This window comes from Mustela nigripes, chromosome 1, assembly GCF_022355385.1.
Source record: "Mustela nigripes isolate SB6536 chromosome 1, MUSNIG.SB6536, whole genome shotgun sequence".
NCBI classification, from domain to species: Eukaryota; Metazoa; Chordata; class Mammalia; order Carnivora; family Mustelidae; genus Mustela; species Mustela nigripes.
This window is the reverse complement of record NC_081557.1, coordinates 95065021-95136457: the sequence shown is the minus strand read 5'-3', so window position 1 is coordinate 95136457 and position 71437 is coordinate 95065021. Positions and strand designations below refer to the sequence as shown.

Genomic DNA, 71437 nt, shown 5'->3' with positions numbered 1-71437 from the left:
TTTGGGGCTCTCCAGATGAAGGGGGGCAGGAGCTTCAGAAGTCAAGGCAAGTAGTCCCAGGAGGCGAAGCAGATCATCCGCCCAGATCAGTGACTGGTGGGGGACAGGACAGGGGCTTGGTCAGGGCTCTGTTGGGGCAGAACAGTGTCTGCAAGAAGGGGACCAGCAGGCAGAGGGGCAGGTGGGCAAGGAACCCCACCCCAGACCCACACTAAGGACGGGGGTAGACTCCCTCCTCCCACTGCCACCTTCCTGGACATGCCTGGATATGACTCACCAGAGCATCTGAGGGAAACGATTTGGCCGGAAGCACAGCTGTTCCTACAAAGCAGAGGTGGCAGCAGGAGGCTGGGCAGGGGCCCACCCAATGGCTTGGAGGGAGGCCAGGGGCAGTCATCAGGTGCACACAGAGGAGGCCTCTGGTGCAGCCCCCATCTGCGTCCTGCCTGCCTCCCAGCCCTGGGCCCCTCCTCATTAGCAGCTCTCCAGGACAGCGTGCTACGCCGCCCCATCACCCCAGGAGGTCATGGCCCTTGAGGGTGGTCTTGGGCAGGGCCCAAAGTTACAAATGCGGTATCTGTAGATGGGAAGTCCAGCTGTGCCTACTAAGGACCCCAGAACAAACATGTGTCTGGTGGATGGATAAGGGAGCGAAGGAAGAAGGCGCACGTCACCCCACGCCCCTCCTGGGCTTCCTCTATTCTCTCTCCAACCCCTTCTTGCTCTCCCCTCTCCCTCCTTCTTCCAAGCAAAACTTCAGTTTCTGCTGGACCAAAACCCTCTTCTCTCTCATACTCATCTCAGGCCCCGGAAGCCCAATGCCACGATCCCTCTCATATCCCAAACCCTCAGGGCCCTGGCTCCCTGCCAGAGTCAGTTCCACTCACGTGAACTGAGTTTGTGATTTCTGATTGGGAAACGCTCCTGTGTCCCATCTCACACAGCCAATGTCTTCACCCCCAGGCTCCCACAACAGGAAGATTTTTGCTGAACAGTTCACCAGATGGGACCTACTCAGCCTCCCGAGAAGTCCTACCTGGACTGCCACACTTCCTCCAGGAAGCCCTCCAGTCTGGGAGGGAGCTGAGCAAACCGCTGGGAGCTGTTGAGCTTGATGTCAGACAGGTTCACTCCCTTGAGGTGAGTGAGTCTTGGCAGAAAAGGGGAACAGAACGGGAGGAAACTGATTGACTCTGCAGCATGGAGATGGCAATAATCACGACCAAGATGTGCCTGAGCTGCCGTTCCCCCAGCGGTACACGGAGCGAGACTGACAATGACCTCTTCTCAGATGCATATTTGTTAAAGAGCAGAGATGCTCAAAGGAGAGAAATAAGCTGAGGTCCCATCATGCCCAGAGGGCAGGAGATGGCCAAAATGACCTCTTGTCAGTTCCTGAGCACATTGACAGGACAGGCAGATAAAGGTCTCCCCCTTTTCCCCTTCACCCTCACTGGGCCCCAAGCCTGCCCCCACCCCTTACCTGAGATGCCCCAGGCTCTGGCAGATCCGTACCCCCAGGGCAGGGTTCCAGCCCTCGTGGCAGACCAGGAGCCAGTCTGGCCGCGCTCTCACCTGTGCTTCCAGCAGGAAGTCCTCGCTGTTTATTCTGAAAGATACTGAAGGTATCGCATGAAGTCACATCCTACCTCCTGTGGGGCAGAGGGACAGGCTGGGCAGGGGGAGCTGGACCTGGCCATGGGGGTCCTGAAGAGACCTCAAGATAGCATCTGGGTCACCCAGTGTCGGGCTCCCTGTCCCCTGGGGCATCAGGCCAGCTCTGAGAACAAAAGAACCCCTATTTATAGTGCTGTGTTCCAGTTTGGTGTTGAATCAAGTGCTTTTAAATGTGCTGTCACCTGTGTCACGGCAACCCCCCAGGGGGTGGGTATGACCACCCTTCCACGCTGCAGAGGGACCACTAAGGCAGGGAGGGTAAGGGACCTGCCCCAGATCACAGAACCTGTGCATGATGGATCCAGGACTATGTCCCGTCTTCCGGTTTCAAATCTTGTGATCATCCTAGTGATGGTTACCGCTGAGCCTCTGCCTTCTTCAGGCTCTGTGCTAGGCTCTTTTTACCCATCAGCTCGTATTATTCTTACAACTTCATGTGGCAAATAGTGGTATCTCCATTTTGTAGAGAAGGAAATAGGAGTTCCAAGAAGCAGTGTGACCAAGGTCACATAACTAGCAAAAGGCAGGCCCCATGCTAATAACTGTAACTTGGGTAACTGATTCCAGCCCCCGCCTGGGCAGCTAATCTTCTGATCCTTGACTCAGGTTTGGCAAGGAGAAGACAACATGAAGCAAGGTTCCCTGGCGCTACACACTGGCTCCCCACACGCACCTGTTCCCCCTTCCCCATCCTCCTGGCTCACTCTGCCCCAGAGGGCAAGTTGCCATCCCTCCTCCCAGCCTGGGCTCCTGGCTGTGCCCACGTAGGGATCAAGACCGTCCCCAGGGAGTGCTGAAAGCTCCAAATCCAAGATGGATTTTCAAAGCTGGACCACATCACTCCCTTCCCACCAGAGGAGGAGCCCCCACTGTTGGCAGTGATGTCAGGGCACTTCGTTCTGGTCCCCTTCCCCCGGCCAAAAGTGGGGATCCCAGAGCCATGATGGGGCTCAGGGCAGGTGGGGTGGTCTGTAGTCTTGGGGGTGTGGCCCACCTGTTCTGGACAGCGTGGGGAACAGGGCTTCCGCACCGCTGGTCTCAGAACAGCTCGAAGGGATCTCCTCATCCTGCAGGGTCCCAGGAGTGGGCTGAGAGGTCGCCGGCCGCAGATATAGCACTTCAGAGGACAAGGACAGGAGAGGGTCACAGAGAAGAGGCTAGGAAAGGGGAGGGATTCCCACATGAGAGGGTCAAGGGGCAGAACAAGACCCCTGCACGAGGGAGACCAAAGCAGCTGCCTGGGGACTCGCCCTCAACCACCCAGCCTCAGGCAGGTCCCCACCTAACACACTAAGAGGCACAGCTCTCTCTCCCTGTCTTTCTGTCTGTCTGTCTCTCTCTCTGACAGGGAAAGATTTCTAGAGATGGATCGACTTCGGCCTCCCTGGCTCATCCATTCAAGTACCTTCCACTTCCCACTGCAAGACTAGAGCCTTCTGGACGCAGAGCCTAACTCCCTCCTGCTGCGGTCCCACCCCCGACCCCTTCTCCCCTGTGGGCAGTCCAGGGGAAAGGAGAAAGACGGGTCCTGGCTGCCTTTTACAGCTGCTTGTCTCTTCCCGCAAGGACCCCCCAGACCCTGGTCTTCGGCCTTCCCTGGAGCACAGAAGGGTCCCCGCACTGACCGAGAAGCCAGGAGCCGACGCTCACACCAGCCAGCAGCACCAAGGCTCCCAGCCCCGCACAGCAGCGCTGTCCTGCGCCCAGGCACCCTGCCAGAGAGGCTGCGGGAGAGGGGAGGGCAGCGTCTGTGCGCCTGGCCCCTGCCTGCCAGCCTTCCTCTGCCCGAGGCTCCACCATGGGGCTAGACAGCCATGGGGCTAGGGCAGGAGCTGCATCCCCCACTGAGCCTGCCCGCCTCCCCCTGCCCCATGCCCACAAGGCCCACAGAGCCACTCAACCCCCAAACAAGACACAGAGCAAAAGCAGGTCTGGGCTAAACTGTGATAAACTCGCCGTCGGCCACTGGGGGTTCTCTCAAGAAGGGTCTGGGGAATGTAGGAAGATTACCCATTTGCTATTCCCACCCTGTCATTCCCCTATAGCCCAGTCTGGCCTACTGGGGTGCTGCTGGACTTCGGGCCTCTGCAGTGGGTCTCTTGGCTTTGCTTGGAAGTTCCTGGGTCCTGGGCTCTCCTCTGCATACTGAGCCTCCATGTGGGTTTGGCCATCCGGCATCAGGCTCTGGGGAAATAACCATTGGTCACTTGGGATCCCCACACCAAGGGGAGAAGCTCCAGCCCCTACAAGACGCCACTCTCTAACCTTGGCTGTGCACTCACTGCCTTTTTTTCATCTTAGAGACTCTGTGTGTTCCCACTGATGCCCCCCAACCAGGCCCTCTCTGCTCTCCGACCCCCTTATTCTCACACAGCCCGTAAGTACCAGAGCCTGTATTCAAACCCAGAACCAGCACTCCTCACCATTCCCTCCCTGGCCTCCTGCAACCATCAAGGATGCCCTCTGAGTCTCTCAGCATCCCTCCTCAGTCTAGATGCCAGCTTTCTTCATTACCTCCTGTCTCAGAGGAAGAAGGCCCCCTGCCCATCACCGTCCATTCATTTACCCAGTAAATAAGACTTAGCCCAAGCGCTTCTGGGTGGCTCAGTGGGTTCAACCTCTGCCTTTGGCTCAGGTCATGATCTCAGGGTCCTGGGATCGAGCCCCACATCGGGCTTCCTGCTCAGTGGGGAGCCTGCTTTCCCCACTCTCTCTCTCTGCCTGCCTCTCTGCCTGCTTGTGATCTCTGTCTTCAAATAAATAAATAAACCTTTTAAAATAAATAAATAAATAAGACTTAGCCCAAGTGCTAGGCCACAATGGAGGACAAGGTAGGGAGCTCAAAAGAAATCAACATGGAAAAATTCCAGGAATAAAATTACTATCTGCATGTTCAGTTTTTTAAATTATTGTTATGTTATGTCAGTTACCATATAGTACATCATTAGTTTTTGTCGTAGTGTTCCATGATTCACTGTGTAACACCCACTGTTCCATGCAACCTGTGCCCTCCTTAATACCCATCACCAGGCTCACCCATCCCCCCACCACTCTCCCCTCTGAAACCCTCAGTTTGTTTCCCAGAGTCCACAGTCTCTCATGGTTTGTCTCCCCCTCCGATTTCCCCCAACTCACTTCTCTCCGTCTTCCAATGTCCTCCATGCTGTTCCTTATGTTCCACAAATAAGTGAAATCATATGAAAATTGTCTTTCTCTGTTTGAGTTATTTCACTTAGCATAATCTCCTCCAGTCCTGTCCATGTTGATGCAAATGGTGGGTATTCAGCCTTTCTGATGGCTGAGTGATATTCCATTGTACATATGGACCACATCTTCTTTATCCATTCATCTTTTGAAGGGCATCTGGGCTCCTTCCAGTTTGGCTATTGTGGACATTGCTGCTATGAACATCAGGGTGCATATGTCTAAAATGAAAACTTATGATCACACAAAAAACTATATGTATATAATGTTCATAGTAGCTTTATCTGTAACAGCTAAAAAGTAGGAACAAGTCAGGTGTCCTTCAATGGATGAATGACATCACCCATCGTAATACATCCATACCAAGGAATAAAGAAAAAGGAATGAACTATTGACACGTGGGACAATGTGGGTAAATTTCCAGAGAATTATGTCAAGTGAAAAAAAAACCAGTCTCAGAAGTTCACATACTGTATGATTCCATTTATATAACATTCTTATAGCAATAGCATTAAAGAAATGAAGACAGATTCCTGGTTGCCAGGAGTTAAGGAGGAATGGGATTGGAAGGGAAGTAGGTGTGGCTACCCAAAAGGTAACAGGAGGGATCCTTGGGGGATAGGAATGTTCTGCATCTTGACTTTATCAATGTCAATATTGTCGTGATATTGTACTGGAGTTTAGCACTCAGAGGAAAAGGGTACAGGTGAGATTATTTCTTATAAGTGCATGTGCATCTATAATTAACCCCCAATAAGTTTAATTTAATTAAAAAAAAACCTTTAAGAACCAAACAAATAAAAAAATAAAATTAATTAAAAAATAATAAGGGGCACCTGGGTGGCTCAGTGGGTTAAGCCTCTGCCTTTGGCTCAGGTCATGATCTCAGGGTCCTGGAATCGAGCCCTATATCGAGCTCTCTGCTCAGCAGGGAGCCTGCTTCCCCCACCTCTGCCTGCCTCTCTGCCTACTTGTGAGCTCTCTCTCTCTCTCTCTGTCAAATAAATAAATAAAACCTTTAAAAAATAATACTATAAAGTAAAATTATTACTAAAATAATAAAGTAAAATAAATCAACATGAAACACTCCCCAACTGCCCCAGAGAATTTGCAGTCGAGTCCTGACATGTTAAAAAAAGGCAGAACATGTTAAGTGACAGAAGAAAGCAGGAGAGCTTCTCACTGGGAGATCAAAACAGGCTTCCTAGAAAAGGCAGCCTGAGACGGTCCCTCCAAGATGAGCTGGGCTTGCACAGACATCCATGGGCACTGGGGAAGAGGCAAAGGCACGGGGTTCAGAAAGCACAGAGCAGAGTGAGCTGCAAGGCTGCGAGATGCTCACGTGCCATGAAGAAGAGTAATGGGAAAGAAGATCTTGGAAGAAACCCCAGACCGGCAATGCAAATCTCGGTCTGCAGCCTCTTACATGAGCTGAACTCAGCTCCTCTCCAAACTTCAGTCTCTAGCATCTGATTTCCACTCACTGTCCAAGCCGCAGCAATCCTCCTCCAATTCCAAATGAGCAAGTTGACCCCCTCTTTAAGGACCCAACGAATCTTTCTACTCTTTAAGAAGAATCCAAAGTCCGAAGGCGCCGCCTACAAAATCCTCTGAGCTCTCGCCCTTCCTCACCTCTCCATCCCCACCTCCCGGCATGACGCCCTCCGCAGTGGAACTCGGTCCTAGGAACACACACGCCAGTCTTCTGGGCCCTCACGTGCTCTCACACCACAGAGACTTTGCCTCTGCTGTCCTTCTCCCCGCGTCGCTGACTCGTAAGACCCAGCTTAGACGTCACTTCTCCAAGAAGCTTTCTTCTCTATGAGGCACCTGTTGTGTCCCTATATTGCGCTCATTTACTTCTCTTTCTCTCCGCCCTTCCTCACTGGTCTAGGCTCCCAGAGCCCAGCTCAGGGCCTGCCACAAAATGGGAATTCAATTAATGTACATTGAGGAGGAAGGGACACAGGTAGGGAGGCCACAAAAGATTATATGACCAAAAGGGTTTTATAAGTTATAAAGCACAGTGCAAATGCTAAGTATCATAATAATATTAATAAGAAATAGGGGGCGCCTGGGTGGCTCAGTGGGTTAAGCCTCTGCCTTCAGCTCAGGTCATGATCCCAGAATCCTGGGATCGAGTCCTATATCAGGCTCCCTGCATGGCAGGAAGTCTGCTTCTCCCTCTCTCACTCCCCCTGCTTGTGCTCTCACACTCTCTCTCTATCAAATAAATAAATAAAATCTTAAAAAAAAATTTAAAAAAAAGATTCTTTCTCTCTCCCTCCCTTTCAGCCCCTCCCTGCACCTCGTCACCCGCACGGGCACATGCACTCTCTCTCTCTCTCAAAAAAAAAAAATAAAAGAAAAGAAAAGTTAATAAGACTTGTCTCCTCTGAAGACCACAGCTTACCCTGTCAAGACCCAGAGTGGTACCCAATGATCATAAAAACCTGAAACACTGGGCACCTGGGTGGCTCAATGGGTTAAAGCCTCTGCCTTCGGCTCAGGTCATGATCCCAGGGTCCTGAAATCCAGCCCCGCATCGGGCTCACTGCTCCGCGGAGAGCCTGCCTCCACCTCTCTCTGCCTGCCTCCCTGCCTACTTGTGATCTCTTTCTCTACCAAATAAATAAATAAAATCTTAAAAAAAAAAAAAAAAAAAAAACCTGAAACACTGACTCCAAGACAATGTTGGTTTAGGTGGGATTTCCATCCATCAGATGGAATGTTCCTGTCACATTCCTCAGTCCTGCCTTTGTGTTCCATAGAACGTCCTCATGCTCCTGACCCTCTGGCTAGGAGGAAAAAAGGCCTTTGAAGACTCACCCAGATCAGTCACTTCTAAATCACCCTGGAAATCGTTCTACCAGACGCATCAACACCCTTGCCAGCTCAGCTCGCAAGTAGGGCAGCAGCCCAAAATTCCATATGAAGCAAGACACCACCCCTACCTACCTCCTATCCCCTCCCCTCCCCTCCCCTCTACCAGTTATGGCCCAGGACAGGTAGGGCTGGTCCTCCCACCAATAGGGCTTGCTGCTCCACAAGAAACATGGGGTCTTGGCTTGCCCCTCACCACAGACACTCCTTCTTGGGTCCAGAGATGAGGCTCAAGGACAAGAGCAATGAGACTGGAGAACCACAGGCTTGTTAGAGTCAGTCGGGCACCCATAAGAAAGCACAGAAGTGACAACGGCATTTATGGTTTGGGTTTCTCCTCTGGGAACATGGTTTCTCTTGAACGGATGTTCTTCTGAGCAAAGAGGCAATGCTTGGTCTGGAGAGAATTCCAGGGCATGGTCAGGCTTCCTCCTGTCTCAGTATCAAGGGAGCTTGGCTTTCAGTTCAGCTCCTGGACTAACTGGCCTCACCCAGGAGTTGCTCTACCTCCAGACCCATGAGCTCATCAGTAGCCTGGAACGACTGGCCATCATGGAGCAGGACCTCCTGGTCCTCTCTTTGAGTATAAGTTCAGTGTAATAATGACTTGCTAAGCTCTGTCTATATGCAAAACACCTGGATAGGCCTATGGGGGACAGGAGAGAAGACTAACAGTCAGTCCCTGGGGACAAACATTAGCCACACAGGGTCCCCTCTAGGATCTAGCCCTTGTGCAGAGCTGCCAGACAGGGCTCTTTCCACCTGCCTAGAAGCCCAAGTGTGGGGGCAGGGAGAGAGAAAAAGAGAAAGAGAGAGGCCAGGTCAGGGATGGCAGACGTACGTACGGCCTTACCATTCAGGTCAGTGGCACTGATGTAAACCCTCGGGGTCTCTAGGCAGGGTTGTGCTCCTGTTCTTGGATCAGCATCGATCAAACAGCCCAGCCCGCTTGGTCGGAGGATGAGGTCTCCCTAGTTCTCATACGCCCCTCCCTTTATCCTCCCCCTACACACACACACATACAGACATGCTCCAGAGAAACAATAAATCTGCTCAGAACCATGAATAGACCCCTTGTTGCAGGAAAGGGGGCCAAGGGCTGGGCTGGGCTGGGCAGCCTCAGCCCCTCCCATCTGCTAACTAGAAGCTTAGAAACAGAGAAAAAGGTTACAGGGAGGAGGGGAGGCCAGCGACTGTTGCTTAGCAACCAGGTCCCTTGTGCCCAACAGTGTGCCCCATGCATGCTAGCACAATCCCCCTTCCTGCTGACAGGGCTGTATCAGAAGGACGGTTATCCGCATCTGTGGAAATGCTTCTGAGCCCTCTAGATTATACCTCCTCTCTGTGTGGGCCGGCCTTCCCAGCAGGCTGGGCTGTCACCGTGCTGGAATGGGGGAAATAAGGAGAAATCTTTGCCGTTTCTCTCCTCAGGGATGCACTTGTCACCCCAATGCTGGGGAACTATGGGCTTCTTCCCCCGGCTTTCCTGGGGGCCAGTCGCTGCAGGAGCCCTCGGCGCTCGCTCCCTTGCTTCAAAGCACAAGGCGGCCCAGCTGAGCCCAGGGTGGGCTGAACACAGGGGAGCCGCATCTCTTCAGGGAGGCAGAGCAGGTGCCAGGGAAGAAAAAGGCTTGTGTGGTCTCCCCTCCTCCGAACGCTCCTCAAGGATCCCTCAGATGGAACGGTTAAGAATATGGGCCTTGGAAGCCGAGCCTTCACCTAACCCCAGTTCTGCCCCTTCCCTTACACGGCCTCACGTGTAAAATGAGGATAACAGGACCCACCTCCGAGGACTGATGCTGGAACCGAATGAGATAGTGAGTATAAACCTCCTAGCCCGGCATGCAGCAGCATGGAAAAGACCCAGTAACTGTTGGCTGCCAGCATTATTATCACTGTTGAAGCTCGTGACAAGGGCTCTGCCTCTGCCCTCTGCTTCCCTCAGACGCTCAGTCAGCTCTGAGCTTGCGGTAGGCACGCAGAGCTCCCCACACTTCCAACACGATGGAGACACGAAGGTCAGTTATGCATCACTGAAACAGGAGGAGAGAACTGGTGGCTCGGACTGAGACTCCCCGGGCTAGGCTCAGAGATCTCCTAAAACAAATACCCCCAGCCTACAAGCAGGCATACTTGCTGTGTGTTCCAGAACCGGTCTGGGCACAGACGATGAATAAGTCACCAACTAGGGAACGGCAGGCTGCGAGAAGACATGGGAACAGACACAAGTAAGTGAAAAGTGAATTAACAAGGCATAAACACAGGGGTATAGAAGACAAAGGAAGAGCTGACTCCTTTGCCCGGAGGACACAGAGAAAGCACCAGAGGGGGAGACATCTAAGCTGTGTTTAAGAAATGAGAACACAATCATATAGAAGGGCATTCCAAATATACTATAGGTGATGTCAGTGAAAATGCCAGAGTAAAGACCTCCAAAAATGCTCTTCTCCATTAGAGCAAGGAGAAAGCAGACAAAAATTTATCAGAATCAAATTTTTTAAAGTCTGGAAATTAACCAAAGGCTCACAGCAATATAGAAAGTGTTTATTCAAGGAAAATGACACGATCTCAGTAAGAACAGTGATCTTTGTGGCATTTTAATTTGTTGTAATTCCATCGAGCTCTCTCTTAGAAACCAACATCCCTCAATCACTAGGAAAACCAGCAGCCTAACAGCAACAGGTAGAACGGGTCTGGAGTTCCTTCAGAGCCTCCTCTCCAGAGAGCTGCCATTATTTGAAATGTCTAGAAAATCCCTTTTGTGAGACTGTCTTACTTTGACTAGACTCTGAGCCCAACAGCATATTATCAGGAGGGAACTCACAACTCTCAAATTTTCCCTGACGAGGGCAGTGTTTGGACCCCACATCTTGCACTTCCAACTTTTCAGACTTCTGCCTGAAGGACGGGCTCCCCTAGTGCCTTGTTCTGGGAGGGAATGGAGCTTGCATGCTTGATAACCGCTGTAAGATCTGAGCACTGTATTCATCTTAGAACTCTTTAAAGTTATAAACTTCGGGACTATAGTTTATAACACTGCAGTATATAATTAAAATTTGCTAAGGGTATATAACTTAAATGTTCTCACCAAAAAGGACGTAAATAAACATGTGTGTCTTAGAGTAAACCGGGACTAGCCTCTCTATGGCCATCCTTCTCTGCTTTGCTACCTGAGAAGGCTCCTCTGTCTCTCTTCACTCCTTCCCTTCTAGGTGAGCTATTCTGAGTCCGCTGGCTGTTTCCCTGGTCCGGAGAGAATACCCATCTCCAGCATAAGGCAGAGGGGCCTATAGTGCAAACTTTAAGGAGGGACTCACTGGTAAGCAGAGTGCCAGTCCCTGAATACCCTAAGAGTGATGCCTCCTTAAATTTTGTCCCTTGCGGGCACTATCTGGGAACCAATGGGAGCATGAGCCCTCTGCATGAAGGCCCTGGGAGCTCTATTTTTACCATGGTGATTCATATGTAGGCTCATTTTTAAATCTTTTTTTTTTTTTTTTTTTTTTTTTTTTTGGTAGGCTCATTTTAGTCCTGACCCTACTCTCTTACTTTCTGCCCCCTGACAACTCCCTGACTCCCAGGACCGTGTCTACGGATAGGCCTCGCCTCCTGAACGTTGAAATTTTGCTTTCTCTCCTCCTTCAGTCACTCTTCCCCAAAACAAGAAGGGCCTTTCTCAGCGGTCCTTTCGGGGAGATCTCTCTGTTGTTGTATTTCTCCTGTAGCCAAATGGAAATGTCTGAGTTCAAGTTATATAGAATTCTCAGACTTAACAAAGTTTGATGAAAGAATCCATCGTTCATGCCCCAGGAAGTTGGAGGCCACCCAAACTCAGGTCCCCTGACATCTGGTGTGGGGTTTTCTCCCATTCCTATCACACATACACACCCCGCAAGTCACCTATTCACAGAACATGCAGGCTCTGAGAAGAAATCCCATCTATGGACCGCTGCTCTGGCCAGTGCCTTCAGAGTTCCAGTCTCCTCGCGATGTTCCCTTCCCGTCTGCTGGTAGACGACAGCTCCGGCCCTCCTTTGTGGATTTAAGCCTGCCCATGATCCTCCCTTTCCGACCGCCGGCCCTACAGATTTCAGACGTGCTTGCATGGCCCCCATAGTCATTCACTCTTTCTCTCCCAGAGAAAGGGAGTTTGGTGCTCTGGGTGGAGGTCATGAGAGCAGGCGTGGAACGAGCTGCAGGATGGAGATTCTTAACAGCTCTGTACATGCCCTCAGTGCTGTCCATTCCCCTCTTCACCTTCCTCTCGACCAAGAATGCGTCTCTTGCTCTCAGACCCTATCTGTTGCATAGTGCATCTGTATATACAATATCCCTGGGTCCCCTCAAACAAGTCCCAGCCCCTCCTAGTTGGGTTTGGACCACCACACTGGGGTTAATTCAAGCCACCAGACCCTCTAATGCCATCTCACAGCCTAATGAGGCCCAACTCCATACCTCCTTCCATCTCCAGCCCTCTGGAGAATGGTTTTCTCAGTGAAGAAATGAATGATTCCTAAGTCTAATAAAAGATAAACTTTAAAAAGTAAAAACTGGGAAAATGCGAGATCCAGTTAATTTATTCCAGACCATTACTGCGTCTTAAGAGGCAGTGAAGAAACCCTGACCGTCTGTTATTGTTTTGCTTGCTTGGAATACAAAGAAATGGATAAAAGAGTATTTAGGAGGAAAAGAAGAGCTCTGTGGTCTCCTATGGTAATGAGTTGCTTATTCATCAGCATACTGCTTTCTGAGTACTCCCTTCTGTCTTATTCTGACTGAAATCGAAAATAGGGGATGCCTAAGCAAGTGTGGAGGGCAGCTTCCTCAGAAGGGTCCCAGAGATGACGCCCATTCCGTCTTCTCCTTTCCCTCCCCCTCCCTCGCCCCAGCAAGACCCCACTGGCAAGAAGTTTGACCCTTGCTCAGCAAATAGCAATCTTGAATATCTTGGGGTCATCTTCGCCTGCTTCCAACTCCTGACCTTCTGCCCAGCCATTCAAATCGGACACTTCTCAAATCCCCCCCTTCCTCCAGCATCCTAAACACCCACCGGCATCTTCCCCCATAACAGCCGCCCAAATGATCTCCTGCCTCTCGTCTCTTCCATCCTGATCGATATGTGCACCTTCCCTCCTTTCGAGCAAATCCAGATGCTCCACTAGCAATACGGAAGGGTAAAATAAATGAAAATGGTCCCTCCTTGGTACTCTGCTGCCAAAGTAACATTTCCTAGAGCAAAACTGAAAATATTTAAAAAACCTTCCATAGCTCACCGTAGCTCCCACAATAAAAGTATTGATTCATTTGCTCATTTATTCCTTCAACAAGTGTTTTATAGGTTCCTACCAAATGTAGGCATCTTCCTAGATTCTGGAATTACATCAGTGAGTAAGTCGGGCACCACCTCTGCCCTGGAGGAGCTCATGGGCTTGTTCTAGCAACCCAGCAGTTAGAACGCAGTCTCCGACGGGGGGAGAACAGGGTATAACAGGGTATACCTAACCTGCACCCAAGTTAGTATGGCACAGGTTTTTTTCACAGGTTTACCCAACATACTTTTCTAGCCTCATTGTTTTTCCTCCCCTTTAACCTCCCTCCCGTAAGCCAGTCACTGGTTGTTTCTAGAATATCCCCAGAACAAAACATTGCACCTTCATTCATCCTGCTCTCCATTCCTGAAATGCCCTTCCTCATTTAACTAATTAATTATTTTAGCCCATCAATCAGCCAGTATGCATTCATGGAGAACGTACTATGGGCCAGGCACTGTGCCAATACTGAAGGTAAGAATGCTGGGCAAAACCAGGCACAATTCCTGCCCTGAAGAGCTTACCAGTTAGTGGGAGGAGACACACACGAATCAGAGGACCACATGATGCGCACACTTACAGCTCTGAGAAAAGCGCTATGAGAGAGAGGTATAAGCTGCTAATGAAAGCATGTAACAGGGACATGACTGAGTCTGAAGACTCGGGAAAGACGTCTCCAAGGAAGGGATGATTCAGATGGGATCTGGGAGACATGAGAGTGCTCCAGGCAAAGACAACAGGCAAATTCCCTGTCCCAGGAGAGAGTCTGCGGACACCAAGGGACCAAAAGAAGTGGAAGCCAGACCGCAGAAAGGAGACGATGTGAGCGGAAGCTGGAGCAGGGGTGGACCAGATGAGGTGAGCCTTCAGAGCTGAGGTAAAGGTTGGTCCTTATCCCTAGAACCATAACAACCATTTTTAAAGATTTTATTTATTTATTTGAGAGAGAGAGCATGAGTGGGGGGCAGGGGGTACAGGGGTAGAAGGAGAAGCAGACTCCCCACTGAGCAGGAAGCCCAATGCAGGGTTGATGCCAAGACCCAGAGATCATGACATGAGCCAAAGGCAGACGCTTAACCTACTGGACCACCCAGGGACCCCCCAAAACCACCATTTTTTAAAAGCAGCCCATGGACATAATCAGCTTGCCACCATCCTTTAAGACCCAAGTTAAATGTCCCTCTAATTCCCCCAACAGCCTCCACACTAGTAGCTCATGAATCACATGCATGTGGGACATGATTGAGGGCTAACTGGGGTAAATCCTTGGACCAGAGACACTGTCTCTTCACCTTTGTCCTTTCAGCTGCACAGGGCCTGTCTGGCATGTGGTAAGAGCTCAGTAAAGGTTTGTTGAAGCAATTGATCAACATGTGCCAGTCTGTTTTATTACCTCCCCTCCACCATGCTGCCCACTCAGGAAAGTTCTCCCCACCACTCCCCAAGCCCCAACCCTACCTTAGTTCAGACTCCTATCATCTCCTGCTTTCTAAACAATCTCCCTGCCTTCCTTCTCAACCCCACACAACCCACACTCCATGTGGCTACGGAATTCCTCCCCAAACAAAGGTCAAACCAGGCCACTCTGCTCCTCATATAAACCTTCACTGACTCCCCATTCCCCTCGGGGTCAAATTCAAATCCTTTAGTCTAATTATTCATTGTAGATCATGATCTAATCTCAAACTAATCTTTTCAGTCTCCTGTTGCATTGCATCCTTTCTCCTCCTGTACCCTGTATTCCAACTACAGTCAAAGTCCTAGAATATTCCTCAAGTAGACCTGCACTTCCCGCCCCCACCCCCGACTTTTTGCTTAAACTGTGTTCTCAGCCTAGAACGTCCTTCACTCATTTTTTTTTTTAAGATTTTTTTATTTGTTTATTTGAGAGAGAGCAGAGTGAGAACATGAGTAGAGGGGAGGGACAGAAGGAGAAGGAGTAGCAGACTGCCCCCTGAGCAGGGAGCCCAACATGGGGCTCGATCCCAGGACCCTGGGATCATGACCTGAGCCAAAGGCAGAAGCTGAACCCACTGAGCCAGCCAGACACACCGTCATGCAGTTTTCGTAAGGAGAAAATTGCAGGTGCTTCAAGATAGAGCTCAAATGCCAACCCATTATCAAACTTTTCGCTAATCCCCCAAACCCAGAATTACTGGCTTCTTTCCGTACAGGCAGACCTTAGAGATATTGTTGGTTCAGGTATAGGCTACAGCAATAAAGCAAATATCATAATAAAGTGAGTCAAATGAATTTTTTGGTTTCCTAGTGCAAATAAAAGTTATGTTCACACTATACTGTAGTCCATTAAGTGTGCAATGATAGCATTATGTCTAAAAAGCAATGCACATACCTTAATTAAAAAATATTCCAAAAAACTGCTATCAACTGAGCTTTCAGAAAGCTGTAATCATGGATCACAGATCAAATATAATAATAAAGAAAAACTTTGAAATATTGCAAGAATTACCAAAATATGACACCGAAACACTAAGTGAGCAAATGCTGTTGGAAAAAATGGTGTCATAGACTTGCTTGAACCTTTAATTTGTAAAAATGAAACAACACAAAACAAATCAACAAAACACTATCTCCAAATCACAATAAAGCTAAGTGCAATAAAGAAAGTATGCCTGCATAGATAGAGTTATTCCTAGCATTTTACCCAGTAAACAGCACGTCATAGTCCTCAAATTAAAAAAAATAAAAAATAAAAAAGCTCCCTCTGTCCTCCCCTGCACTCCCCCCACATTAGCCACTATGGCAGCCATAAAAAGTGAGAAAGACAGAAAAAGCGATTTTCTACTCCCCACGCAGGAGCACGCATTCCCGAGAGGCTAGGGAAATAAGGCCTCCCTTGTTCAAATATTCAGACAAAAAACTACCCAAGTTGTATTCTAGGAAATGATTTCTAAGCCTACAAAGATGCATCCATTGTTTCTGGTTGATTTCTCAAGCTCAGACATAAAATATGAAGTTTGTGATTTACATACTATAAATAAAATACCCCCCCTCAAATTGCCCATTTGTTTTTTTAAAAAACTTTGTTTAAAGGCCATTTACTTTGGGAGCCATTCACATTTCTATCTGAAGACTTATGCTTGCGGATTACTCAGCCAGATCTGGACTGTGAGAAGAATTCCCCACATGGTGAGTCGGTGGTGTCACTACTGGACAGAAAGGGCATTTTTCATCTGCTTTTAATTGAGACAAAAAGGAGAAGCCAAAAATATCAGCCATGGGGTTGATTAAACGTACCTTCGCAAACATTTACTCTAGCTTAGCAATAGCCGTCTGACACTTTAGATCAATGTTTAATGACTGGTCAGACTGTAAAACCTTCATGACTCCGTGTGCAACCTGCTTGGACACCCACTTTGTCACCCACTTGTCTTTCCTTTCTTCTCCGAGACTGGCCTTCATCCATCAACCAAAGCCCGTTCCCGCCTGACCGCACGCCGAGCAGGGTGGGGTGCCACGCGGAGTTCTCGCTTCCTCGGCGGTCGGCCTAGCACCGACACAACACATGCCTGCATCATGACCTGGCCAGTCCGACAGCAAAGTGAGAGTCTTCTTCGTTTCCTCATTGGCTTGTGTAGGGGCAGCTCCTTTGAAGTGGATTCCCTCTTCACAACCATCCTGGAAGGTGGTCCAGACAGGGACTCCTGTGTCCGTTTGGTAGGGGACCGCACTTAGCAGAGGAGCTAAATGGTTTGCCCAAGTTCACACTGCTGGGCCAAGAAGAAAATCGTGTCTTCTGATTTGGCATCCAGACCTCTCTTCCCATCTCCAGGGCCGCCCTAGCCCCCCACAGACTGGGGGAGGCCAGTGAGAGACTGACAAGTTCAAGGGCTCCTCAGAGCAAGAGGCAAGCAGGGTGGGGGGCGGGGGTTAAGAGAGGTTTGGGGAACCATGTCAGCTTGGATTGGGGGAGAAGGATGGAAGCAGCTGACAATGCCAGCAGCAGCCCAGGAAGGTTCTGCAGTAAAGGAGATTTTTGGAAAGCCTTTAAATTATGGGAGAACTGACTTGCTAAGTGGCAAGATGAGGAAAGAGGAAAATGAAACTGCAGGGTCTTGACTTTTGTTCTGGTTCACATTTAATTTTAAAAAATACATCCAGGGTAAAGAACCCCAAATGCCCCTTCAGCTTCTCTCTCTTTTCCTGCCAGAATAGGGGCAAAGTTGCTAGGGCCCGGGGCTGCACCGGGGATGCCTGGAATCAAGAGTGAGCATTGCCCGTCTCGTCTCTGTCCTCTGCCGATCTGTGAACCAGGGTTACAAAGCAGCTGTCACAGGAACTTGACTAATTAAATTAGAGCCCACTGAATGCCTTATTGACCTCAAACTCAGTCCAGTGAGCAGGCCCACTTAAAAGGTGACTATGTTCATGGCTGTTAGTTAACAGATTAAATAAAACAGGCACAGACAGTGGTGGGCAAGAGGAAAAATCCTGCTACCGTAAACAAAGTGTGAGGAGCACAGCTGCCAGAGTGTGTGACCTGTAGATGTGTGCCATGCAAGCGGGTGAACTGTGGCTCCCCCTTACACAAATACATATGTTGAAGTCTTCACCAAGAATCTGACCTTATTTGGATAGGGTTTTTACAGAGGTAATCAAGTTAAAAGAAGGTCATTAAGATGGACCCTAATCCAATATGACTGGTATCCTTAAAAATGGGGGAAATTTGGACAGAGACACATAGATGATACAAAGAGACACAGACAGAAGATGGCCATCTGCAAGCCAGGGAGGGAGGACTGGGACAGGTTCTGCCCTCACAGCCCTAGGTAGGAACCAGTCTAGCCAACATCTTGATTTTTGGATTTCCAGCCTCCACAACAGAGACGATACATTTCTGCTGTTTAAGCCACCCTCTTTTTAGTTCTCTATTATAGCAGCTCTGGCCAACTAACACATCTGGAGACATCTGAGAGGCAGGAAGACCCCTGGGTGAGAAGGACTTTTCATGAAGACACTAAAAAGAGCACCAGCACGGGACTCAAACAAACCAGGGCTGGGTGCCTGACTTTGTGTTACCCACTGTGCGTCCTTAGGCAAGCTTCTCAACCTCTCTGTGCCTTGATTCATCATCCATAAAATAGGAATAATCATACCTTCCTCAAAGGAGCGGTTTTAGGATTAAATGTGAAAACACAGTCTTTGGTTTATACAGACCTAGGCTACACATGACCCATTAGCAATTAGGCACAATGGCCACCAGCAAATACTGATCGGAATGATCATCACTTTTGTAAAATAACAACAAAGTGCACATGACCCTGATAACCACGCTCCCACACGATTCTGCGAACATGACTATTGACAAACATTCGCCATCTCTGTTCCTTCTGTCCCAGCTGAATTTATTGCACACTTGCTCCTTCTCTCTGTCCCTCTGACTAAAGACTTCAGCTCTGCTCCTGTGTCCCTCTCTTGCATTTCTTTCTCCTGCCAGACATGGAGCAGAAGAGGAGTTTACTCGGCAGCCTCCAAAGCCTCTGTCCCTCATCACATCCCTCTCATACTCATTTCTGGAGACAGAAATACAGACTTTGAAAAAAAAAAAAAGTTGTTGTTGTTGTTGCCTGCTTTAAAAAGCAAAACAAACAATAAAAAAAACGTTGTTACTTAACTCCTCCCACCTCCACCCAAAGATAATCATCATTGTAATAAAACTAAATGGAAAACCACTTCCAGTAGCAGTAGTAATAATAATAATAAGCTCACATAATAAAGCCCTATTTGTCCAGAATAGCTGGCAAATTGACCGCTTGGGTTAACTGCCTATTCTATTTAAAAGTTGCCCCAAGTTGAAGACCAACTTTCCAAGAATGAGAACGTAAATCATGTATGTTAATTCCAAGTGCACTAGGATGGTTTGATCTTCGCCAGTCTGGAAGCCTTGCAGAACTTGGCAATGGTTCAGGGACACTGTCAGGGCTTCAGTTAGTGCTGAGGACTCCTGATAACAAGAACTGAAGGTAATATATGTCTCTAGGTGGTATAAATTCTACGAACAGTCTTTTAAACCTATATGTAAATACAAATATCTACACACAGCCTACGGGAAAAGTCCCCTGGGGACCCCAAATCAACCCTTTCCCATGTTAGAGGCCGCACAGGTTACTTACAAGGGCACCCCAACTCACAGGGCAAAGGTGCCCCTTTCTCTCTTTATGTGGGCCACTATGTCACACATCCTGTGGGGCTGACATCAAACCACTCCGTGATTATTCATTAAGCTTACTCTGCCCAGCTCTAGATCAAGAAAGTATTGGACACCATTCCTGTCCTCGGACGAGTTCCAGTCAGGTCAGGGAACTGCCTACAACACTAAACTCTAAATTGGGTGCATTGAGCTAGAGGCGGCCAAACTGGTGTCAACGGATCTATGATCACTGTGCTGTGTCAGGCCTGTGCTCTGTGTTTGACCATGGATTATCTCAGTCAATCTTCTTAGCGAGCCCATGAGCTCAGTCACATTATTATCCCCACTTTACAAATGAAGATTCTGAGTCAGACAGAATCAACAGCTTATGTGAGGTCACAGAGCTAAAGAAACGTGGACTTGGGTCAAGCCAGGCCAGTGCGAGCCCACCGCCACCCTCCAACCGCCCTTCCTTCCTCCTGAGTCCAGCCGGACCTGCTGCCCCCAAGAAGATCCACCAAAGGACCAGAACCAAGTCCCTTCAGTTTTTCTTCCTTTCCCTTTTATCCCCACGGACTCACCCACAGTTCCCACTAATCTTCCCTAAGATAAGATGAAACAAAAAACCAAAAACAAAACAGAAAAACTAAGTCTAGAGGCTTTCTCGGGAGCTCATTTCTTCTACTCTGAAGCAAACTCCAAGGCAAAATTTATTTCAGTGCAAATGTAAAAAGGTGTTTACTATCTTCACTTCATGGAAGAATAATACTGTTTTCTTAATGAGACTGTCAGTTTGCCTTTATGAAAAGAAAACTGTCATATAGGTCTGCTTCTCCTCGAGCTGAACCACCCTTTCCTACTTACTGCTTTGCTGCCAGAAATTACTGAGACAAACAAAGGCCAGAAAGTTAAGATTCTGTGGTGTTCTCAGGAGCCCAAGTGAAATGATTATAGGTTGACAAAGTGTATGTGAAGCAAGCAGGCATGGGAGATAAAGGGAAACAGAAAGGGGCACCTGGGTGGTTCAGTGGGTTAAGCCTCTGCCTTCGGCTCAGGTCATGATCTCAGGGTCCTGGGATCGAGTCCCGCATCGGGCTCTCTGCTCGGCAGGGAGCCTGTTTTCCCCTCTCTCTCTGCCTGTCTCTCTGCCTGCTTGTGATCGCTCTCTGTCAAATAAATAAAATTTAAAAAAAAAAAAAAAAAAACAAAAACGGTGGGGGTGGACAGAAAAAGAATCAGAAGTATGAAGCACCCGGGTAGTTCAGTCAATTAAGTGTCTGCCTTCGGCTCAGGCATGATCCCAGGGCCCTGGGATCAAGCCCCATGTCAGGCTCTCTGCTCAGTGGGGAGTCTGCTTCTCCCTATGTCTGCCACTCTGCCTGCTTCTGCTCTGTTACATAAATAAAGTCTTTAAAAAAAAAAAGTAATATTGCCACACGTGTGTACTACAGCACCACCCAGCCAAGTGGACAAGGAAGCTGGTATTTTTCTAAAATGAACAAGAAGTTGATACACTGCTGTAGGGGCTGTCAGCTCTCCAGACGCCCACTCAAAGTCCCACTCTGCTAAAAACCAGAATGTCCAATGTGTTAACTAGTAATCTTGCTAATAATTGCTTTCAGAAAGTCAAAGAAGCAAACAGGGGAACTTTTGTCCAAAACATCCATTAGAGAACAATTGTGAATTTCACAACAGGCGCGGAAGAAATGATATGGCCTAGACATAGGGCCCGGCTTTAGAAAAGCATAGTTCAAAGACCGCAGAAGCATATTTCATGGCCGTAGACTCTAAAAGACATCATTCTATGAATGAAAGTGGGGGGAGGCAAAGTTGAAAACTGAAAATCTGACAATATAATAAAATACGATTATATGAAAAAATGTGCTGCTATCATATAAAAACAGCAGTGTGGCTGCAAATGGAAGCCAGCAATGAGTTCTACAAGACAACAACAAAACCAGCAAAAAACAAACGGAACCTTCATATTGCAAAAATAGCAGAATGGCCTGGACAGAGAAAGATCACGTCAGGAAGATTAAATCCCAGTTTATGAAAAACATTATTTCAGGGAATTTGGGGGGGGGGGGGCAGGGAGGGAGTGTTGTCCGTGAAAGGAAAGGAGCAGAAAGAAAGGCTCTGCTGGGAGCCAACAGGGTGACGTTAAAAGCCAACAGAAAGCAAGCTGAACACCTCCAACACCGCTGTGCTTCCACACCCATAGCAAGCAGAATTCTCTTTGGCCTGGAAAGGATCGAATAGAAACATAGTCAGGAGGAAAAGGAAGCCCGAGATGCGTGACAAGACAGGAAGAGAAAAACTGGGCTTAAAATGAGCTCACAATTCTCCTGCAGATGAATTCTATCCCATGGGACTTAATAAAAGAAACTGCACATGTAATCACAGACCCGTGCTACTAGTGAATGTGAGCAGGTGCCCTGACTTTGAGAAAGGGGAGAAAAGATCTACTGGTCCTTCAGACCCATGCAGCTGAAGTTAATTTTACAAAAGATCCTAGGACACATTACTAAACAGATAGTTGGTGAACAAAAAGTCCGTTTTGGGGGGGGGGGGGGTTAGTTTTAATAATAATAATGTAGATACAGATGTGGCAGACTACCTAGATTTTGCACTAAGGAATAGAGCTTGGTATTGAAATGTAATGAAATTGATAACAGGGTTAATCTGACATACTTAATGTTATGCAAAAATTTTACCATACTGCACAATAATCAAGCATAAATGGAGCCCTTCGTGCAGATTAAAACAATTACTATTCTTTTAAAGCAGCGTTACTAAAGTCAGAGAAATGGAGAAAGGGGAATGGGAGACAGAAGCCAGGTAGTGGCTGTTACACCCCTTGTCCCACCCACTACCCCCAGACAGACCTAGGGAAAGGGGGCTGCCTGGCCTTAAACCAAGCCAGTGCCAGACTCCAGCCAATAGCCAGTCCTTGGACCCACCAGCTGGAGCTGAGTCACTATGTCCTCTGGATTCTCTGTGAAAGAAACCAGGAAGACCTCATTTTAAGAGGGCAGAGGACATCGTCTGATGAAGACAATCAGCAAGAGAGATGTCTTTACTGGGCACCTTTAGAACACCCACCAACTATGGGATGTCGGGGGCAAGCGGCTGGGGCAGAGAGGACTCGAAGGGAAGTGATGGCGTAAGTCGGCTGTCAAGTGTGGTGGGTTTGGTGTTTGTTGGCTCACACCCAGTGTTCAGGGAACGGGGGTCGAGTGGGACAGGATGAGCCTGCGTGGAGAAGTAAGGTTGGGGAAACAGGGAGGGAGGCAGGCAGCTAGAGGACACTCCTGCCGGCAGAGAGGGGGAATGCTGAGATCTGAAAAAGAAGGATGCAAACAGACAAAGCTTCAAAGGAAACAAAATTCAGACTTCACACAGGAATGAGCCCTGGGTTTGAAATGATACGCTGTCTGGCATCTGCTTCGGCATCCCCGTGTTCGCGGGAGCAGGGAGGACAGAGGATCACAGGTGTTACACTGCCTGGATGATCGTTAACTGTTGAAGACGGGTGATGGGTACCTAGGGTTTCACCATAGTATTTTCTATGCTTTTATATATGCTTCCCCCCACCTTTTCTTTCGAAGCTACTGAAGCTTTCCTACTTACTCAGAGGTAAAAAGAAACAAAACAAAAACCTTACGATGGAGTACGCAGTCGTACCTTCTCCTGTTACTTCTCTAACGTCCCTTCCTCCTACTCCTCTCCCTCACTCTGCTAGTTCTTGAGTCCACCAGGCACACGCCCACCACCCTAGGCCTTTGCAAGGGCTGGTCTGTCTACTCAGAATTATCTGCACCCAGGTAGCCACATAGCTCGCTGCCTTCTCAAGAAGATGTACTCTATCCTCTTTAGAATGACAACTCCCTCCCCTTTTCTCCTTTCTCTGGAATTCTTGTGGGGTTCACATTTATCCCTCTACATTTATTTTTCCCATAGCGAAGCTTAAAATCTTCAAACATACTATCTAATCTACTTAGTTTATCACCTTTGTCACTAGAATTTAAATCACCAGAGGGACAGGAATTTTTGTTCCAGGGTGGGGGGGTGGGGAGGTTGTTCAGTGACTAGGACAAGCCGGGGCACCCAATAAACTTAAGTGGGGGATGAATACAGGAAAATCCAGAACTGCCCGGAAGGCTGAGGCAAGGCAGAGGTAGGTGTCTGTGGTCTTGGTACCAGTTTTCTTCCACCACAGTCTTTCACACTAAACAGGAAATCTAGAGCAGCTGATTTCTGAGGAGAAGCGCAGAACTTAAACGGAGCTCATCAGAATTATTGCCCTCCTCCCAACCTCTGGGCAGAGATTTCATAACTTCATTTTGAGACATCTAAGTCTGTCCCCAGTTATGTCAGGTGACATACCAAAATTCTTAAAACCCCCCCCCAAAAAAATCTTAAGCCAAAACCCTCATGACAAAGGGAGGAATTCTGTCTAAACCATATGATAATTGAAAACCTCAAAGTGGGGCTTTGTTACTTTCAGGAAATGTTAGGCTTTAGGACAATGTATATTTTTAGGAGGAAGTCACCACAAAACAAATGTTCAAAATCAAGTCCATGATTAGGAAGAATGTGGCCATCAAAATCTAATTTTAAAAGCTAACTTTGGGGGCGCCTGGGTGGCTCAGTGGGTTAAGCTGCTGCCTTCGGCTCAGGTCATGATCTCAAGGTCCTGGGATCGAGTCCCGCATCGGGCTCTCTGCTCAGCAGGAGCCTGCTTCCCTCTCTCTCTCTCTCTGCCGGCTTCTCCCTCTACTTGTGATCTCTCTCTGTCAAATAAATAAATAAATAGATAAATCTTTAAAAAAAATAAAATAAAAAAACAAAAGATAACTTTGTGCCAAGACCTTTTGTATGTGAGACACTTTCCAATAGCTTCATCCTCTCCTGCATTTACAGTTACATCCTTTCCTGAAGAAGTTACTTCTATACAGAGCTTCATGTATCCATGCTACAAACTAATTGTGGAACTTGGGCAAACTCTTTTGGGCCAGTTTTCTTATAAGAAAACTACCCTCTGTGTGTGTGTGTGTTTGTGTGTGTGTATACACACACATACCACACAGAACTTACAGATGATAGACAAAATCTTGAGACATCAAATTAACAATAAAAAGAAACCCCACAAAAGGCCAGGAATCATTGCCGTAAGCAATAGTGTAAGGGAAGCAGACTATCCACTTCTTTCACAATGTTACTGATGAAAGAAAACCCATTTGATCTACTCACAAGTGATGGGTCGGTCACATCTCACAGGTTACAGTGAGTAAGGCTGCTGTCCGGAGTCTGAAGGATCTTCCAGGGCTGACCCAGGCCAACAATATACACCCAGGGCAAATTTCCACAGACCAGACCTACAGGCCTTGTGATGCTCCCAGGCCTGAAGTAAGAGTGCCATCTGGAGGATCTCCATTTTAGAGAGAAATCCTCGTGCAAAACTGACCGTAGAAAATCAGGAGGGAAGTCAACAATCCATGATCCGCATACGGACAGAAGTCACTACCAAATAGATTCAGGCTGTTTGCCATCTCACCTTTTTAACAAAAATTTTTCTCCTAAAAGCTTGGGGAACCTTCTTGAATTTCACTCTTAGCGTCATTCGTAGAGTCCTGGTTGTTATTTAGAAAGGGGTTTTTTCTAGCTGGCCCACAGAGCCACTCAGTGAGTCCTCTGGAAGTTCCCTTCCTCCCATAATCTGCATGGTCTCTCTAAAAGCAGGTTCTACTCCCATTCCCACTCAGGTTCCCAATCAGAACAGGTACTTTCAAGGTCCCTGTAAGAGCTTCCGGACAAACCCAACTGCCAAGTGCCCCACTGGATGGCTTGTCTCTGCCGAAAATGAACGTCCACTTGATCACCAGCTCCCCACTGCCCTGGCCAGGGAAGAAGAGCCATGTGCCTCCTCTGTGTGTGTCCAAACTGTTTGCTAGGGGAAACAGTCCTGAGAGACACAGTCGACACGGCCTCGCAAGAACTGCAATGCAATTTTCTGTGCTACTGAGGGGAGGGAAAGAATGCGAAGTGTGCCTTTCAGTTACAAGAGATCCCACCCCCAAATTGCTGTACCTGTCAAGCAACAGGAATAGCTTCTATGAACAAAAGAAGCCCGCTCTTCAGTGTAATAGCCCTGGCATGCCTTTATTTCAGCTCTGTCCTTAGCTCCCCATTCTCTCACTTGCTGAGAGAAGAATGCTACCTGAAATTGTGCGAATTTTCAACAACAGATATTTTCTTCACCCGTGAAAACGGCTCCTTCCTCTCTCAAGAGAGACAACTCCTTTGTTCTCAAAAAAACTAAAGTTGGTTCAGGCAGTACTTTTTCCTGTGAGTTCTCAATGTAGGACGTGCTCGGTATAGACAAATAGCTCATCGTTAACCACAGCTGAGCTCTCTTATTAAAAACAAAAACGGCCTTCTTTTTTTCATTATTCTCTGATCCCTATAGTAGGTAAAAGAAAAACTAAGCAACCGGAAGGAGTAGGGGCTGAACCAGAACTGAGGGAGAAGGCAGGACACTTGAAGACAGGAGGAAAAATCATTGTTCTTGTGTACCAGGAATCAAGGGGTTAAGCCTAAGGAAGCATGCCCACTGTCCTGAAAACTTCTTCCAGGCTGTGTCTACCTGGACAGCATCTAAAAAATCACACCCTTTATTCTTTTCATGAGAGGAAACTGTCTTTCAGTATGAAGAGTCCTACAGAGGGCCAGGATAACCTGGACATCATGCAAACCTCCGATGGCTGAAAAAGAGTTAAAAACCGATTAAGCAGAGCTGAAGAATTGCCCATTTCAGCAAATCAAGGATTAGGCTACGGAGCCCAGAGTTAGTATCTCAGGGCATATATTATGTGACAAAGGAATGTGACCAATTTAAAACCTTGGCCATTTGATAAGGTACTGAAACAGTGGAGTTTAAGAAAAGGTGAAAAAAGATTTCCAACCAAAAAAAAACAGAATTTAGTTGAAATAGAAAAAATGTCAAAAATGTAAACTGAAAGGAAGTCCTAAGACTCCTACAAATTACCAGACAATTGAAGAAAGAAGATGCAATTAAGTCCTCTGTGAGAATCATGAATGTCAACAGAGAGAATGGTACAAAAGACCAGAAAACTCATTGGTCTCTTTTGTCAAAGCTCCTATGTTATTAAAGACAGTCACCCTTAACTCTGAAAAGCATTATTTATTGGAAAGAAATATTAAAGGAAGTCTTCTTAATTCTGGCAAGGACAGATATGGCTCCCCTAGCCCCCAAAATATACCTCCCATCTGCACACAAATTCTTCACCCTGACTCTTGGAATCCCTAGGATTCCTCGATCGGAGGCCAGGGTCTACATCTACAATGGATACGGTTCTCAGAAGGCCCGGAAGCGACATGAAATAATGCTACCCGACAGTTTCTTATCAAGGGAGGATGGCTAAAAAGTCAACCAATTGAGGTGCGTCACTTGACAGTTTATATTAACGTCCAGTTCTTTAACAAAGCCTCATACAAGCCAGAAGGTAAGGCGTTCTTGGGTGAAATCAGACTTCCATGATATCCTGGTTCACCGAAACTAATGGACGATTCCAAGAAGTCTTTAAAATAGTAATTACACCAAGAGAAGAATCCACACAGTCAAGACATGGCTTTCTTAGGAAGACGCAGCTATTTAATCTTAGCAAGGGCAGCTGCTCTTCTTTCTGTGTTCTGGAACAAGGCACGAATTAAAGCTCTTACTTCACTGGAAGAGAATGCAGCTGCCAAGGGCCCTTTTCCATCTGCCCACCTGCAAAATAAAAGATAAAATTCTATTTCCTCTTATGTCTCTGTATAAGCAAGATTTTAAAACTGCTTATTTATACCCAAATGCTCATTTGTCTTAAATGGAAGTAAAACAGATCCTGGCATCCTTCCCCCTCTTGATGGCTCTACCACCAAATCTCTGTAACTTTTGCTTCTCTGAGTTATTTTGGTATCAGCACAGTTAGATGAAGAGATGAGGTTAGGAAGATAACACTGTCCCCCCTTATTCTATATTCACTAAGTCTTGCTTGAACTTGAGAAATATGGCCACATCCTCATATGGTTAAATAGAATCTTGGGATCGGTAACTATTTTTAAAAATGAGCCACAGGCAACAAACTTTAACCAACAAAGGACTGGTATAAAAAATACATAGCAAACTTCCCTGAATCAACAAGGAAATCACAAACAATCCTATAGAATAAAGGGCAAAAATCATGAACAGGCATTTTACAATAGAAGAAAAACAAATGATCAATAAAAAGATGCCCAATATCATTAGAATTTAGGGAAATTTAAATTACAATGACAATGAACTACCATTTCACACTAACAAAAATTTTAGAGCCTGATAATACCAAATACCAGGGAAACTATGAAGCAATAGGATAAATAAACAACGAAATATCTGTACAACAGAATCTGATACAGCAGTGAACACAAACTACAGCTCTGCATACTCTCGTGAATTTCAAAAACAGAATATTGAACACAAGCAGCAAGTTATGGAAGACTCCGTTTATAGAAAGTTCAAACACAAGCAAGACTAAACTCTATTGTTCAGGGATATGTGCAAATGTGGCAAAACTCTAAAGAAAGGAAAAGAAGTAAGTAAAATTCAAGATAGTGGCTGCCTATGGGAAGAAATGTCTGGAGAGGGGCACATAGGAGCCTTCACGGTACTGGTAATATTTTTCTTAAATTAGGTAATAAGAACACAAACATTTTACTTGTTTCCTTTAGATTGTAAATATGTTTACATATATGTAAATTTCATAATATTAAAATATTTAAATGTATACATACGTATATTTCATATATATATTTTATAATATTAAAAGATTTAAACTATATAACTGCAGGTAGTTTCCTCAGAAAAAAATTACCCAATTAGTTACCATTCTTAGGTTTAAGTGAAATCTCTAGGAGAAAAATTCTTCCTAGGGAGAAAATACGAAGCTAAGATATACCAGTACTTCTTCTCACAACAAAGTATTAATGATTATTGGGCTGCAGGAGGGTTAACAGCAGAAAGAAAATTTCTTATCTGCTGCCCTCTGGAGTCTTACCTAAAGACATTACCTACAAAGGACTTGTAAATAACAAATAAATAAATCAAATTTTATACTAAGGTAGTATAGATAGTATAGTTAGTATAGAAATCTCATTTTCCCAGTTTTAGGACAGACAGTATACACTGAGAATAGCTCAGGCACATCGGGATGACTGGTCTGATACAGTGGTGCATCCGTAATGAACTAGTAAATGAACTAGTAAACCAGGCTAAAACAGGCAGACAGGTAGCTCTGAGGATGGAGATGGACCTGAAGGCCGACTCAGGGAGCTCCCTATGTAAAGTACGCATACTCATCAATAATTTACCAAGACAATAATAAAAGCACCCACAAATGTATAACTAACCCATATCTATCCTCCTCTGTGCAGCATCAGTGACATCCGCACACCAAGTATGATACAATAAAGCATGTATTTACTGCTCACAGCAATGTTAACAGATGGTCTCTGATGTCGGGGAAAAACACCATCCACTTTATTTCAGAAAAGATGAATCTTCTCTATGTGTATGATGCTTAATCTCTAAAGCCACTGTACTCCCTGCAGAAGAACTGCTGATCGATCAAACTGTGGTTTGATGCTGAATATTCCATTCAAACAAAAGTCACTTCACTTTTAACAAATCAAAGTCAATCTTACAATGTATCTACTTGGGGCACCTGGGGGCTCCATCGTTAAGCCTCTGCCTTCAGCTCAGGTCATGATCCCAGGGTCCTGCTTCACCCTCTCCCACTCCCCCTACTTGCGTTCCCTCTCTTACTATGTCTCTTTCAGTCAAATAAATAAAACCGTAAAAAAAAATTTTTTTAAATAAAACGTATCCACTGTTGGTTAAAATGGGCAACAATTTCAACCCAGGTGTCAGAAGGTTGTCCTTCTTAAAAATGCAAGATTATTGGCACAGCCTGCCAGAATATGTTCAAGACCAAAGTAATATGAAACAAGAAGTCTTTATGTTATCAAACAGGAGAAAGTGGTAATGAGATCTACACTATTACAGATCATGCAAAGGCCCCAACTGCTGTGACTCAATATGAAACTTTCCTGAGCAAAATCAAGAAACGGAGAAGAGCACTGCTATCAATGGCACCACTACTTTGTAACTATCTTTGGAGAGACAAACAGACACAGAGAGAGAGAGAGAGATAACCCTCTATAAAAGGGTTATACCCACCGATCCCCAATTTCTTGCAGGCTGGCTTGTAATATCATCATCAATTCCTTAAATGGCATCCACTTTGGCACAAAGACTGGAACCTCTTCTTGGTATTTCTTGTTCTTGCTTTCTTCAGACAGAGGTGCAAATACTTGGGGTCCTTCATCCATCACTGTTTTGCATAAGGAATACAATCTATCAGCATCTTCAGTAGAGATGTCCTGGTTTTGCCAAGAGGGAACACAAAAGAAGAGAATTGGGCCAGCTTAGCCGTCAGGAAAATCTTTGGTGCATGCTGTCCAAGGGTCAGATACAGCAATTCATTTTCCAAGCACCTAAGCACACCTTAGCAGACATGAGATATCATCGGCTCTCTGACAGTACTCCTCACGCAAGAATGACACAAAGTGTGTTTCAACAGAATGTCAATAACTTAGTATGCCTACACGAAGAAGCCCATTTCTCTGGCAGAAATGTGGCACGGCTTGCTGAAAAGCGGGGATATTTTTATAAACGAGGATTTGGCCAATCTATGCTGTAGAGACATCAGCCGGCAGAGTCCAGGCAACCTGCATCTAGGTTCACATATGTAATCCCAACGGCAAGAGTGTGCTGAAAAGTGGTATCGGCACCAGGCCGCATCTCACTTTACCAAATCATTTAGTTCACTTGCAAATTAAATAAATATATGACTTCACACTTTATAACACATCTAAGGACTACACAGTTTCCAGGCTTCTCATTCATAATTCACACTATGCTAAAGGGAGAAGCAGTAAATCCTACTTCCTTATATAAGTATAAAAGATAGAACTTAGCCAAGTCTCTAGCAAAACAGAATTAAGATGGAACTGAAAAAAAAAGTATAATGAGTTAGACGTTAAAACATGAGCAATCTCTTCTACCATCTGTGTTGACTAGAAATGAGATTTCAATATCATTTTCTTAGTAAAATTACACTCTGAGACAAGGACCGCCCTCTCAAGTCTGGCGAGCATCTAACGGCCCTTACCTCTAGAACAGTGATTCTGCCGATGATCTCAGAAATTGCTGTATTGAGTAAAGTCCCCATGGCCTTGCAGTATATATTCACCGGCAGGACATCCTGCCACACGATTCCAAGTCTCTTCAGCTGGTGTAGTACCTGTCAGAAGAGTACAGCTGCTGACCCAAAAAAGAGACGGGTGCCAACTCCATTCTGCACATTCACACTCAGCACATGGATATGGGGAAAGAGGCATCATAGGAAGGGGAGGTAAAGTCATCAAAATAACAAGCTTCTTTTGAAGATGTCACCCCAGTGATACCCCTGCCAGATGAAAAAGAGACTTATCCCAAGGATGGGAAAACCACTGCAAGATAAACCAGACGCACTGACAAATGGACAGGATTGTGGACTTACTACATTGTATGCCTGAAGCCAATATAATAGTGTGTATTAGCTTTCACTTCAATAAACAATAAATAAACAAAAACCATGCGCTCAAAATAAATAAATAAATAAATAAAAAGGCAATGACAAATCATGTAGGAGAGAGAGGGGCACTGAGGTAAAAGCTATTATTTCAGATTTCCCAAACTCAAATTTGTGGATCAAAACCTTGCTAGGACACTTATTAATAACTAGTCATGTTTATTGGATGGACAAAAAGAAAGATAGCTTCCTATTGGCTTGGTGGGATAAGGAAAGGGAAAGATTGTAAGCATGACTATAAAAGTACCCCTATCTTCCCATGGGCGTTATAGAGAATCAACTGAGCTACCTACTGTGCATTCTTTGCTGTGTAAAACACGAGGGGGAATTATCTAGTGGAAAAGTACAAATCCCACAGCTAACAGCAGCTGCCCACCTGCCGGACTGCTTTACTTGCTGCAGAGTAATTCTCTTCATCGTCCATGTTGGAAAAGTTTCTAGCACTTGACAGTCTTTCCAGAAGTTCTCCTTTCTGTGCTCTCATTTGGCCCAAAAAACACTCTGTCCCTATGGTGCAGAAATAGAAGAAAGAATTCTAAAAGTTGTTCCGTTGCATACTAGAACTCCAGGGTGGAGGAAGAGAGACAAGCATGAATCATCCATAATTCTGCTTATTCGAAAACAACTGCTTGCCTGATGACATCATAAAGCTGCTATAAGGTTACTAGAAATAATCACTTCTAATACATTAGCCAGTCCCTCTGAACCAACTCTCCAGATAGTAAGTCTTTCCCAGTATTCTGTCCAGGGTCAGATAAGAAATATTAGTTATTCCAAAGAAGCAGCTACTCATTTTTCTAATAGATCTATACCACCTAAGTTAGAAATCAGGAAGTAAAAAGCTAAGTGAATCATATACAGTCCCTGCTTTTCTTAGAATATCGTTATAGTAAACATATTGATTTATTCCACATTTCATTTCTTTTGATTTTTAATAATGCCAAGTAAACCTAGGTAGAAGGGCAGAGAGCTATCTTGAGGTTTTGCAAAAGAACAAGCAGTGACATTAGTAAGCACTTACCGACAATGCTAACAGAATTATCACAATCCAAATCTCATTATGTGTCATTCTACTGACATGACTTTGATTTGGTGAATTCACTGCACACCAGCCATGCAGCCTGGATCTCTAATGTACCATGAAATCATGTCATAAAAAGTAATATTTCCACAAAGACTGCATTCACTTTATAAAATTAAATAACCGGGAACAGCTGCAAACTAAATGCTCTCCCATTTCCAATATAGCTCAGGACCACCACCTAATTTCTAGCTGCCTCATTCATAAGTTACAAAGACACTAGGCTGAGAAGCTGCATGATCACTCTGTTTTCCTAAAATGAAGGTATCGTTACCAAGTCTCCTGAAGCCAGGTACGAGATCCACAAAGGTCGTGGTGCCATCACAAAGAATGGGGGCAAAACGCGATCTGAACTGATGCCCAAGCGTCAGCAGGTGGTGAGCAATGTACATACAGTTGTTGTGGTGAATAGCGGCCAACTGGGGCAGTTTTTGAAGATTCTCCCTAGGCCAGGAGGAAGGGGAGAAAGAGAAAGAAATCACAGGTTACCAAGGCTGAGACAAGGTCCAGTCTCATCACTCCCACCCCAGTCAGTCAGAAGGAAACTATTCTGCCCGAGTGCAGCCTGATCCTATAATCCTACCCCTGTAATTAACAGGAAAGAAGGAGCAAGGGAACCCAGATGTTGACCTGTGCTGACTCTGTATGTAAACCAAGCAGAGCTGTACCCAGTCATTCCCCTCAAACCCAACGCTGACCAGTCAGAGCAAGTAGAGACTTGCTGCCCTTCTGCCAAATTCCTTTTTCACTTAGACAATGAAGCACTAAAACTCTTCTAAATCACTAGTTTTCAAATTGGCTACAGACCAGAGCCACTTGGGAAAGTTTTAAATATACAGATGTTTAGACTTGAGTAAATAACCAATATTCTCCCAACATGATTTTTTAAATGGTTTATTGCGTTTCATTCTGAATTTTAGTAACCAAAATATTTTTGGTGGGAACATACAATTACTGGCTTTAACCCCACTTACGCCTCAGATATACAGAACCATAGAGAAATCAGACACAGTGGCACTTACTTATGGTATGTTGGCACGACATCATGGAACAAATGGAAGATATTCCTCACTGAGTAGAAAAGTTGAACAGCACTGGAGGAAAAAAAGTTTCAACAGGAATACATAAGGATACTGGCAATGAGAAAAAAAGGTCAAACTAAGTGCACATTAGTCATCAACCAAAACTACAGTTCAAGAGAACACCTGCCCTGGTCACTGCTGAAAACACCCTTAATCTAGATGGAAATATATTCTCAACCAGTATTTACTAACTAGATCGCAGTTCGAAAAACCTAGATCTATTAATAATTTTCAGAATAGCAGCATTAACCCAAAGCCTCTTTCCCATTATCAATTTGCATTCTGCCAGTACCCAGAGTATCCCTTCAGTAACAAATGGAGCTAAGCCTCAAGCAAATGTCACGCTCTCACTGACACACTCTGCAAAGGGCAAGGTATCAATAAAGGCATTCACTTGGTTCTTTTAGAATCAGTCTGACTTTCAGCTTTCACCTTTTCTCTTCCTTACCCCAATGCAAGGAGATGAATCAACATTTCTAGGATAGACTCTAAACTCAAAATTTCTTGCCCTTTAAATCTGGCCTTGGAACACCTCAAGATTATTATTAAAATGCACTTAGAACATATATTAGGTTTACACAGCTTATTCCACATAAGACTATCTTAAACTGTGTACCTTGAATAAGTAACAGGAATTCCACAAATATTTAGAAAAACAAGCCACGGTTACTATATCTTGAAACACTGTTATTACTTGATTACTATTTCATTTTACTTTGGAGCACTTGTTGCTATTCAAGGTTTGGTAATGGGGAAGTGAGTCATAATGTAGTTGTGTTTCTGCTTGTCCTATTTAAAACTATTTCTTTTGGAGGAAAGAATGCATATAGATATGCAGTATAAAAACTACTGTTCAGTGTTCTGTTATCAAAAAATTGAGGAAATAATGCCTTGCCTCTCTAACTTCTGGTCTAGTATGTTTCAGGTGAAATAAGAGTTACCCCTAAATTTATTTTGCCAAAGGAATATATATATTATATATATTTTTTTTTTCTTTAAGGAATATATACTTTTCTACATGTTTGTTCTTCCTCCTTATATTTAAAACTAGATGGGCTTATGAACACAACAATTCCCTGAAGTCATGGAAGTATCTTAGTAAACATGTTCTTTCTAGAGCAGAATAAAATAAAAGGGTTTGTTTGCACGGGGAGATAAAAACAAAAACTCTGGAAGCCAACCTGAGAGGCAATGTAGTTGAGTCAGGCCCTAACTGGGAAAGTTCTTTCCTGTGAGGACAAGAAGTAAAGAACTGCTACCCACAGACTCAAACTAAAGGGGCTTTTGTCAGTCGACTCTACAGCCTGGGCTCCAGCCTGGCATCTTCTCCTCAATTTTGTCTAGGAGTAGGAGAGGAGCTCATGAAGCAGAGAGGTTGAGAACAAAATGTGGACTAGAGCCGGAGGTACCCTGAATACAGGATAGATTAAGAGAAATCATTATCTTGAAATGATAAAATCCGATCTTCAGAACATTCTATGCTTTTCCTTCTACCTTTGGCCTTCCAACCAACCATTACTGCGTCAAAAACAAAAATGTAAAATAATTATAATTAGGGACTGGATTTCAAAACGTAAAATGAATGCTAAGCTAAAAGGCCAGGGCAGGCTGCAGCAGATGGTGTAACAACCACTATTACCATGGCCACCAGTAATAAAATGAATACTGGAGTACTGATCATTGTCCCGGAAGTATTCTAAGTTCTTTACAAGTGCTTCTTCATATAACATCATTCAACCCCTATAAAAAGTAGAAATTAAACAAAAATTAAAAGAGCTTTTTGTAAAAAAGTGATTAACGTATTTAATGTCAAAGAAACTCCATTCGTTCATCCATACACATGCTTCCATTTCTAATATATGCTCTGAGAAGTACATGTTATTGCAGATAAAAGTGAATTATCGATATAGATCTATCTGCTACATTGTTTCTCTAGGGAAAAAAAATACTAACTAATGGGATAAGAAAACCCAAAGAATTCCGCTAATTTTCTCAATAAATGTCCTAGTTTAGATGTGCATATCACCACGTCACTGCCATTTTCAGAACTCTTACCACTGATCACTGCTGGTTATTGCCTCTAGTAAAGTCTGATAGGCAAGTTCCATTAACTGCTTCACAGATTCACTGATGCGGCACGTGGGCAAAGAGAAGGAATGTTGGTCCAATGTATTTTCAGGCTCTAAATTCACCACCTCGTTGTACTGAGTTGTGGACATTTTCTGTACTTCTGGCTTCTCATCCTCCTCAGGACGGGGCAAGTCCGGCACACTTACCTTAGAATCAGGAGTAATCTAAGATTCAAACATAAAACAGAGGAGATGTATTGTCCTCAGAATAATTCAAATGCAAGCTGACAGGAGTTAAGATACTGGTGGACGTGCATGATGATCAAGTTTTGGCTCTACAGTGTAATCAAAAGATTTGAATAAATATGAAAATTATTTTGACAACTGCTTGATCTTGGGTGAGAGCATATCCTAAGAAACCAAGAATCCCCTTTACTGTACCATTCTTCCATTTCTTCTTTGTACTCTTCATATTGTTGGAAAGAGCAAAGCTATAAAACTGGCCCAAGATTTCAGGCAAATGAAAGGACCTTCAAAAATCATCTTTCTCAGACTAGACACCTAATTACTGAAGACCAGTCTAGTTTTGTGTTCTGTTGTCATTAAATTATTCACCATCAGTAAGATGTATTGGCTTAGTCTAAGAAATAACCCATTCAGGTTACCTCTACTAAACAAAACAGAACTTCAAACTAAAACCAAAAAAGCTTTCCTAACATTTATACAGAATGAAAACTCCAGGGCACCTGGGTGGCTCAGTCAGTTAAGTGTCTGCCTTCGGCTCAGGTCATGATCTCAGGGTCCTGGGATCAGGCCCCACATCGGGCTCCCTGCTCAGCAGGAAGCCTGCTTCTCCCTCTCTTTCTGCCTGACACTTGTCCTGCTTGTGCATGTGTCACACTCTCTCCCTTTGGCAAATAAATAAATAAATACATACATAAAATCTTTAAAAAAAGAAAGAAAAGAAAAGAAAATTCCTACACTTATCAAAACCTACTGAAAGAACACTAGGCTGCTAGCCTGGAAACATCAGTGATATTTACCTTGACTTTTAACAAAGTCATTTAACCTCTCTGGACCTCAATTTTCTCATCGTAAAATGAAGAAACTGTGCTACAGTAATGGTCTTCAAACCTTGTTTTCCCAAGATGCCAGAGGGGCCGAAAACCAAAGCAACCAAGCAGGCGGAGCAGCAGGTCTGCTCTGTACATGCTGACCTTCTCCACAAGCCGCTAAGAGAAAAAGCTCCAGGTCTAATAAAAATGTTTATGTCACCAAATTTGCCTTCCTGATCTACAAAATAATATAATAATACCCATTTCAAAGGGCTATTAAGGAGTTTAAATGAGAATATAAATGTCTGGGAGCTGGCCGTCAAATTTATGGCAAAGATAGAGAGAAGAAAAAATGTAATTAGAGAGATGATTAAAAAAACACTAATGTCTGTCTGAAAAATAGTGGGCCCAAAATACACACGACCCAGTGAAGTGACTTCTTGGGGAAGCTGAAGGAACCACGATGGAAGAACATAAGATGTGGACAGTTAAAATGTCAAAACAACAAAAAGTAGTTTTAGATCTTTTGGGAAAAGAGTGGGTATATAATGGGAATTGTTTAGAGAAAATTTAGATGAAAACCATTAAAGGCAATTAAATTGAAAATGGCTTTCAGAAAAAGGAAACGGAGCTTTTCAAAGTTGAGCAGTTTAGAAGATCTAACCCGGGGCTTAAACGCCAAGAGAAAGAACCAGGATTGAATCTAGAGCAGTGGTTCTCAATTAGGGACAATTTTGCCCTCTGGGGGACATGTGACAATGTCTGGAAACATATTTGGTTGTCACAACTGGGAGAGGTGCTACTGGCATCTAGTAGGTAAAGATCAGGGATACAACTAAGCATCTTGCAAAAGGGCCGCAAACAACAAAGAACTACCTGGTCCCAAATGTCCACAGTGCCACTACTGAGAAACCCTGACCTAGTGCAAGCTACTGTTGGGATTTGAGCTCTTGAGGAAAATACAGTCTTAAAAAATGTCAGAGCTAGCTGAGTAGGGAGCTCAGAGATTACCTAGTTCCATTCTGTCACATTACAGAAAGGAAAATGAGGTCCAGCAAGGTTAAAGATTTAGCCCAGGGTCACAGAGCAATTCAGTAACGATCCTATTTATATCAAGAAGTTATGGGACAGGAAAGTGAGAAATACATTAATTCATTTACCAAATGTTTACTCAGTACTAAGTTTACAGTATTATGTACAGGTATTTTCTTGGTGCTGGAGATAGAACAGTAGTCAAAAGGGTGGCGGGGCGCAGCGGGGGGGAAGCCCCACATGGAGTTTATTCTCTAAAGAGAAAGAAACAATAAGTAATTCATTGGGTATGTTTGTTGATAATAAGAAATATGAAGAAAAATAAAGCAAGGAGAAAACAGTACAGGATTGGGGGAGGTCACAATTTTAAAAGGAGTTGCCAGAAAAGGGAACAAGTCATCCAGGTATCTGTAGTAAAAATGTACCAAGCAGAGGGGACAAGAGACTCAAAGGTTCTGCAACCAGGTGTGCCGAGCAAATTCGGAGAACAGCAATGAGGCCAGCACATCTGCAGCCTGTAGCTGAAGAATGTAATAGCAGAGCGGGTCAGAGAGGGAATGGCAGGACAAATCCTATAAGGCTTTACAGGCTACAGTCAGGCTACTGGGTCTTTTTCTAAACAGATTTTGTGCAGGAGAATTACATAATCAAGGAGTATTTATGTAAAAATAAATAAAACCCCACAGCACAGCTGCTGGCACTGAGTGGCCTATAGCTCCTTAATAATCCAAAATACCTCAAAATGTTTTAAAATCTGTGCATCTCAAAGGGCTAATGAACTGTTTTGCTGGGTGGACACTGTAACAGGGGACCCCCAAGAAAAAGGGAGGATCGCAAAAGAAGGGAGAGAAGGAAGAAAAGCCTAGTCCCTATCACTGTGACAGGAGAAAAAATGGCTGAGGAATTTTCTATTCAGGGACTACCTTCGTCTGTTTTACTTTAATCTAAGTAACACCTTACATTTACCAGATATTTTATATACACAAAACAAAACAAAACAAACAACCCAGAAAAGAAAATACACAGACTTACCTAAGGTCAAAGGAGTAAATTACCTTTCATGCAAATTAAAGAGCCCACTGACTTTGCAGATAATTGCTGAAAGCCTACAATGATTATCTTTTTTGTTTTATTACTTTGACTACAAAACTAGTGCCTCTGTTAGCCAAAGACATGAACTCAACACTTTCACAACACGGTATAATCTCTGGACATAACAAAACCCAATCAGGGCACCTGGACGGTTCAGGTCATGATCCTGGGGTCCTGGGATCTAGTCCCACATAAGGCTCCCTGCTTCTTCAGGAGCCTGCTTCTCCCTCTGCCTCTCTCATGAATAAATAAATAGTCTTTAAAAAAAAAAAAAATTGCAGGGGTGCCTGGGTGGCTCAGTTCGTTGGGCGGCTGCCTTTGTCTCGGGTGATGGTCTTGGCGTCCTAGGATCAGGTCCCACATAGGGCTCTCTACTCGGTGGGGAGTCTGCTCCTCCAGCTGACCTCTTTCCTCTCATGCCCTCTCTCATGCTCCCCTCTTTCTCAAAAAAAATAAATAAAATCTTTTTTCAAATAATTAATTCATTAACTCATTAATTTAAAAAAATTACACCTGTCCCAAAATTGTGTACCAAAAACGCAAGTAATAAAATCGAGAAAAATCTACATAGGTTGATATATGGTCTAATTTCAACAACAGGGATCTCTTATATTTACATGGGCTTTTCAATGTCCACAATGCTTTCATGTACACTATCTCATCTGGGCCCCACAGGTATCCTAGAAAAGACGCAGATATCAGGACCACTTGAAAGATGAGAGAACTAACTACTGGAAGATGAATAACCTCCCAGTGCCTCAGCAACTGTCATGCTCTTTCACTCTACTAAATGTGTCTCAAAACTGCATGCCCCTTCCTAAATACAACAGAACACAAGATAACTCCCAGCACCTTCACAGTGTTGTGAATTTCAGAGGTCATTAGGTTTCTGGCTGCCACAATCACATCCTGACATTTCTTGTTAGCAAAATGAGAATTGATGTTACGGGCGTATTTCAGCAAATCGGTAGTATCTCCTTTTAAAAACCTCATCTCCTTGAGGGCATTTTCAAATTCTTCAGTAGACTGTATGATCTGAGAAAGAAAGAGAAATGGGAAAAAGGAAAAAAAAAAAAGAATTACATACACACAGTCTATTTCAGTATTAAAATTTCAAATCCAATATAGAAAATATAACAAGGACCAGCTGGTCATTTAAGTTTTACAGCAAACCAGCAGCTTGAAGGTATACATATATTAGACATTCTTTCAGCCCTAAGTTAATTAGGAATAGTACCTTCAATATAAACTTCTGATCTACTGAGTAAAAGTGGGACGAGCTCTAAAATAAATACACTTATTTTTCAAGGAAATACATTTCCTTATTTCAAGGAAATGTTAAAAAAAAAAAAAGCAAAAAAAGTAAAATGTCATATAGTAACTACTATGGTTGATGAGTATAAAAGAACAATGGTTTTTCAAAAGGTAGCTCACTCACAAAAATATACTTAGAAAGTAAACACTCTTCCCAATAAAAAGGTAGAAAGCAAGGAGAGAAATGAAGTAACAGCGAATTTGCTTCCACTCCCTATTAATAATTTCCTTAAAGATGTCACTACACAGCAAAAGGTATCCCAGGAAAAACAAGACACTGAGAGGCACCTACAGTCTCGTATAACCTTCTGTGGCATGTCTGCACTCACCTCCTCATACTGCTGTAACTTGCTGCTGTTAGTTGGGATAGAATAAACCAAACAGTTTTTAATGAGGCACTCGGACAAGTCCTCCCAGACCACGTCACCAAGCATCTCAGCCAATACGATCTTAGGTGTTTTTTCATTTTCTAGGTCAGTATCAAGAGGTAAATCTGAATCAAAAGAAAAACTTTTAAAAACAAGAAGCCATTCACAGTTCAGATTATGAGCAAGTTCCCTAGTTTTCTAGAATTCTTTCATTTTAGGATGGGGAAGAACACAGAACAGACAATTCTACAGTTATCTCAAGTACTTGCGTGGGACAAAGCATGACATACAATGATTACTTTATTTTCAGTGCTCAGCTGAAGAGTCTGCACTGTATTACTGCCTGCACTCTACAACAATGAAGTATTAAGCCATCTACATTATGCAGTAATCATCTACTGCTAATCTACTGATCTGATTATATGACAAGCACTCAAGTTCTGTATGCCAAGTTGAAACTCATTTAGAATTAAATCCCAGTTCTTTAATAATGAATAAACATCCTCTGTCATCTCTGCCTAGGATCTGCATGTTTATCCTAAGTAAAATATCAATAAACATCTTATATTACAGTGTAATACCTAACCTGGCAAACGAAATACTTCAATGCTTCTTTGCAATATATAGTAAGGTGGGTTTTTTTTTTCCCCCAGCACATTTTAAGGGAGGAGAGGGACAAGCAGACTCCCCGCTGAGCAGAAACTCCCCCCAACCCCCACTAACCTGGGACTCAATCCCAGGAACCTGGGATCATGACCCAAACTGAAGGCAGACACATCACCAACTGGGCCATTTAGGGGCCCCAAGAGACAAGCTATTTTTAACGTAGTTCGCATTCGCCAAGGAAGACCTTAGGGTATGAGAACCTTGAAAGAAAGTGAAGCATATTATCTCAGAGCCTTGAGAACTTTACAATGTCTAAAGTCTACACCTCCATAGCCACTGGCCACATTTTGCTGCTGAGCACTGAGGAACTGAATTTTTTAAATTTTTAATCGATTTCAATTTCAGTTTAAAAATGGAGCCTGGGTGGCTCAGTCAGTTAAGCATCTGACTCTAGATTTCTGCTCAGGTCACAATCTCGGGTTGTGAGATGGAGCCCTGCATCTCTCTCCCTCTCCCTCTGCCCCTTACCCAGCTTGCATGCTCTCTCTCTAAACAAACAAATTAAAAATAAATAAACAAAATCTTTTTTTTAAAAAATGGAAGCAGGGGCGCCTGGGTGGCTCAGTGGGTTAAGCCTCTGCCTTCAGCTCAGGTCATGATCCCAGGGTCCTGGGATAGAGCCCCACATTGGGCTCTCTGCTCAGCAGGGAGCCTGCCTCCCCCTCCCTCTCTGCCTGCCTCTCTGCCTACTTGTGATCTCTGTCTGTCAAATAAATAAATAAAAAATCTTAAATTAAAAAAAAAAATCATAAAAAAAATGGAAGCAAAAGTGTGTGATTATAGAGGTAGCATAAAGCAGCTGTGGTGCTAGAACAGTCCGTATCCTGATTAAGGTGGTAACTACAGGAATCTATGTGTGGTGAAACTACACAGAACTACATACTACACACACACACAGGAGTGCAGGTGAAATCGGAGTAAGCTCTGTGAATTGGACCATCGTCAGTTTGGTGGGTTTGATATTGTGCTATAGGTACACGAGATGTTAACACTAAGGAAAATGGCAGAAGAGTACATGGGACCACTGTACATTCTTTGAATAAAACTCTCAGAGTAAAAAAAAAAAAAAAAAAAAAAAGGAAGTAGTATAGTTTTCTGTTAAGGACAGCTTCGTTGTTTCAATAAGACTGCAACTGTCACTTGAACAACTGTACCATGTAGACAGTTACATTGTCTTTACTGCTGTGGCTGGCACACACATCATTTTTCCAGAACAGCACACAAACACATCACCAATCCCATCTGTGTAAACAGATTCATTCCATTCGAATTATTTTTTTCCTATGCACCAATGTAACACTATAATGCATTTATTTAAATATTTATGCATACAGCACAAGCGACAATGGTACCTATATAAACTGTAAATGGCAATTAAATAGAAATATTTATCTTATTAATCATGGTAGAATTATTTTTCGAAGTTTAAGAAAAATAACTACGGACAAGGTGTACTACCGATGCAGAATTAAGTGAAGATGCAAAAGCAAGTAGAATCATGGGAACAGGAAAGGAAAAAAAGAGAGACTGGAAGAAAATATGCCACAAATATCACAATAAATGGCAGCTTCAATTTACTAACACAGAGCGAAACAAAAAACCTGTCCTTTTTTTTTAAGATAATAAGGTAAACAATATTAAGAGACATTTTCGGCTAATATCAAACATTTCACCATACTACAAAAAAGTACTCTATTTATTTTAGTTTTTTATTAAGAAAGGGTACTGAGTTTTGTCATATTTTCCATATCTAATGATGTAACCCCTCTTAATATGCTGACATAATAAACTGGTTGATAGCTTTCTTATGCTAAACACCTCTGTACTCCTGGAATAAACAATGTCTCCTTTTTAAAGGTACTGTTGAATTTAATTTACATATTTTGTAAATGTTTCCATTTATAAGCCAAAGGTAAAATCAGTCAACAATTGTCTTTCCTGTGTGTAAACTATCATTATTACATTTTGGCATTAAGTTTATTCTGTTTGGGTTTTTTTGAGATTTGATTTATTTATTTGAGAGAGAGCATGAGTGGGAGGGTCGGGGGGAGAGGGCAGAGGGAGAGGGAGAAGCAGGGTCCCTCAATGAGCAGCGAGCCCAATGCAGGACTCAATCTCAGGACTCTGGGATCACGACCTGAGTGGAAGACAGACGCGAAAGTGACTGAGCCACCCAGGCACCCCTATGCTGGTTTTTAAAAACTTAAGCAGAAAATACTCATCTTTGTTTCTAATGACCAAAAGAGTTTAACACAGAATTATCTACAAACTGAAATAGACACCGAATTTAGCTATAAACTTTCTGTGCCTAATGGTGGGCTTCTTAGTGGTAAGTCTTTAACAACCTTTCAAATTTCTTCTATGATTATTTGTTTGCTCAGAGTTTCTGCTCCTTGGTAAAAATCTGTAATTGATACTTTCTAGAAAACCATTCATGGGAAAAGCTATGTTGAAGCCTTAAACCCCCAATGTGACTACATTTGGAGACAGGGCCTGGCCTTTAAAAAAGCAATTAAGGTTAAATGAGGTCATTAGGGAGGGGCTCTCTAATCCAGTGTGACTAAGTGTCCTTATAAGAAGAGAAAGAGATACCAAGGATGCACTCTAATAGAGGAGAGACCAGTGTGAAGGCTGTCTGCAAGGCAAGGAGAGAGGGCTCAGGAGAAACCAAATCGGCTAATACCCTCATCTTGCACTCCCGGCCTCCAAAACTGTGAGAAAGCTGGTTTCTGTTAAGTCACACAGCCTATGGCATTTTGTTATGGCGGCCCCAGCAAACCAATACAATATTCATATAAGGGACTGCTTTCTTTTTTATAAAAATGGGTTCATGCCATATATTTTATACTTTTTTTTTAATCACTTAACAACAGATCGTAGCCATCTCTTAAGTCAACATAGCTAGCTCTACTTCATTTCTTTCCCATAGCTGTAAAATGTACCACAGTATGGCTCAAACATAAGTTATATAACCATTTCTCAAATGAGGCCCAGTCCAGTGTGCAAGGATACATTACTCACACACACAAACATAAAGCCTATTGATATCACTTCTGTAAAGAATTAAAAAGTGGAATACCTAGCTCAAAGGATTGCATATTTTAGATTTTACTATACATACACAGTAGTAGAGCTTCATATTATTTTCTACAAAGCACGACAGAAAGCAATGAAGGAGACTATCGTTCCACTTTCTTGGCAGAAGTGTCTCCCACTCTCTTAATGTCGCCCTAAAGATCACAGTTCCCCTTGAGGGTGTGATTTCCATTCCTCTACTAGGGAGGATAAGCAACACATTTTTAGGTTTATTAACAAATTGCACCTTTTCTTCCATGAGTTGCCTATTCAAATTTTTTGCCTATTTGTCTATTCATGTTCTTTTTCTTTGGAAAAATGTCCTTATACTAACGCCTTATCTGTCAAACATTTTATAAGAATTTTCTCCCAGTTCACTATTGTCTTTTGACTTCCTTTACAGGATTGTTTGGCACATGGAATTTAACATTTATACACAGTCAAATTTCTCAGTCCTTCCCTTTATGCATTCTGAGCTTCCTCAGCCTATTCACAGCTCCTAAATTTTCTTCTAACATTTTTATTGTTGTTGTTGTTGTTCCACATAGAGGGCTTTAATTCACCTTGAATTTACTTCGGCATAAGTATGAAGCAGGAATCTAACTTTGCTTTATCACACAGCCGGCCAATTTTGCCAGCACCATTACTAAATGAACTGTCTGTCCCGCTAAACTGAAATGTGACTTTGATCAAACATCAAGGTTCTCATTTATCCTGGCTCTACTTCTGGACTCTTGCATTCCCTTGATTTCCTTGAACCAAGAATATGGTTTTAATCTTAAATTATCCCACGAGTGTTTCTTAAATCTTTATTGGCAATTCTCCAAATCTATTTTTGATAAGCTTTAGAGTAATTTATGAAGTTTGAAAATTTATTTGGTTAGAAATGTATTAGATTTATAGACTGTTTTGGAAGGAACTGACAATTTTATGAGACTTCTAATCGACAAAAGCCATCTTTTATTCAGGTCTTACTTTATGTCCTTAAAAGATTTATGGTTTTCTTCACGTATGTCCTCCTCTTTTCTCTTATTATAACTTATCTTTAAGAATTGTGTAGATTTTGTTAGCATTATAAATATCTTTATATTTTAATATAACTGATTATTATTAGTGCATGAAAATGTTACTGATTTTTATATCTTCATACTGTATCTAAATAATTATTAAATTTTATACCATAAATTTAAATTAAATATAAAGAAGAAGTATAATTTAGATTAAATTATGGGGCGCCTGCGTGGCTCAGTCGTTGAGCGTCCGCTTTCCGCTCGGGGCATGATCTCCGGGTTCTGGGATCAAGCCCCACATTGGGCTCCCTGCTGGCGGGAGGCCTGCTTCTCCCTCTCTCACTCTCCCTGTTTGTGTTCCCTCTCTGTGTATCTCTCTGTCAAATAAAGAAATAAGATCTTAAAAAAAGAGACCTTAAAAAAATTAATTAAATTATGAATTTAATATGATTTATAATCATGTGTGATTTATAATTGTATTAATTATAAAAGTTTAACCAGAGTCTTTTGGCTCTTATGTATGCAATTATATCATTTATACATAAAGATAATTTCTTCTTTAAATATTCATACTTATTTTAATTTTTTCTTCTTTGCATTAGCACAACCCCTAAAAAAATAATACCAAATAATGATAGTATGCATTCCCAATTTATAACTGGTTTTAATGGAAATAAATCCTTCTTTTTTTTTTAAGGTTTTATTTATTCGACAGAGAGAGACAGTGAGAGAGGGAACACAAGGAGGGGGAGTGGGAAAGGGAGGAGCCAGGCTTCCCGCAGGGAGCCCAATGTAGGGCTCAAGCCCAGGACTCTGGGATCATGACCTAAGCTGAAGGCAGAAGTTTAACGACTGAGATATGCAGGTGCCCCAATATTTAATCCTTTAATAGAATGTCTGTTGTTTGCTTTTTAGAATCAGTTAGTTTTAAAACCAATCATTACTTCAAGAAAATTCAATAAAATAAGTATAACATAATTAAGTGATCTATTACATAGCTATATAATTTACTTAATCACTTACCCATTCTTCAAAATTTTATTACTTTCCAGTATTTTAGCATAAGTAACATTATGATGAACAACCTTATATATAGTTTTATATCTTTAAAATTATTTCTGTAGGGCAGACTCCCATAAGTTGAAACCTTGGTTCAAAGGATTTAAACATATTAAGGCTTTTTATGTATTTTGCCAAATTCTTTCCAAATGAATTTTCTTTTTCCTTTTTTAAAAACTCCTTTGTGAGAGGTACTTAGGTGGCTCAGCAGGTTAAAGCGTCTGCCTTCAGTTCTGGTCATGATTCCAGGATCCCAGATCAAGCCCCACATCTCAGCTCCTCACTGAGCCAGAAGCCTGCTTCTCCCTCTCTTTCTGCCCCTCCCCCTGCTCATGCTCTCTCTCTCTCACAAATAAATAAATAAAATCTTAAAAAAAAAAAAAAATTAAGGGGCACCTGGGTGGCTCAGTTGTTAAGCTTCTGCCTTCAGCTCAGGTCATGATCCCAGGGTCCTAGGATGGAGCCCGGCATCAGGCTCCCTGTTCGGAGGGAGGCCTGCTTCTCCCTCTCCCACTCCCCCTGCTCGTTGTGTCCCTCTCTCGCTGTGTCTCTCTCCATGTCAAATAAATAAATAAAATTTTAAAAAATAAAAAAATTAAATAAAAAAATAAAAGCTTCTTTGTATACACCTTAAATTAATATAACATTATAGGTTAAACATAAAAATGAAACTAAATAAATAAAATTTAAAGTAATAAAAGCTTCTTTGTCATTGGTATAACAATGCTTTCTAATAAAGAAAACTTTGAAGGAAAAATACAGATTTAAAAAGGTGAAAAGAAGAGTATATAACCAAAGGCCAACATAAGAGGAAGGGCAAAAGCCCTTAGAAAGGGCTTAGGAAGCCATTAGGAAGTTTCAGAATAACTAAAATCCAAAGAAAATAGAGGAGTCCAAAAAGAACTAAGGACTCAAAATGGAATTTTCAGGTTATATTTAGATCAAGAAGATGAAGGAAGGGAATGAATGCTGACTGACAGGTATCACAGAGAACAAAAAATTCCTGAACTCACTCTGATACCCTCTTCTTTGTCAAAGACAGTGATCTCTAAACCAGAGGGGAAAGAATAAATAGTAAAAGAGAAACTAGAGTCTAAAATGCATACAAAGAGATTAGAAAAGCACCTGGCAACACTAAGTAAGCTGTCTTCTGCTCTGAATATCCTAGATATAAGAAAACTTAGAAAAGAACAACAGGTCTAGTACTGATTAATTTAATGGAGCAAAGTAAAATTGTAAAGAGGTCCATGCCAGAACTCCCCAGAGCACCCTCTGTCTGTGACCCAGATAACAATGTCATTGCTGACTCAGATTAAACTACATGAAAGCTTGGGTGTCCATCATGCCCATGACATGAAAGGGAAAGGACAGGAAACACACTGCAAAATTTTATCAGGTAAAATTTGACAAACTAAAAAGTCAGGTCTAAGATGGGAGAGCAGCAGTTTGCATTGCATTAAGTATGACAGAGGATGTTCATTTGGATTGAGCTCAGTGAGTTAACTGTGTAATAAATAAAAAGCCTTTGGCTATACTCATAGAAGCATGGAACTGAGAATGAGGCCATGAATGCTCCCAAACTATGCTGAATTAGTTCACACTATACCTATAAAAGTTTGTTCTGTTCTGAATATCATACTTTAATAAGACTACAGAAGAAATGGAATATATTCATAGAAAAGCAATGAAAGTAAGAACTTAAAACGTTATTCAAAAAAAAAAAAAACCTAAGGATGTTTATACTGGTGGTAAGATATAAAGGAAGTAACAGCTACTGAAAAGAGTTTAAAAGTCCATCATATGTAATGGGAATTTAACATGTGCTATATATTAAACAAAGTAGAAATAGCATCAATAAAGCAGGCATTACAGAGCACTGTATTTTGAACAAATTTTTTAGACAACTACCTTGAAGATTCAATTTGCAACATGGAGGTTTTGCTAATAGTATTTACTACAGATACAGGAGACATGATTTTTAAAAAACAAACAGAACTCCATACAAATCAGAGCTGCCCAGAGGCAGGGCAGAATACATCAAGAGGAAGGGACCTCCCCCTCACTAACAGTGCTCAGGCTGGCTATGTGACCCGGAGAGACTCAAGCATCTGAGATCTCTAGTTCCTTCCAATCCTTTGTTTATTTATATGTATGTTTATTTATACCTATGTATTATTTCCCTAAGTGAAGGAAGAAGAAAACTACCTTGGATTTCTGCAGTTTACACAAGTCTAAAGACTCTTTTTTTCCTTCTCTGCTACTGTTAAAACTAGAACCAATTCCTTCCTTTACACAGAAATTATTTTACGTAAATAAACTAAATGACTGCCAGGAAAGCATATAAACAACACCAGCATTTTTTAACTTTTTTCTACATCAAGAATGCTTGACTATTCAGTAAGACAACTGAGAAAAGCATAAAGAAGGTAGTCAAAATAAACAAATAAATATTTTTTTAAAAGAAGGTAAATCAAGTAACTAAAAAACAGTATTAAAACACCAGAAAAACTTTAGTAGTATGACAACCGAAAAAATTATTCAAAGAAATATAGAAATTGGTTATTTCAATCATGAATATATAAAGATCTAAACCACAGCCTAAAATGGAATGTAATTTATTTATGTTAAATCTGGTTTGTTTCTATCAGATTAATGGAGATTTTCCTACTGAAATACATAGAACTTGGTTCAGGCCGCCTAGGGGGCTCAGATGGTTAAGCGTCTGACTCTTGATTTTGGCTTAGTCATGATCTCAGGGTTTTAAAATTGAGCCTGTACTGGGTTTGGAGCCTGCTTAAGATTCCCTCTTTCTCTCTTTCTGTCCCTCCCCCCACATCTCTCTTTGTCTCGCTCTCTAAAAAACAAACCAAAAAACAATACTTAGTTCATCTCTGCTTTTCCCATAATTAAAGCAAGAGTCCCAAAGTGTGATGTTACTAGAAGTCCGGTGAGAGAAGTATATCCTAAAATTCAACTAAATATTACAAATACAGAATCTGGGGTAGCACTGGTGACCCTATTTTCAATATAGGGAGGAGAATGAATGTAAAGCAGAGCAGGAAATAAGCAGGTGATAACTTTACTTCTTTGGCATCATTTACTCACCTCCAATTCCTCCAAACATCCTTATTAGGGGCATTTTTATCTACTTTAAAATAATGTTTACTTTTAAAAACAATATCCCCTTTTCCCAGACATAAAAATAGAAAGCACAACCTGGGAGATACAGACCTAGAAGCTGTTTCTCGAGCATTTCCAGTACCAGTCTGATCTTCACAAAAACCTCAGATGGTGACGGATGTTCCAAGTCAGTCATCACAGATTCAAAACGAATAATAATGATGTTGGGCTGGCTTTCTATAATGGCATGAAGGGATGGGCAAGATGCCAGAGGCCTAAGGATATACTTCAGCAGCATCTGACCTGAAAAATTGTATGAACAGTCATCACAAATCACTGGAACAAACTTAAAAAAAGCAAGCATGCCCCCTCACCACCATAAAAGATCTTTGAACCCAACCATAAAAATACATATCTCCTGTGACATCACACACCACTAATGAGTGTACAGATTTTTATTTAAATCATTTAAAAAGTCAAATTAAATAAATAGCAGTAGCTAGTTTATAAAAAGGAAAAAAGGAAAGTCAAGAAAGGATCCAAGCCCTTAATAAAAAGGGTAGTATTTATGAGAATTCCATCTGATGAATCTTAAGGTCAAACCCTAAGATCCACCATCAATATTATCTAGAGAATATTTTATAAATCTCCCTGTCATTCCTTTAATACTAAACATTCTGAGATGTCACGAAAATGAAACAAAGTAGTATGCCTTACCAAATGATTTAAGCTTCATTTGTAGCTCCCCAAGAATAGAAAATGCCAAGAGGACAGAACTGATCGGTGGTACAGGTGTCTTCTCTTCCTTCTGAGACTGTTCAATGCATAAATGAAGTTCTGTTTGCAGGCAAGATTCCAAGTTGCTGGTATCTAAGAAAAAGGAGGAAAACATCAGCTGTCTCAGCAATGCAAGTTATTTCCACTTCTACTCCTCAGAGCTCATTCTCTACTATGATTCCTAAATATGTGGTTTTATTACAATACACTTCTAATGTAACCAAATTTTAATTATGACGTACATGTCCTTGGCATCACTTTAAAACAGGAAATGACTGTATATTATATAGTCATATTCACAGAATGTGAATATTCATATTGGTATATTCACAGAATCAAACTAGGTGCAAAAGCAAGACGTGCCTAATAAATGGCTTATCAAATAGGTATTGAACGGAGGTAAGGAATGACAAGTAAGGTCCTCGTTTCAATGAAGACCTCTTTTTAATGTTTCCTTGAGTACAGAGAAGTGTCTGCCTAGTAAGTTTAACAAGAAGGGTGTATTATAACAAAGAATTAACATGCCTGCTATCTTCTCTTAATTTTATTCTGCCTGCAAATAGAGTCCAAAATTGTCTAGATGACTTCCTTCGAAATACCTGAAATACATATGTGCATGTGTGTCTATATACATACATACATATTTAATGAATCTGAAGGCCTAAGTGGGAATGGGAAAGGGGTTGGGGGAGACTGAAAGAAACTAAATTTCAATACTAGAAAATATAACAGGGGTAATGACATGTTCTCTACATATATTCTTAGGGCTTTGCTATGTGTAAACAAGACATCAAAGGCTCACACCTAGCAGTGAGCAGAGAGCTCCAGAGCCAAGCAACGTAAAGCAAAGCCAGGCCAAAGTAATTCTATTTTTTTCATCTTGCAAAGCACCCCGTATCTCGTGATTTTGCCACCGTTTTTTCCCCCAAGGACTGAGAAAAACTGAGAAAAACCCCTGTCTCACTGAGTCCCCTGCCTTCTTTCCTCACCAAGAGAGAAAACGGATGAACAGCTTTTCAAAGCTTCCTGGCCAAGGTAAATGCAGGGATTGGGGCTGTTGGGAATGGGTGTACCTACAATGCAGTGAAAACTCTGTGTGGTCTTTAACTGCTACTGCCTCCTCCACCACACCCTCATCACGTGACTCTTAGCCACCCAATCATCTCCCCCTGCTATGCTCCTTCCTCCAGAAGGGAACAGAGAGAGACAGAAGGGAAGTAAAGCGAGGAGCTAGTCCTAACATGCATTCTGCTTAGCAGGAGAACTCAGTGCAGCGGAGACTGAGAAATCCACCAATATAAAATATTTAGAATACATTCAGAGGCCACACTGGTTCAGGCAGATTAAGCAAAGCAGTCCACCTGAGGTCAGCAGCACCTTTTGATGGTGGGAACTTCCACACAATCAGCTTCTGCCACTCTTCTCCAAGGTGATAAAGGATGTTCTGTTTCTGTATTGTGAGCTCCATGCTGAGAGATTTCAACATTTTTAAATCAAGGCATTTTCTGGATTTCAGTAACTTCAAGCATTTCTGTGCCTGGCAGTGAAATGGAGTCATCATTAGACATTCCATCTGGACTCAGGGTAAGGAGAAGGTATTGGTATAAAAGGAATACGTGGAACACAAAATTTACTAAAACCAAGAACAGTACTGATTGCTGGTACTGTGGAGAAACGTTCAGTACCTCTTCCAGACACTGAGCCGCAGTGACATACTTCTTCTCCGTTAATGCGCAATTGTATTCTTCAATAGCAGCAGAAAACTAAAACGATAAACACAGCTATCAGGTATTTCATTTTATACATCCTATTATTTCAAGTCTGTCTGCTTGTTTGTTTTTAAAATACAAAAAAAATCTTAGAATCAGAGGTATACACATTTAATTATTAATCGGAGGCCAACTGGAAAAAAATTACTTTCTCACCAGCAAAACACTCAAGTTTGAGTTGAGTTTACTGACCTGCTGCAGCTGCTTAAGCAAACTTAAGACAACGGAGTCTCTTTCCAACTGTTGCTTCAAGTCGGTAAATTCAGCTGTTGATACATGAAGATCCCGGCGAACCTAATTCACACATCAAAGGTAAGTACTCTTAAGTTATACTATATCCAAGAAATAAAACATTCAGAGCTAAGCAATAAGCTTTATTAGGTGAACATAATTCATACTGAAACTTAAAGGCTGGTCAGGATTGGAAATAACAATAAAAAAAAAAAATCACAGAATGCATTGGGAAGAGATCTTAAGCAGTTTGCTTAGTCCAAACCATTGCCCTACGCAGCAGTTCCCACTGTCATCAACATAACAGGCTCATGGCACCATCTAGCCTTAATTTGAACCATATTTTTCACCAGAGAGCTCACCCACCTGGGTGACTAGAGGGGTATCCCCACCGGCAAGTGACAACTCATTCTACAGCTGATAGCTCTCACCATTAGAAAAATTTTGTGCTGAACCAGAATCCACCTCCCATTCTGTCCTGCCTTTACAGGTGCAAAGTCCCTTCTTTTCTGTATCTCTACCTCTTCCTAATTCATTTTTCATTCATGAAAGACACACTCGATACCCACTAGAGCAAGGCTCCTTCCTTCAGGTTTGAACATGCTGAAATTTCCTCCATCTTTGAGGAAAAACCCTCCACCTCAGCAACCCCATTTCTCAGTGGTTACCTTGTTTTTCTCCTCTCTCTCATGAACAAGCCTCTTGCAAGAGTGACTCATGTTCACTGTCTTTACCTTCTCAATTCTCATTCATCCTACAACTCACCGAGATCTGGTCTCTATCCCCACCATTTCAACAAAACTGTTCCAAAATAGTGCCCCAAACACCAATCAATTCCTTGCTGCTAAATCCAAAGCAAACATCGTCAGTGTTTAACTATTTATGAGTACAGTTCTTTTCCTTCCCTTAGTTCCCTGAAATTATTCTCCACTGATTTTCCTCCTAGTTCTCTGGCCATTCATTTTCTTCATGGAACTTCATTTTCCCTCTGACCACTTCATACAGACTGACAATCCTCTCTCCCTGGCCCTCCTCCTACTCTGAACCACTGGTTCTCAAAAAATAATTGTATTTTTTCCCCCACTCCCATCTAGGGATATCTGGTAGTGTCTGGAGACGTTTAGGTTGTCACAACTGAGGGAGTTCTACTGGCATTTAGGGAGTACATACCAAAGATACTGTTAAATATTCCACAAGGCACAGGATAGCCCACCACAACAAAGAACTATCCAGCCCCAAATATCAGCAGTGCTGATGCTGGGAAACCCTGCGCTATACACCCTCTCTGGACAATCAGTGGCTCACAGCTTCCATTTCTAAAGACTCCTATCTCAAGTCCGCATCACCTTCCTAGGCTCCAAACATGTATGTGGATGGGTCATGTATAAATTGTCCACTAACAGCTGTTTTCCCGTTCCCCACAGTAATAGCACATGGCTATCCGACGAGACTCTCTCAGTGGAGCGTGACCATGTGTCTAAGATCTCACCAATGAAATACAAGCAGAAGTGATGTGCACCATTTCGAAGTCTGGGTCAAGCAAACAGATGTGCCTCCTCTGTGCCCTCTCTTTGTTCTTAACCTTATACAAAACACCCAGTCTGCCCACTGCTCTGAGTAATAAACTGTCTTTCATCTCTCACCCAAGGAGTCTTATGTCTTCTAATGGCGTCCATGAAACTATGGCAGGCTAACTAGCTAACCTGCAAGTAGATTAAAATCTCAGATCCCCTCACAGTTCTGGACTGTGTAGAATTGGCCTGGAAGCCCAGACTACTGCATTAAAAACCATTTGAGCCACTGCATTTCAAGGACTGCCTCTCCCTCACTCTCGCTCGTCTCGTTTCATTTCTTTTTGAAGTCTAGCCTTCATCTTTATACACTCCAACTGGGCAGCTCCATTTGGATATCTCACAGGCACCCCACAAAAACCTACTCCTTCTCAAGATTCTCTATTTCATTGAATCAGTGACCTTGTTCTCCATGATCCTTCATGCCCCACATCAAGTCTCAAAGATCCCACCTCTTAAATGTCACTAGGATTCATCCTCATCCTCTTCTCCATCCTCATGGCCACTGACCTTACAGCAGGCCCTGTTCTTTCTTCCCTGATCAGTTTAACTGCCTCCTAATGCTTTAACTGCCAGCTCATTTCCTTGTCTCATTCTCAAGTCCTTTCTTCAAGTTGCCAGCAGAATAGGATTCCTAAAATTCAAATCTGATGCCATCAAGATAATGTCCACAAGGTCCTTGCTTACCTTTCTAATCTTATCTCCTGTCCCTTCCCACCAAGCTCTCTAAACATGAGTCATATGGAACCCTCGCCCCTCTCTGAAAGGCGTCATCTCTCCATTCCATCTATGTCTCTGTAACGCTGTCCCCAGTGTCCACCTAAAACGCTTTTCCTTCCTCTTTGCCTAACTACCTATCACTTGAGGTTTGGGTCTGATGCTATTTCCTACAGGAAGCCAAGCTCAGCTATATTTTCTATTTGAGTTATTCCTATTTAATGGATATCATACTATTTTAGTCATCTACATTAGGCATGAGATTCACACTTCGAAATTAAAAAAACCATCATTACTGTTCAGTAACCAGCACAGCATTTGGTGCCTTGCAGATGTTCAGTAAGCATACCAAATGACTGAGTGACTCCCTTTATAATATCTACCTATTAAATCTCATTTTCAGTCTCCAGCCCTAAGTTTCAATCTTACTAGGGCTAAACGCCCTCAGTTTCTTTCACCATTCTTCCGATGACAAAATGTTTAAGTATGGACCTTCTCATTTAGACCAGACACTTTACAAAATGCAACCACCAGAACTGAATAAATTTCACCAACCATAATCTGGTCAGCTAAAGGTATAGACATGACTCTCTTGTTCCAGACACTGCATTTCTAATAGTATAGTCTAAGACTGACTATTGACTCACAGATCAAACAATCAACTAATTACAAATATACTTTGAAAATATTATTTGAACTGTGCCAGAATTGTAGAGAAACAAATTTGTTTTTATTAAAACCTCAAATCAGAATGACTGATGAACTGGCTGTTAAACAGATTTTCTAGGTACCTAGAAATCCCCATTTGTGCCTGAAGTTTTATACAGAACTTTTGAAAAACGTATCTACTAACTTTCCTTCTTTAGTAAACCACATAGAGAGAAAAGACTTGGGTGTCTTTCCTTAAGAACTTTGAAAACATTTCACCATCTTGATCTGAGATAACAATGAGCCCTGCCCAATAATTTAACAAGATAGAGAAGGCCTCTAAGATTATGCCTGTTTAAACCTCTAATATCACTGCTTTCCTTGCTTCAAATGACTATGTCTCCTAAAAGTAAAAAACAGGAAAAAAATTCCTGGTGAAATAATACATGTGAAAAATGTTTTTAAGATTACAATGTGATGGGGGCGCCTGGGTGGCTCAGTGGGTTAAAGCCTCTGCCTTCCGCTCAGGTCATGATCCCAGAGTCCTGGGATCTAGCCCACATCGGGCTCTCTGCTCAGCAGGGAACCTGCTTCCCTTCCTCTCTCTCTGCCTGCCTCTCTACCTACCTGTGATCTCTGTCAAATAAATAAATAAAATCTTTAAAAAAAAATTACAAAGTCACAATTTTTGTTTCCAGACTGGCTTGTTTTTGTGATGGCAGCACTCCAGCAAACACGGTAAGCATTTCTAAACCCCACCAGACTTTGCCTAAGAAGCAGAGCAAGCACTGACCCAACACAGTGACATGATACAAGACAGGCAAGGATTCTTTGTGTGTCCAGATAAAGAGGATCAATGACAAGCAGTAGAGTGGTTGTAATTGGCAAATCAAGCCAATTTTCCAGGAGTAGGCCAAATGACCAAGATTATGCTGAGTCTGGAAAGTGTGGAGGCCAGCCATAGATATAAGAGAATGCTAGCCATTAAGAGAAGCAAACATTTTAAACTAAGAGACAAAAAAAGGCCAGATGATTCAGCTTTATTTTGAAGACAGTAAAATTCTAAGATTATTTTTTTAATTTACAAAGTGCTGTTCAAATGCAAAGTTTTGCTATGAAAATTGTTTATAGTTCTAGAAAATATTTCTATTTTAAAATTGAAAGTTACTCTAAAGTTATCTAATGCAACTTCCAATGTCCAATAAGGAAGGAAAGTGAGATCTTAAAAACTTACACACAGAGTTGAAATGTCTTAGGACTCAAGAAGCTGAACTACCACCCTACAAACCTAACCAATATAATGAACCATTTTTACCTCACTCTCTATCCTGGATTTCAGCAGGTCAATGTCCTCAGATAGCTTATCCACTTGGGTAACCAGGTCCTGGGCACTCTGCATGCTGGGCAGGAATTCACTATACTTCTTGCTGATCATAGTGCACACCTCACCCTATAAAATAAGACAGAAGAATTACAGTGGGATGAGTAGAAACCTCTATTAAAAATATACAGCTCATCTTTCATAAGGAATCCTCCATGTTGGAGCCTTCTTGCCAGTTACCCACACCCCTTTACTTTTCCTCCATGCCAGTGGGTTTCTTTGAAAAACACATTCCTCCCACCCTTAAGGATCTTGCTTGTAACATTATTACGATGCAAGAAGACAATGATCACCAAATTCCACCAGTCCCCAAAAGTTATACAAATGCTGGAAAAGAAAAGGGGAAGCCAGAAGTTCTCATAATAAACTAGATTAGCTCTGACTACAGCCACCAACTTTAATCATATAGCTACTAGAAAAAGCAAATGGATAAATTAAATCCACAATCTGTGTACTTCAGTTCATGAATTTCTATTTTCTTGCTTATAAAATTTTAAGGCCTAATCCTAAAACTCTAACTTAATTTGAGCTTCATCAATAAACAAATTATTGAATACTTTGCACTGAATGCTTTGGAAAATACCAGAAAAAAAATTATGCCTGCCCACATATAAGTTATTTTAAGCAGGAAAAATACTATACACTTAAGTAACCAGAATATAAAAATGTAATATAGGAAAAGAGTTAATGTCCTTCAGAAACACAAATGAGAAAGAGATCACCTCTGCTTGAGGGAAAAATGGACATACTTTTCACGCACAAAACTACGTTTGAGATAGGACTTAAAAAATGGGTAGATGGGGCACCTGGGTGGCTCAGATGGTTAAGCATCTGCCTTTGGCTCAGGTCATGATCTCTAGGTCCTGTATTGAGCCCCTCTTCGGGCTCCCAGCTCAACAGGGAGTCTGCTTCTCCCTCTCCTTCTGCCTCACCCTCTGCTTGCTCTCACTCTCTCTCAAATGAGTAAATAAAATCTTAAAAAAAAAAAAAAAATGGGTAGAAACACTATAGGTAAAGATGAAAAAATGGCCACATAAGCAAAATCTGGGAAACAGGAAAAATACTGGGTCTGCTTGGAGCATAGAAAGTAATTGTCCGTTGGCTGAAGATCCTTGGTGAAGGAAACCCAGTGGAAGGAAAGCTAGGTCCAGAACAGTAAGAGCCTTGAGTGCCATGCTAAGGTCGCTCACCGGTCTTTCCACCATATAAAAAGTGTTGAAAAACCCTAAACCCATGTTAAAGGAGAGATGGCAGTAACATGACTACTTACAAGTCAGGAAACCATCTTTGTAAAATCAGGGGTTGTCAGGAAGACCTACTTCTTGTGCCTTTATGACAGGGTTGCCAAACTTGCTCCCTGAAATCCAGACTTAACGCCAGACTTCAGTCCTAAACGAACCTTTCGCAACTTCCAGACTTAAATCCAAACTTAAACACTCAACTTTAAATGAAAGCCACAAAGATGTGAACAAATACTGGCAAGGGAAGGATACCAATACAGAGTGAAACTGTGAATGGAGATGTGCTTTTGGGGTTTGTATCAATCGCAAGGCAGCGGGGTCCACCGAAGCGTTTTTTGTATGTTTTACAACACTCAGACCAGCCTCAAAGGACTTGGGGACAAAGACCAGAGTTTCATACACATGTTGACAGGCTGGAACAACAAAAATTTCAGAGGGAAGGACGGTACAATTCTCCCAGCTATTTTATTCACCGGCAAATGGCATAAAAAGGAGTGGGCGGGGGAGATAAACACAAATCAGGGAGGTGGTCCTCACCGCATTTCTCTTCTCACCTGCAACCTCCCCGGACACCTCCGGGCTTCCGGTCCCACCTCCCCTGCTGGTTTCCTCAGTCCTGCCACAAAGCCCCCGACCCGACCGATCCCCACCCTAACCCCAGAGCCCAGCACTCCCGGGCCACCGCCTCCTCCTCCCCTAGGCTCCAGGCCTCCGCGCCTCCTTACTCCCCAACTCCTGCCGGGGCTCCCCTCCGTGCCCCTCCCCAATCCACACACCTGCCGGCCCCCCTACTTCACATTTTCCCCCTCAGCCCCTACACCTGACTCTGCTCATCACCCCTCTCCCTGCCCTTAGCCCCCACTCCTTGCCCCGTCCCCCCAAACGGACCCGGCGTCCCTTTTCAGTCAGCCTCCCGCTGCCCGGCCTTCACCTTGATCTCCTCCACCCGCCGGGTCAGGCGGCTGATCCGAGTGCCCAAATCCTCCTTCTCCAGCCTCCCGGAGTGTGCCAGAACCTCCGTCACGAAAGAAGCCATCGCTACGACAGGAACCAACACCGACGGGGTCCCTATCCAGCGGCCAGCGCGGCAGCCCCAGTCCCGCCGGCGGGATTGGCGCGCGGCCTGCCGGGAAACTGAGCCTCGCGGGGCCCAGACTGAGGCTCTGAAGGCGAGGCCGCACTACAACTCCCAGCAGGCACCGGGACCGTCCTAGGTTGGAATTCCACGGTGTCCCTTAGCTGGCAAACTGGGTAGACGCGTTTCTTTCCCTGGCTGTTTTCAAATAGTTTCTTCCCGCTTGTTTTTCGCTAGAAGAAATGAAATGTTTTTACTTAAAAACCAGTCCTAAATGAACCTTTCTCAACTTCAAAACGCTTAACTCTGAAATTTATCGAGCCGGAATACCGGAGGAACCCACCTTGATCTTTTTTCGTTAATTATTCACCCTTAAGGGCCGCAGCTGCCAGCAGAGTCTATACGAATAGAGCCCTCTGGAGTTGTGCAAACGACGTCGCATTACCTCATAAAAAAAGTCTGCCTAAATTGCCCTCCTTTTATGTTGCATAGTTTACAATGCAATCTATGGACATATATTACATTGCGTACAACTATGTGCATCTATTACATACATACTACATCTGTGTAACAAATGCACGTGTTTCTTCTATGTAATACATTACATATTTATAAATATATTTTTTAAAGATTTCATTTACTTATTGGAGAAAGAGTGCACTGGTGAGCACAGAGGAAGAGGAGAAGCAGACTCCCTGCTGAGTAGAGAGCCTGACCGGGGCTTGATCCCAGGACCCTAAGATCATGACCTGAGCTGAAGGCAAATGCTGAACCAACAGAGCCACCCAGGCGCCCCCATTACATATTTATATTGTTTATATGACTTAAGTATAAATAACATTAGAACTGTGTAGACTAGGGGCTCCTGGGTGGCTCAGTGGTTTGGGCTGCTGCCTTCGGCTCGGGTCATGATCTCGGGGTCCTGGGATCGAGCCCCGCATCGGGCTCTCTGCTCCGCAGGAAGCCTGCTTTCCTCTTTCTCTCTCTCTCTCTGCCTACTTGTGATCTCTGTCTGTCAAATAAATAAATAAAATCTTTAAAAAAAAAAAAAAAAGAACTGTGTAGACTAGAGCAAAAGACTTTTTAATTTATTTGACAGACAGCGATCACAAGTAAGCAGAGAGGCAGGCAGAGGAAGGGAAGCAGGCTCCCTGCTGAGCAGAGAGCCCCATGTGGCGCTCAATTCCAGGATCCTGGGATCATGACCTGAGCTGAAGGCAGAGGCTTAACCCACTGAGCCACCCAGGCACCCCAAGATATTTAACACTTTCTATCAGAGGTTACAAATCAACATTATCTGAAGTTTTTAAAAAATTGATCCATATTGAAAGATGTTCATTATATACCATGTAGAGGATGATTTTTTAAAAAATAAATAGATAGAGATACATATATAGAGATAAAGGGTATACACCAAATTATCTGAGTGGCAAACTTATGATATATTTTTTCTCTTTTTTGCCCTGTTTTCCTATTTTTCTGTCATAAACATGTACTGCTTTGATTAAAATGTCATCTCTGATTTTTAAAAAAGTATCTGGTGAGAGTTGACCCCAGATAGATGCTGACCCTAAAGTCCTTGTCAATTTTAGGTGTCTGTAGGACTATCTGCTTATCCCATTGAGCCAAGGGCAGCTTTCTGTGACACAAGCAAAGGAAATGAAACAGGGGTTGAGACAGGAAGCACAAAGGACAGCCATAACATGCTGGAAAGGCATCCCTCCCTAGAAAACCAAATTAGTTTCTGATCAGTAGACCTGTCAGCCACACTTTGAATTCTAAATGCTACGACTACTACATGCCCAGTGAGAAAGAAGGACCTGCAGGGGACATTCCTGAAAACTTACATTCTATTTAACTACATATGGCAGACATTGGGCTAGGCTGGAAATCCAAAATATGTGAATAAATAATCCCAGGAAATATGATCATTGCCATCTTGAAGGTAAATGAGAGATCAGTCCAGATTTTGGGGGGGCCTAAATCTTATCCAGTTGCTGGGATGGGGAAGACTCTTTAAGGAAAAGTATATAAAATAAATTCAAAGTTAGGTGCAGGCCTAAGAAGAGACCTGTGCGAGTAACAGGCCCAGAAGCTAAGTCACCTCTGAGGAAGATACAAAGGGCAGAGGAAATAATGGAGTAGGCTGTCCGGCAGTCTGATTGACCCAGAAAAGTTTCATAGTAAGAAGGAATCTGAACTGAGAGTGGAAGGAGGTACCACTTTGAGGTTGAGGTTCTGGGATCTTCTCCAGGAAACCAATCCATGGGTCAGACCCACAGATGCAACTGCAGAGCTTTGCCTCTCCCTGGGCAGAGAGGCCAGTGGATAAGCTGCAGACGGTCCGTCGCGTTTGCAGGCAAAGGCCAGGAAGAGCCAGAGTTAGACTGAGGAAGGAGAAGAAAGAACATAGAGAATGGAGTGGAGTTGCTACATACACACAGTGCATGCACGCGTGAATGAATATCTGCATAAATGAAAAAAAATTAATAAGATGAATGCATTCTCTTTTCCCTCACTAACCTGATCTCCCCCATGGTTCACACTTATCATGATTTATATGTCTCCCAACTCACAGATTTTCACAAATTGTCAAGAAACAGTCCTGAATGGGGGGGTGGGGGCACTGGGTGGCTCAGTCAGTTAAGCTTTCAACTCTTGATTTCAGCTCCGGTCATGATTTCAGGGTAATGGGATCGAGTCCTGAGTCAGGCTCTGTGCTCACCGAGGAGTCTGCTTAAGGTTCTCTCTCTCTCTCTCCCCCTTGCTCCTTCCTCCACCATGTCTACACTCTCTCTCAAATAAATAAATAAATTTTTTAAAAGATTTTATTTATCTTTAAGAGAGAGAGAGAGCACAAGCCAGGGGAGGAGCAGAGGGAGAGGCAGAAGCAGGATGTCCGCTGATGCAGGGCTCAATTCCAGGACCCTAGGATCATGAGTGGAGCTGAAGGCAGACAGTTAACTGAGCCACCCAGGTGCCCAGATAAATAAATCTTGAAAGAAGGAAGGAAGGGAAAAGAAAGGGCTCTGAAGAAAAAGCAAGGTAATAAGGATAATTCTTCCTGACCTCAGAGCTCATACACCTGTAGCATGCCTGTGTTCAAGAAGGAAAATGTCAAATACAAACCTGAATGAATAAAATGCAAGCAGACAGCATTTCCAGGGAAGCATACTATTTTGCCATTGTGTTGATTAGAACATGTGGTTCTTATAAAAGCAGCCGAAGGAGCCTACAATATGGGAGAGCCCCCCATTTGCTTCAAAACAGTGGGAAGGGAGGAATGTGGATGGTGGATGTGGCCATGGATGAGATCAGATCTGTATGTGTGGATGGTTTCTGAAGCTAGGTGGTAGGACATGAAATTTCTTTTTCCATTTGCTCTACTTGTGTATTATTGAAGTGTTCTATAATAAAGCATGAAAGAAAAAAGGGGCCTTTGAGATGATTCTGGTCACCTCCCCCCCCCACACACACACCACTGGTAATCTGATCAGACTGTACTGAGACATCATTCAGATAAAGTCAAGGTAGTGTCTTCTTAGATCCTTTCCCCATGCTTCCCCTTCCTCACCGTAGGACTATCAGTAGCTTAAAATATGAAGAGGGGAATACAATGGCCAACATGGATGTCTTTATTACAAGAAATCCCAATTTTCTTGGGTGTTTGTTCATAAAGATGAACCATGCCCACGTGCTCTGTCACTGGTGTGCAGGCGCGGTGAAGGGGGAGTCACCGTGGTGGCCTGGAGACAGGGCCATGAAGTGACACAGTCTGAAACCGCCTGGCCCAGGAGCTAGATCTGTTGCTTACCAGCTGGGGGACCCTGGCATGTTACCTAACATGCATCTCACAGCAGTGGGGTGAAAATTCAATAAGGATAAAGTATCTGGTCAAAAGTCTGGCATTTAGCCATACTCAGTAAATGCAAATTATTTCCTTTGCTGTCAGAACCTGCCTTTTGGCTACAGCAACACATAGGAACGGAAGTTGGCATGAGTAAGTACCACCTCTTACAGCTACTGTCCTACAGCAGCGGGAGCTTGGTGGCAGCTTGGGGGGGGGGGGTGCGTGTGAGGGGGGCACATCCCTCCTGGCAGATTCTGGTCTGGATTGCTTCCCTTGGATGGGGCATTTTCCATTTGTTTCCTGCTTACAAAAATATTAACTGATACACTTACAAAATATATAAAATATATAGATAATCACAAATAAGGAAATAAAAACTATCCATAATCCTTCCACTAAAACAACCACGATTAACATTTTGTGGCATGTGATATGTAGAAAAAGACATACACTCTTTTTTAAAAGTGAAATTATGCTCTACATGCTCTATACACTGATTGGTCACTTGCCTGTCTCACTTAACGATGAATCAAAAATATTTTTCACGTCACTGAAATTCTTTCTACATCACTTTAAAATGGCTGCCCAGTACTAACCAATATTTCAAATGGGCATTTTCATAATCTTTGTATATATTCACCATAAATTAGGGTCAGTTCCTGCAGGTAAGGTGCTGGGTCAAAGTAAATGCATATTTAGAAGTATGAAATATGAGGGATGCCTGGGTGGCTCAGTGGCTTAAGCATTTGACTCTTGGTTTCAGTTCAGGTCATGCTCTCAGGGTCCTGGGACGGAGCCCCATATGTGCCTCCATGCTCAGCGGGGGGTCTACGTAAGGATATCTTTCCCTCCCCGTCTGCCCCTCCTCCCTCTCTCTTGTTCTCTCTCTCCCAAATAAATAAATCTTAAAAAAAATAAAAGTATTAAATATGAAGTCGTGTTACCTTCCAGAAAGATTACACCAATGTATATTCCCAGAACACCATTCTCATCAACTGGGAAGTGATTTTACTTTCAAGTTTATGAATTTACTCATCAAATAGATATTGATAGTCTACTGTCTGGTTGGGGTTGTTTTGGAGTTTGGGGGTTTTTTGGTTTTATTTTGTTTTGGTTTGGTTTGGGGTTTTTTTTGGTTTTGTTTTGGTTTTGTTTTGTTGTTGTTGTTTCTTTTTTTTTTGCCTCTCAGGAGGCCCTTCCCCAGAACCCACGCCCACATCTGATCTTGGGCACACCCCCCTAAACCCAACCTTGCCAAGTTCCTAGCACCTGCCTCAGCTGCTGCCTAAAAACTGAAACAAGAGCCCTCAATGAAAGATCTTCCACTGGGCCACCCCCAAAGTACACCCCGCTAACCCGTCACCAAGCCATCTGTCATTTGCTTTCTGCCTCTGTAGCGGGAGCAGCCATGGCCTGGAGTCTCCGCGGGAAAGCCCAGCTTGGAGGACTGCTCCTCTCTCTCCTCGGCTGGGTCTGCTCCTGTGTCGCCACCATCCTACCGCAGTGGAAGACTCTCAGTCTGGACCTGAACGAAATGGAGACCTGGGTCATGGGACTTTGGGAGGTCTGCGTGAATCAGGAGGAAGTTGCCGTGTGCAAGGCCTTTGAGTCCTTCTTGTCTCTGCCCCAGGAACTCCAGGTATCCCGCATCCTGATGGCAGCCTCCCACGGGCTGGGGCTACTGGGGCTTCTGCTCTCTGGCTTCGGGTCCGAATGCTTCCAGTTGCACAGGATCAGATGGGTATTTAAAAGACGGCTTTGTCTCCTGGGAGGGACTCTGGAAGCATCAGCTGCAGCCACTACCCTCCTCCCAGTCTCTTGGGTGGCCTACACCACCGTCCAAGACTTCTGGGATAATAGCATCCCTGAGATTGTGCCTCGCTGGGAGTTTGGAGATGCCCTCTACCTGGGCTGGGCTGCTGGGATTTTCCTGGCCCTCGGTGGGTTAGTCCTCATCTTCTCAGTGTGTCTGGGAAAAGAAGATGTGCCCTCCCTCCAGATGGCTGGCCCTACAGCCCCACCATTCTATGCCCCAGCGGACGAGTCCAGTGCCTCCTTCTATCTAACACCAAGACCCAGGAACCTATTCATCTAGGAACTGCTCCTGCCAAGGAACATGTGGAATAAAGGAATGTCGGTAGAATCTTTTCTCTTCCTTATCCTCTGCCACTCTACATTTAGTTCCCTCACATGGGGGTGGTAGTCACTGTCCCATTGGTTAAGGATTTGACTATCTTGGTGATATGGTGATCCATAATTTTGGAATAAAAAATCAAGGCACAGGGCACCTGGATTGCTCAGTCGGTTAAGCGTCTGCCTTTGGCTCAGGTCATGATCCCAGGGTCCTGGGATTGAGCCCCACATTAGGGTCCTGCTCAGCGGAGAGCCTGCTTTTCCCTCTGCCTCTGCCTGCCTCTCTGCCTGCTTGTGCTCTCTATCTCTCTGTCAAATAAATAAAATCTTTTTTAAAAAATCAAGGCAGAATTTCTAATGAACATGTTTTTCTGACTTAGATTTTACTTGTTTTAAATGCTTTTAAACTCATAACATTAATTATATACTCCATTCATTACTAAATATATTGCAAAATTACAACTATCATAGGAAATCTAAGTGTGAATAGCCACTATAGATATGAATGGAAATGCTGTGGGGTGCCTGGGTGGCTCAGTCAGTTAAGCATCTGCCTTTGGCTCAGGTCATGATCTTGGGGTCCTGGGATAGAGCCTGTGTCAGGCTCCCAGCTCAATGGGGAGTCTGCTTCTCCCTCTCCCTCTGGTCCTCCCTCCACTCACAATTGTGTCCAGGCTCTCTCTCTCTCTTTCAAATAAATAAAAACCAGCGCACCTGGGTGGCTCAGTGGGCTAAAGCCTCTGCCTTCAGCTCAGGTCATAATCTCAGAGTCCTGGGATCGAGCCCCACATTGGGCTCTCTGCTCTGCGGGGAGCCTGCTTTCCCCTCTCTCTCTGCCTGCCTCTCTGCCTACTTGTGATCTCTCTCTGTCAAGTGAATAAATAAAATATTTTTAAAAAATAAAAATCTTTTTAAAAAGGAAAAAAAATGAAAGAAAGAAATGTTGGAGAATATGCCTTGGCAAATGAAATGAATTATTGCCCCAGGATAGCACCTTAACATAGGAAGCTTCCTTGTGTTCGTTCTCTTTCTCAGGTACACAATCTGTAAGGGGAGCGTCACAATATCTGTGTGGTTCTGTGGATTCTTAACATCCCAGAGGGAAGACGAGTTCTTGTTTCTGCTGTATTATGAGGCTGTGAGTGGTCAGCTCTGTCTTCCCAGAAAAATAGGGTGAATGAGCCGTAGGGTGAATAGCTGTCCTGGTTTGCCCAGAACTCGGCACTTGCAGTGCTAAAGCCAGGAGAGTCCCAGGCACACTGGCACAAACTGATTACCACAGACTGGCTGTGCCCAGGAACGGCCCAGTGTGGGCACGGATGTGGAGAGAAGTAGCAGCTTCTCAGAAATGTCTTCTATGCTAGGCAAATTCACATTACACTTCCTTTCAAGTGGAACCCTCAGGTCAGCAGATCTACCCAGGCTGTGGCTACAAATTAAGTCCCCTTCACAACTGTGACTCCAGCTCCTTTGCACCTGCCCTGGCCAGTAGTGGGCCTGACTACCCCGCCCCTAGGTCTTCAGGCTTTTGTGCAAGTCCTCAAGTGGGAGCCTCACGCTTACTTAGGAACCTGCATGTCGGCTGACATGACCACGCGTTACCCACCCTGATCCAATCACTGCCATCTGTCCCCCACTCCCTTAATCAGTGGAGAATGAGTCTGTGATTCCTGCAGGAGAATAGAGGTGCTGGCTCCCAATGTCCCCCCACGTGGGTCACTTCCCCAGGCCCAGAGGCATGCCCAATTGCTAGCAGAGCTGAGGAGAGATGACGTCCCCCAGGCCAAGCTCTGGGTATGACCAGCTTGTGGGCCTTTGCCTCTCGCTCCTCCATCAGGCAGCCCCGGTGTTTTTAGGGAGCCGCTGCAAGAGCAAGAGGTACACCAACATGAGTGTAAACGAGTTTGCCAACATAGCCCAGGCCGCTTTCCTCCTTAGAGAAATAACGTGGGTTTTTGGTTGGTTTTCCTGAGGAAACAAGTCTGTCCAGGTGCAACTTCATTTCTGGCAACGTCTGCCTTCTTACCCAGAGTGGGGGGTCTCTCTAGAAGTCATGCTTTCTCCAGAAATCTCCTTTCCCTTTAATGCATGTCCTTTTGTGTATATGTCCACTCGATGTCCACAAATCCAAATGACTTTCAGTAGATAAATTTCTGGGCATAAAAGGACAGTTTGCACCAAAGTCATAGTCTGGCTCTCTGTGGCCCAATGCCCATTTCGTCAACTGCTCCTTCTCAGGACTGAGCCTCAAATATCCAACACTTACGCTTGGGTCTCACCAGATCTCCAGGGTGGATCCATCTATCATTCATCCACCTGGTCCCTTGTTCATTCATTGAACAAATATGCACTGAGCACCTACCATACTCCCGGCACCGTGCTAGGAGCCGGGAATAAAAGGATAAAAGACAAAATTTATCCCTGCCCCTCGTAGAGGCAGAGGGGGAGACAAATATGAATGTGAAATCACTTAGATAAAGGGAAATCGTGATCATGACATGCTCGACAAATTCGGAACAGTACGTGCTTCTAGATCACGCAACAGGAGCAACTGTAAGGTAGTCAGGGGGTCACAGACGGATATCCTAAAGGGGCGATAACTGGCTGAAAGGTAAAGGATGGAGAGCAGTTCTGGGTGAAGAGAGGAAAGTGCATAAGGAGCGTTATGGAGCTGTCTCTACTGTTGGGACCACAGGAAGCCGAGCCTGCTGCCAGGAAGTGGAACTCAGCCCCCAGGTGATCGCTGCTCCCCCTCCTGTCACACCTCATCCCCACACGGTTTCCGGATGGCACAGTTATGCAAGGCGTCAGAGTTTATGAAACACTCCATGCATCGTGGGAGTTTCACTGAACACATCTTGAGGGCTGGGGTTTTTTGTTGTTTTCTTTTGTTTTTGTTACTTGAGGTCGGGAGAGCTAATATGCTTTGTTTTGCTAAGGAGGAATGTGAGATGCAGAAACTGTGGGCAGTGCGCTTGGTGAGTCATGAGCTGCCTGGGACAGGAACCCACTAGGGCCGTGAAATGAGTCTGTCCTGAGGAAATGAGTCTGCCAGGGCCGTCCGTCTCTCTTCGCACCATTCCTGTCGCTTCGTGAAGTTGGGTTACTGGGACAGTCTGTTGCTGAGATGGTCTGCCAGACCGGAGGAAGAGCTAGCACTGAAGCAGAAGAAAAACAAATCCAAGATCTACAAAGAAAAATCATATGCTTTGTGCTTTTGTTGAGGCCTAAACAGGGCTCAGGTGGCTCACCTGTTCCTGCTGCTGGCTCGGGGTGCTCCTCCTAATCCCATGTTTGCATGTTTGCAGGTGCTAATGGGATACTTATCAGCAGCATGTGATTACGGCTTCCACTGCCAAAAAAAAAAAAAAAAAAAAGAACACAAACTACAAGCCAAAGATTTGTTAAGAAAATATTTTGTCTTCCTAATTCTTATAAAGGACACAAAGGCACTTTTTTAAAAAATGGGGATGCATGGGGATTGTTGATTGATTCCCAAGTAATCAACAGCATGTCATCTCCCAGAAGGGAGTGTGAATCCACATTTAGAGAAGGATTCTGAGGAAGAAGATGCGTTTCACTTAAAACTGCCACTGTTTGTTTTCATCTACCTGCTTTGTAGGGAAAATAATGAGAAATAAAAATAGAACTAATTAAATCTTAGTTTCAACTCAGCCTTTTTTCCCTAAGGACTCGCAGCACATTATCCTAACATTAGGAACATTTCCTTATTGTGGTTACCCATGGAGAGCTGTGTGTTGTTATGTGTATTAGAAATAGCAAAGGATACCAGTCAATCAGAATTCTAAGTCAAAAGCTTTTGTTATATGCAAAGCACTGTAAGAAAATAACTCAGGGACTCACCAAATCTGTTGTCATTGGAATTGGTTGTGCCTCAGTCCTGTCTTCTCCAACAGCCTGTCTTTGGGTCTGAAAACTTCACCATGAATAGCTAAGGCATTCCAGAAGGCCCCTGTTAAGATATTCATGTGTTGGGCACCTGGGTGGCTCAGTTGGTTAAGCATCTGCCTTCAGCTCAGGTCATGATCCCAGGGTCCTGGGATCGAGTCCCGCATCAGGCTCCCTGCTCCATGGGGAGTCTGCTTTCCCCTTTCTCCCCTTTCATGCTCTCTTTCACTGACTTTCTCTCAAATAAGTAAATAAAATCTTAAAAATAAATAAATAAAATACTAATCTGTTACCCTGGGACGGGAAACCACTAGGGCGAGCTTCTGAGACTAGACCTAGAGAAAAGGTCCTAAGGGAAGTCGATGTGGGTTAAACACATTTTGGGATGGGAGAGAAGTCAGAAATAGTTTCATGAGCTTCTGGACAGGAGATGTGTCTTAGCAGCCAGGACTAAGACAATAAACCAGAATTAGGAAAATGTTTGTAGTCACCGGCCTCGAGCACAGAATGAAAGACCCCAGGGGTTACTTTCCACTTTGAATGTATTTTAAAAATTATTTTTAAAAATAATGACTTATTTTTTTAAGCCATTCTTGCTATGCCATCCATGTTTATGTAGAATGGACTTCTCTGTTGCCCAGAATTTTTAATAAAGCCTCAAAGCCAAGGCCCATGGATGCCATGTGGCCCCTAGTCTAAAGAGAGAGGCTCAACCACTACTTCCAAGAAGGGGCCAAGCTGGCCAGCCCCACACTGACAGCCTACAAAAGAGAAGCACACAGATTCATTAGGGAGGATTCTGGGAAGGGAGTCTGTAGCATTGCTGGGTATGGTGGTGTTCCCTACCCTTCCATGTGAGGAATGGGTGGAAATGGACCTCAAGAGAATGACGCAGAGACAGGGGCTCTTTCTAAGAAGGAAGATGGTGTCTGAAACACACCCATCCCACACCGGTTGAGCTCCAGAAACTCTATAGTCCCATGCCTGCTCAGGCTCGGGACGGTGCCCAAGAAAGTTCTTGAGGAAACTGGATCTGAACTCTGGAGGCACAAAGAAGGAAGCCTGATGCCCACCAAGTGGTCTGCGGCAGGAGGCTGGCTGGAGTGCGGCATGGTGGCAGCAGCTGCACTTGGCCTTTGTGGGGCAGGGGTGCTGAGCTTCGCACAGCCCAAGTGGGTGTCGGGGAAGCAGTCTGGGTGACGCTGTGCCAGAGCACTGCTGGGAGGCATGAATGACTTAAGTAGGCAATTAGGAGGTCTGTAAGGGGTCAGCTAGGAAGTCCAAAAGCCACATCAAAGGACAGTGCGGAGGTTTTCTATGGGCTTCTCTCGAGAACCCGTAAAATAGCCCACGCAAGAGCTAATAATCACATTTCTGACATAACAAAGGACGTTTGAGAACCAAGAGGGCATTTCTGTTTTTATTTAAAAAGTAGACATCCTTCGCCTTCTCTTACAAAGCCTCCTCCCACAGGCTCTAGGGGAGCCAGGATTTGGGGGTGGGGAGGGGCATGGAGCGGGGTGAGGGGGAGGACACCCTATAGCTCCTTCCTTACTGCTAGTCCCTGACCTTCAGGCCTTGGCCTGAAGTCAGGTGAGAGGAGAAGCACTTGAAAACGGATGAGTAAACTTTTGCTCTAGATTGGTCTGGGCTCTGCCATACAGGAAAATCATTGTTTTAATACTCCCACATGCCAGGAAAGGTACGCCATCTTCCTGAGACGCTGTCAGGGGCAGGGAAGGAGATCCATAGGATCGTATTGGAAGGTGTCAGTGGAAATAAAAAGAAACTACTGTCTTGCTGGACTTTAGTGAGTTCAAGCCTTTCAATGACATGATTAAAGAGAAAAATGTATCTGAAACAGGAGAAGAATCGGATAGAAGATGCCGTGATTCTTCTCTCCGGCAGAAGTGCCCTTCAGTGTTTCTTTTTCCCAGACTGGCCAATGCAAACACTTCTAAGTACCAGAGCCCCATAACCCTTCAGATATCTAGCTATGCCCTGGTTATTTAGAACCCATCTGTGGGACCTACACAGGCCAAGCCGACTCTTAAAATTCTCACCCTGTGACAGATTCCCCCACGAGAACTGCATCTAGGGCTCTACTCATACTGAGTCATTGCTACTTCTCCCTTCTTGACTCTTAAAATATTACTATGAGGTAAGTATTTTCCTGTTTCATAGCCTGGGAAAACAGGTTCAGCCAGCATTTGAACTCAGACATGTCAGACTATAATGTCAATATTTCCATGGAACATCTTTTTTGTTTTTTACTTAAATTCAATTATCCAACATATAATACATTAGTTTCAGAAGTCGTCTTCAATAAGTCATCGGTTGTGTGTACCACCCAGTGTTCATCACACCACTTGCCCTTCTTAATGCCCACGACCCAACTACCCCATCCCTTCACCCACTTCCCCTCCAACAACCCTCAGTTTGTTTCCTATAGTTAAGAGTCTCTCCTGGGTTTTCTCCCTCTCTGATGACTTCCCATTCAGTTCCCCCCCTTCCCCTATGATCGTGTGCACTGCTTTTTATATTCCACGTGAGTGAAACCATATACTTCCTTCTCTGACTGACTTATTTCACTCAGAGTAGTACCCTCCAGTTCCATCCATGTTGATGTAAATGGTAAGTATTCATCCTTTCTGATGCCTGAGTAATAGTCCATTGTATATATACACATCACATCTTTATCCATTCATCTGTCAATGGCCATCTTAGCTTTTTCCATACTTTGACTATTGTGGACATTGCTGCTATGAACATTGAGTGGCACATGCCCCTTTGGATCACTACATTTGTATCTTTGGGGTAAATACCCAGTAGTGCCTTTGCTGGGTTGTAGGGTAGCTCTATTTTCAACTTTTTGAGGAACCTCCATGCTGTTGTCCAGAGTGGCTGCACCAGCTTGCATTCACACCAACAGTGTAGGAGGGTTCCCCTTTCTCCGCATCCTCGCTTCCCTGTTTCCTGACTTGGTAATTTTAGCCATTCTGACTGGAGTGAGGTGGTATCTCCTTGTGGTTTTGATTTGTATTTCCTTGATGCCAAGTGATGTGGAACATTTTTTTTTTTTTTTAATGTCTCTTGGCCATTTATATGTCTTCTTTGGAGAAATGTCTGTTCAGGCCTTCTGTCCATTTCTTG

General features: G+C 43.6%; 3 protein-coding genes across 3 annotated transcripts in view; 1 reads left to right on the top strand and 2 right to left on the bottom strand.

The window, feature by feature from the left end:
* TMPRSS5 (transmembrane serine protease 5) overlaps positions 1–8702 on the bottom strand; it is a 14681-nt gene extending 5979 nt beyond the window's left edge. The window contains exons 1-7 of the mRNA XM_059392779.1: positions 8618–8702; positions 3738–3861; positions 3303–3401; positions 2672–2794; positions 1484–1619; positions 1037–1150; positions 278–321 (exon numbers count right to left, since the gene is read on the bottom strand). Coding sequence (XP_059248762.1) covers positions 278–321; positions 1037–1150; positions 1484–1619; positions 2672–2794; positions 3303–3401; positions 3738–3861; positions 8618–8620 — 643 coding nt within the window. The 5' untranslated portion in view covers positions 8621–8702. The remainder of the gene's footprint in view (positions 1–277; positions 322–1036; positions 1151–1483; positions 1620–2671; positions 2795–3302; positions 3402–3737; positions 3862–8617) is intronic.
* Positions 8703–26408: 17706 nt separating this feature from the next.
* Positions 26409–58467, bottom strand: ZW10 (zw10 kinetochore protein). Its single transcript, XM_059416801.1, has 16 exons — positions 58249–58467; positions 56011–56145; positions 51721–51822; positions 51445–51522; positions 51137–51296; positions 49700–49852; positions 49094–49285; positions 40014–40177; positions 39223–39405; positions 35178–35416; positions 33063–33134; positions 32315–32484; positions 31336–31466; positions 30498–30629; positions 29504–29706; positions 26409–27016 (listed from the first exon to the last, which is right to left on the bottom strand). Exons 1-16 carry the CDS (start codon positions 58351–58353, stop codon positions 26896–26898), a joined length of 2340 nt encoding a protein of 779 aa, XP_059272784.1. The 5' UTR covers positions 58354–58467; the 3' UTR covers positions 26409–26895.
* A 5093-nt stretch (positions 58468–63560) lies between these two features.
* Positions 63561–64565, top strand: CLDN25 (claudin 25). Its single transcript, XM_059392765.1, has one exon. The coding sequence runs from the start codon at positions 63651–63653 to the stop codon at positions 64335–64337; it is 687 nt and encodes a 228-aa protein (XP_059248748.1). The 5' UTR covers positions 63561–63650; the 3' UTR covers positions 64338–64565.
* The last annotated feature ends 6872 nt before the right edge of the window (positions 64566–71437 follow it).

Bases quoted from the DNA above. Each gene is read 5' to 3' on its own strand.
- ZW10 (XM_059416801.1), bottom strand. From the start codon at position 58,353: ATGGCTTCTTTCGTGACGGAGGTTCTGGCACACTCCGGGAGGCTGGAG. The intron at 31,467-32,314 runs GTAACGATACCT...TCTGCACCATAG, and splicing joins ACCTGGCTTCAGGAGACTTG to GGACAGAGTGTTTTTTGGGC. The intron at 27,017-29,503 runs GTGGGTATAACC...TTTATTTTGCAG, and splicing joins CTGCAAGAAATTGGGGATCG to GTGGGCAGATGGAAAAGGGC.
- CLDN25 (XM_059392765.1), top strand. From the start codon at position 63,651: ATGGCCTGGAGTCTCCGCGGGAAAGCCCAGCTTGGAGGACTGCTCCTC.